Source organism: Ammospiza nelsoni, chromosome 2, assembly GCF_027579445.1.
Source record: "Ammospiza nelsoni isolate bAmmNel1 chromosome 2, bAmmNel1.pri, whole genome shotgun sequence".
Classification (NCBI taxonomy): Eukaryota; Metazoa; Chordata; class Aves; order Passeriformes; family Passerellidae; genus Ammospiza; species Ammospiza nelsoni.
In genome coordinates, this window is record NC_080634.1 from 90,560,485 (window position 1) to 90,632,573 (window position 72,089).

Genomic DNA, 72,089 nt, shown 5'->3' on the forward strand with positions numbered 1-72,089 from the left:
TTTCTTGGAATTTCCTTGAAAATAAGAATTGCAAAACTTTTAATTTTGGCTACATCAAATGAACTTTTCCAAATACCTTTTGTTACCTTCAGGTAACAAAAGAAAAATGAGCTGAAAAATGGCTTTAAAGAAAATGTTAATTTGGTGTTTGCAGCTAATCTCAATATTGATCTTTTGTATAATTTTTGGAAACATTTGAGTATAAAGAGCCTTCTAGAACTGAAAAGGAAAAAAAATATTATTTATTTAAAGGCTTTTCCCTGAGGCTTGATGCTTTATGCACTTGAATTCTGACAGTAAGGTCATCTCTTAATAAGAAACCTAAATTTATGAAGGTAAAGAAAACTTCTTGAGACACTTCCAAGAAATGCAGAAAAATTCAGATCCAATTATCTTAAAAGATGAAACAATGTCTAATGAGTACCTGTGAAAGTACGAAAAGTCATCTCTTTGTCTTACTTAAGTAAAACAATGGTAAATTATCTGATTAACTGTTACTTGGAAACATTTTCCGTGCATGCATTTTGTCAGAGGTCAGTAAGAAAGCATCCTGAAAGGTGTAAGTGGTGCAACCTTAGGTTAAACTCCTACTTCATAAGTCTGGTTATGTGGAGATATTCAGATGTTTAGTGTATGGTATGAAGAAAATGACACATTTGTGATCTAGACTTCAAGGATCTTGACTGAAATCAAAATGGTTATCATACCAAGTGAAATCACAGTCTTATTAAAAACTATGGTGAAGTTCCCCTTAGCTCTAGTGATCCCACAGTTCTCAACCACGCATTTTAATCTTGAGAACCATGGTAATGCCTGCCCCACCTCAAGTTCCTTGTTTTTCTAGTTTGGTGTTCTTATGTTGAGAATAAACACTGCAAACCACCAAGAAATGAGAACGGCAAATAGTAGGGAACGAAAAAGCATGGAAAATGATTGGAAGCAAAGGATTTGAGAGAGAGCACAGGATCCAAAATCTTTGTCAAAAAGGTTCATGAGAAAAGAATTATGAAATTTAAAAGGAGAGGTGTCACAAAAACCATAGAGAGAAGACTGAACCCTGGAAGAAGGAAAGAGGCTCTCAACAACCCTTGAAAGCAGGCAGGGATGGATGGATAGGAGGTAGCTGAGCATTCAGTTCTCGTGCTGTGTGTAGGGTGAGCATTTAAAAATTCTACCACTTTAGCAGGTAAAGCTATTAAACAATGTTAGTAAAGTTTATGTTCAACTGCTCTGAGCAGCTTTTTAACATTCACAGCGGCACATCTAAACAAATCATTGTGCTTTTAATGAAAATCACTGTGATGTCGATTTGTGCTTTGTTTCAAATGTTCTTGTTAGTTCCTCAATCAATGTACAAGGCAACGTTTTCAAGTATGTTAAAATGATGGTTACATCAGTTTACCACTGTTGTAATAATGATGGCTCTGTAATGCCTAACAAATATTTATCCATTTTATATTGGTTGTCACAGTTACATTTCTAAAAATGTTTCTAGCAATTTTATTAAGCGCCTTGTATTTATTGTATGCCATCTCCTTCAAATTTTTCCTTTAAGTCTAAACTGGGGCCCAACTATTGCTCAATTTGAACTGAGGTATGTTTTTTAAGGTTATGTGTATGTGTTGTCATTGAACAGTTTAACCTCATTTTATATCAGAATTTCACAAGAAGACGCAGCTGATTCTATAGAAATAATGAACTGCAAGCTTCACAGGACGTGTAATACAAGATTTTGACAGCAGCACAGAAGAATTCATACTGATCAACCAAATCATTAGTCCTTTCATTTTATTTGCACTGAATTGAAAGTAAGAGAGATATTTGGTATCAGGCATGAGATACTAGGAGGAAATACACATGTGGACAGCATCTTCATAAATCACAGCATCTTCATCTCCCCAAATTACTGTCGTCTTAACCCACACATTTTGTGCCTAATTTATCTGCTCTTGAAGAATATATTGGGGAAATTAGTGAGGTCTGAGGTCTAAGAGAATGATCTATTTTAAACAGAATTTATTTTTTTCCTCAATTGCTCTGTTTTGTAGCATCCTTCATTCCAATGTCTGTAGAAAATAGTCCATTAGGAAAAGAAACAAAACTGCATTTACAATGTCATCAAGTATTATATCAGTTAAGTCAACACAATTATGGTTATAACATGGTGAACTGCCAGAGAAAAGTAGTCTACTTATTTACTACTAAATTTGTTGATTCAGTGAATGCTGAAGCTGTTCATTAATTGTTCCGCATAATATTTGTTGTGTACTCTGGAATATGACTGACAGAAGGGAAAGACAGGAAAGAAATAACAAATCTGAAATAGCTGCTTCTCCAAAACATTTTAATCCTAAATAGTATTTTTCACTGGAAACCAGGTACAAGTGAAAGTTGTGTTTTTTACGTTATTTGCCTACAAAGAAATGATTTCTCATAATTTTATCTGAGGTCAGATGTTCTTCTATATATTTTATTATTCATTCTATACCTTACTTTTCAAAACCCCCATGATTCATCTATCAATAATAATTCAAAATTTCCTAACCTCTCTTCCATAATCAACTTACTTAAAAAGATCCACCAATCTTTTCCAAAGTTCTTTTTGTTCTCCAAAACAAACGGATTAAGGGTTGGATTAAAGAAAGCCTTGGGCAGTAGATGTTCTGTCCTTGACTGTGATTTCATGTGGGTTGTTCCATGACTATGACCTGTCCTGAGCTGGGTCAGCACTCCCCTGCCACATGCACTTTACCATTGTATCTCTAGATATCTCCAGGCCATTCTCCAGAGCCTCATTTCAGCCCACGAGTGATAGCAGGGCTGCAGTCCCAGGCGGGTGAGCACACTGCTGCAGTGTTTCACCAGTACCCTTGGTACTCAGAGGTGGAGTTTATCATGCTCTGTCTGAACAGAGTCACTGTTTCCAGGCAAAAGCAGCACCCTCCAGCAGAGCCTGAGCCCCCAGCAGCTTAGTCTAGGCTGATGCTCTGGCCAGGAAATCAGAGACCATGCATTCCTTTCCTAATCCTACAAGCTGGATAGTCCCCTTACGAAAGAGGTGTTTAGAACAATACTTACACACCAGGGTGATTTTGTCTGTTTTGAAACATTCATAAATTCCCTGAACTTTCTCTATTTTGTAAAATATCCCTGAGTGTAGTTTAGTGTACATTGATTTTAATAAGCATTCTCTACAGACCAATATGTATAATGTTGGAAATGGTATAATACAATTTTCCTCCACTGAAATGCTACAGAAAATTGCTCATTTTATACCGACATGTGCCACATCAATAATACAGTTTTTATATCTTATTTGTAACTATTGATCTCAACAACATAATGAAAAATTGATTGCAATGAAGTGCACTACTTCTTAAGTGTAAATTTCAATGTCAAATTATTTTTATCTATGCTTCCCAATTATAGATGAAACTTATACATTTATATATGTTTGCTTTTACAAAACTCTGGATCAGTAAATTAGATATGACAAGAATCTACTAGTTCAATAGAAACCTTGTTGCTCTCACTAAAATATGATTCCAAAATTAAATACACAAGTTCCCTTTCTTCATTATAGAAAGAATTAAAGTTTCTGTATGTGGTATCACCTTGCCTGGCAATTTAACGATTTGAAATAGGGTCCTAAATCTTAAGGGGATATGGGCACACAAAGTATTTTATTGTGTGGGAAAAAACTGAAATTCATGCTCTCACTCTGGAACCTACATGGCAAAGTAAAAAAGGAGCAGCATATTCTTTTGTTATCTCTTGAGACCTTATTATTTTTGAAGAAAATGTTTGTGTTTGGGAAAACTTTATGTTATTAGAACTGACAAAAAATGTGAATGTCTTCCATACTGGGCAGAGGGAAGGCATTGGACTCTATTTTCTGCACAATAAAGACAGTGTAACTCTATTTCTGCACCTCCTTCCTTCCCCTTTGGGAAGGTCAGACTGAGAAATTCAGACTTTTCTTCTACTGGGTCGCAAGCAGAGGTGAAAAATCCCTCCAGAGAAAAATCGCTTACTCATTCTGCTTTTTGGGGACTGGGGCACTTAGGACAAAATTACCTCTTCTTATAGGACTGCTTAGAAAAATAGCAAACCCATTGTTGAATTAATTAAAAGCACTGCATATTTCATAGTAAACCAAAGAGTTAGGTGTCCATCTAAGCCAATGTGCCTGCTTTCTTCCACTCTGTGAATAGGCTTGGTAACTCCTGAGAAAATTAAAACTCATCTCTTCCTAAGGTGATGAGATTGAATCACCTCTCAGTGTCTGTCCCTTTGCATTGATGACACAGGGAGCAGAGTGATTCCTCCAGACTATGGGGCTTCTGGGGCCTGTGGCTGGACAGGATGGATCTCAGTGTAACAGCTGTATAAACTGGCAAGTAAATGTTGGCTTGCAATGACTCCATAGCATTTTCCAAGCACTGTAACATAATTAATAAGTTCATATATCTTACTGGCATGAAGGTAGATTTTGGAAATGTTTGTAGGACTTCAGGTGCAAAAGGGAGATGAGTGGTTTTGAGCGTTTTTTGGGATATCACTAAATAGTGTCCCAGTTCTTCAGTTTCTCCATACAGAAAAAGTGCCTTCTCAAGATCGCTGTAGATGTAATGCTGAGTGGGGAATGGAGAGGGCAGATAATTTACAGCAATCTGCCTTTTTTTAGTGCTGACAATAAAAGGAACTTGACCAATACCTGGAGATCATGTCACTCATAATCTAGTTTTCAGCATCCTTTTTTATGTCCCTACAAAACAACATCCTCTGTCTTCTTCCATATCTGTTCCTCTCAGAGGTTTGCCTTCCTCAAAACAGGGTAGTTGGTTACCTTTGTTGTGGCCAGTTGCTGAAAAGGTAGGACTAAAAAGCCATTTTACATGCCACAGTACGAAGAAGACTACTTTGTACCTCTGTACCTGTGCTTTGTACCTCTCCAAACAAAATGTTTTACAGTTAGGATGCCAACAGCACTTCTATCCTATAAAGAATATTTTCATAAAGGTTGAATTCATGCTGAAGTTTGTTTTATAGTGGTAGTATTTATAAGGTCTCCTCCTGTTCAGCTACCTATGTTCATGACATTTGTTGACATTTGATCCAATCCATCTTTCAAATTTGGTTTGTATCTGTCATGGGTTCAAAATTGATTGGAAATCAAGTTGAAATTATTACTTTAACATGGTGGCTATTGTTTGCAGGAAGGGCCTGCATAAATATCTGGTCTGAGATGATGAGAGCTGTTTTCCCCCTTCACTGCACAAGGCGAATTTTGTTACAAGCTGACACTGATGAAGTGACCATGCTCTCCCATGCTAGACAGGTATTCACTTTGACCCTGTCCTCGGGCAGGCAGGCAGTTGGTCCACAACTGTAGGATGTGCTGACAAAGAAAATGTCAAGCATTATTTCAATAAAGGATGGCTTTTATTGTTTCCATGCATTTGTTTGAGAATGGAGTTTTACAACTTTGCAAACTCACTTCAAGACATACTGAAGAAAAGGTACTGAGAATTTGCATATTTCATCGCTGATTTTTAAATACAGCCCACATAAGAACTTAAAAGCTATGCACATCTTTAAAGAGAAAATGATACTCTTACCAATTAGATAATTATTGTTATTATAGTTATGGACTAGCAATCAATGAAGGCTTCAGTATCAGCTGGACTACATGAAGAATGCAGCAGCATAGCCACGTAGAAAGAGAACTTTTTCATGCTACTTAGAGTCCTGTTCTTCTTCATTTAATTCCAGGGCATGAATATTCTTTATGCACCTAAAAATCTTCCCAGGAAGTCAATCTGAGCTGTTATCACCACCTACAAACGCATCAGCCAACAAGGAAAACTCAAAATAAATCACAATAATCATATAGTGAAAGCTAAGATAATTTTCACATGACTCTTTGAAACCTAAGTGTGTCATACTGAAACCAAACTGAACAGTATTTTCATCACCCTAATTAACTTACTGATGTTTCAAAGCAAAGGGCATGTCAACACAGCTGTACAAGGGATGAGCACGCATGAGTAGTTGAAAGAACTATAAATATTAAAACTGAATAAACTGAGGTGGAAACTGGAAAGCTCCAGAAAGAGTCCAAGGAAAACACTAGACTTAACTGGGAAGGTGCCTTTTGCTCTATTGACAGAGGCAGGCCTAGAAATTATTTAAAGCAAAATAAAAGCAAACCATCAAATAGTGAAATAACTGTTGAGATAACAGATTTGATAAAATCATGTTTATAAGAAGGTAGTTATTTAAATGGATGTTCCTCAATACAGGAAGTCTAAAAACAGATGTAGTTTATTATTTATTATTTATTACTTAATGCAATTTACTCTCAAACTGAATCTTTCAAGAGAGCTATCATTGTTGTCCTGAATTGCTTGACCAATTAAGATCAACCGAAGCCCAGCCACAAGGCCAGCAGATGAAGCATTCAGGTCCTCTGAGAAGACTCTTGCCCATGTGAGAGAAAAAGAAATAAGGAAAAATATCCAAACTCTGTTAAATTAATGGTAAACACTGTCAAAGAGAAAACATCAGCTAATTTATGATTCGGAGATAGGGTCTCATTTTAACTTCCTTAGTCTTTTTCTAAGATAATAAGAATGGTAGTATGTTACATTTCTCCTCAAACTTTCTATTGTAGCCAGAGGCTAGTGACATAAAGTGACCTGCCAGAAGGAGTGCAGAAGGTGCTGCCTTACACATCATCAGATTATTTAGAGTTTGGGTTCAGTTCTCAATTAACACAGAAAAAATATGCAGATAATTACTCTGACTATTTCATCCACAGAAAAATATATTTGGTATACCCTATCAAACACCAAAGAATTCAACTCCCTTTTCTCAGATCCTTCCTTAATGGAAAAAAAAAAAAAAAGTAACCTAATTCCTACTAGACAAAAAAAAATGTTTTGGTGCTTTTATTCAATGGATAACTGGGAGTAGTAGTGAGAAGTCTAAAGACATTGTTTTAGCCTTTAAGAAAGAACTGGGACAAGTTCACCAGAGAGGTTTTGGAGTCTCCTTCCCTAGAGATATTCAAAAGTTGTCTGGACACGAGCTTATGCAACATACTCTAGGGCATCCTGCTTGAGCAGAAAGGTTGGATGAGATGATCTCCAGTGGTCCCTTCCTAACTTAGCGCTCTGTGATTCTGTGTGATTCTGTGTAATCAGAGTACTCTCAGTGTCCGATGGAGCAGGAAGGAGAAGGAATAACTGTATTGTTAACTGTGATTTGATTCCAACTTCTGAGCTGGACATTTACATTAGTTGCTTTTTCATTCTTTCCATTAATATTTTTCAGTCTCTAAGGTGCATATTTACAACAATAAATTAAAAAATCAGTCAGAAGGAGTGTACCAGCCAGCAGTGATGAGTGACGACTAGACCAGCATTTTGCACAATTAGGCAGACTGTACATTGCTAATAGAGTGGTTTATTGCAACATTTTAAACAGATAACCACAGGACCTGGCTGAAATGTTCTGAATGTAGCCATGTTTCCTTCTGCTTTTGTAATAGAAGCAGTTAATCCATCCGTGAACTGATACAGCTCAAGCCAAGGCAGTGGCATAGGAAGACTGAGAAAATTATGTTGTACTCAGTGAAGAGTCTGAATGATTCTTTACCCAATTGAGATAACCAGTAGTTACAGCAGAGTTGGCCTACACCAAATTTTAGCAACCTGTATAGCCAAGGGATGGAAAGTTTTAAAAATTATCCTATTGGTCACAAAGAGTTCTTGATAGATATTTGAGACTAGACACCTCATGATACCTATGCTTTTAGAAGCTGCATGCAAGCTTTAAATAAAGGGTGTTAATAGCCTTGATTTGAGATATGCATGACATTTCTAGGTTGCAAAATAGAAGTAAAATGTTATTTTTCACTGGCCTTGCCTTAGACATTCACTGATGTGATCTATACACCATGAATAGAGCTCTGCTATGTTCTCCGCTGTTTTGACGGTACCAAGGAAACACTTTGGCATCACTGATTCCCACTGACTTGGTAAGTCATTCTGCAACTCTTTTGCTGCTTGTCTTTCCACATCAACCTAAGTAGCAGGATAAGAGAAATGTAGCAAGTTTCCAGTTTTAGGTTTTACATATGGGACTTGTTGAAAATTATTTCTGTTCTCTCTTGCTCCAAACATTCTTTAGAAGAGGGTTGACTGTGTTGCTTTGTAGGACAGTGTGTAGCTGTAGAAGGAAGCATTCAATGATTTTATAGTTGCATATCTGACCAAGGATATCTTATCCTTAATCTGTCAAACAGGACTAAAATGTCTTCTTGCTTCACAGCATGCTACAAACACTAATCCATATTTTACAGAACTTTTAGCTGAACTTCCTACTTTTACTTCTAGAATTTCAGATCTCTCTTCACTTGTCCATTAACTGTCTTGGTGTCATATATTTTGATGAGCAAATGCCATGCAGGGAAAAGAAAATGGATATTTTATTAAGGTAGCCAAGAATTGTGACCTAGTATGCATTGGGACAACACCTGGGAGTCTCTGAGTCCTCTTGCAACTCAAAAGAACTTTTTCCTCCCCTTGGAAAATCTCTTTAGCACCATTTTGTTTAGTCCATAGAAGTTCAAGTTTCATCAAAGTAGTATTTATTTGTATAAAACTGCATACCAGATGTTTGTGACCACAAAGCCTATAAAGTATTTTGTTGCCAATGTGACCCTGATGGTTTCAACAATTATAAACTGAAGCAGGTCTGTTTACACAAGGCTTTAGTGTTAAACTATATGCAAACATAACTATGTGGACTCAGTCCCTAAGACAGACACATCCAGTTTCACAAATATTCCAGCAAATGAAATCTTGGAACTTGTAATCTACTAAGTATAGCACAAAGAACATGAAAATCACGATGCAGTAGTACTTAGCACTTATATATAGCACTTTACATCTTCAAAGTACTGTGCTAACAATATCTAATTAATCCTCCTCAACTAATTAATCCTTTCCAGATCAGGAAGCTGAGACACATTAATTACAATTATTATTTATGTACTTATATAGCACCATAGGTGTGCATGCCACTGTGCAGACTTATAGACCAGTCCCTCACTATTATAAGCAACTAAAATTTTTCTTTAATACTAGTAGGAGAAACTTTGTGGCATGAAATATTTGGAGGCAAGACTTTCCCTGGAAAAATTTACTGCTGTGCACCAGATTAGGCCATCAGATATTTTTATAAGAAAAAGTGGTAAAAACAGGTGGATATAAGCAGCTATGTTGCCATTTTGCTTTTTTGTCCTTTTAAAAGTTGTTTTTTACAAAAAAAACCCCTGTCATGTATGAATTTGTTTTCAAGGAGTTCACAACACATCCAAGCCTCTCAACTCATGAATTATCAACAGCATCAACTACTACCAGTTGTATGTATGATGTTAGATTCTTATGTTGTGTGTCTTATCCATTCTGAAGGATGGAGAAGATCCTAAAATGATGAATGTCTCCATTTTGTGGACAAAATATCTAAATGCTTATATTTGCAATTCCTTTTTAAAAGATAGTCTCAATTGTCTCAGATTTTGGGTTATTAGAATAAAGGCCTAGTTTTATTCATAGTGGATAATTTCCCAGTGCAATATAAAACAGAGTTTATAAAAGAGATTATTAATCATTATGTTAAAAATTACTTAATCTCTAGCACTAGTTCTTTAGTAGGAGTAAGTCTAAAATTAATGATACCCTAGTTCGTAGCCCTTAGAAGAAAGAATATTATGAGGAAAATAGAGAATACTTTAATAATGATCAGAGTGTGACCTATATCCCAATTCAGCTTTTATCATATCCAGACAGTCCTTGTTAATAGCAGGACACTATGCCAAGAAATTCAAGGCCTTTATCAGGAATAAGCTCCAGTAGCCAAAACTTTTTCAGGAACAATAATTGTTAGCAACCTGCAAGCTAGTTCAAATCTGAGCAGATTGCTTCTTATAGAGCAATAGGTTGCTCCATTAAACGTAGACACACGTAGGAAACTCTCCCTTCAATGTATTATGGATAGTCTAGAAATATCTTCAGAAACAGACAGAAAAATGCATGTAATGGAAAGTATTTTTCAGTCTGAATATGTGTGCTTTTATCATATCCTATGATACTTGCTGCATTTTAATCTCAGACTTCAAGTCTGTATTTGATGTTGTTCTATGAAATTCTTCATATCAAGTGGATGGAATAAATCTTCTCTTTAAGAATTTTCTAGACTGAGGGCCTTAGAAAGTATAGGGCTCAGTCCTCAGAGAATAAGTTGTAGCAAAAAAATAATTTGGATTCTTATGTTTGTGTACTGTATATTCACAATTCAAAAATATTCACAGCAGTTCGTCTTCTGAAAAAACATTCAGAAACCACATATTTTGAATATAGAGAAATGGGATCCAACTTCTGAGCCAGTTTGCTTAGCTGTGACAAGATATAGCGCTTCTATGTTATATATCTTGACCAAAAGTGAAGAACATATTTTGTCTGTTTTTCTTCCTCACAGATGAAACTGTAAGAGTTTTTTAGGTAAGAAGAATGTAATTTCCTGAATTGGCATTTGTCCAATACATATGGATTGACCTCCCTCTAATGAAGGTTTGTTTATTTAAAGTAGCAGGCCACAATCAAAGACCGAGTGTATTTTCAGAGAAGGAGGTGAGGAAGTAAAAACAGGGAGCAACAGTAAAGAATTCTAATCAGGAATAAAACACCTAAAAGTGTATTGAAACAGTGTTCTGCAGTGCTTCAATTAAGCCCAGGCTGTTTTACCTCATGCAACTGGTACTTACAAGATAAATAATATGAGCTGACGCCAACCAGTCCCATGTTTTCATTAGGATAAGCCATTATTATAGAGTGCTTCACTTGTATTGAGTGACAGTGAACTTTCTACTCTCAGGGCATAGTGGTGCAGAGCTCAGTCTTTCCATAGGCTCGGGCACCCAGGCTTAAGCTTTGCTCTAGGTTTGTGCAGAATGTCCACCAGTCCAGTGGGGTAGAAATGAGTAGCAGTTTACTGAGGCTGGGATTAAGTGTTGCTACTTCTTTTCTATGTATGTCACTGTCTAAAATTGGAATGCCTTAAGTATTGGAAGTGCAATTGGCAACTTAGAAATGGACTGAAGTTGACCTCTTCTAAAGCACCCAATCTGGGAGAAAAAACCTCAATGCCTGTGTTTTTGCAACCACTGCTTTAAATCCCAATGTTTCAACAGCCTCAGGTGAACCCTAACTTCCTCTGGCTTTTCATGGACCTAATTCAAAGCTCAGGGATGCTTTTACTTTCATGAACTTTCTGAAAGACTGAAAAAGCCAATGCCAAGGAATGCACAAATACTCCATCCCCACTCTGCTCCCAGGAGCTCAACATACAAATAAGTTTCTTCATCATCTGAAATGAAAGTCCTTATTATTTCCTTGAGTAAACAGTGTATTCCCACTATTGCGTGCACTATTAGATGTATTATACCACTATTGCAAACCATTACTGATAATATTTCAGTGTAAGAATTCTCACTATTCCTCATCATTGATCAGATTAATCTAGCTGTGAAGTAATTATTGCTATGTTATTAAAATCTTCTGTAAGCAACCACCTACAGCAGGATGAATTTCTCTGCAAAAATCTGAATAAACTGAAGCAGACAGAAGGAAATGTTGGATATGGATCAGTGCAGGAACTGAGAGACAGCTTTACCATAGTCACTGACTATAGCCAGTTATCTATCATGAATTTGGGGCAGTGTATCTAATGAAATGTGGAACTGGAAGATATGTATGGAGCATGACAGGAATTTGTAGGGGTCTAGGGGCCAAAGGAATGTGCAAAATCAGATATTGCACTGATTAAGGTGGCTGGCTGGTGGATGGATGCAGAAGACTGGGAGATGGGAAGAACATGTGACCAATTTAGAATTGTAAGGAAGAGGAAAGCCACTACCAATATGTAAAATTAAAGGGGACATGGGGAACCTTCAGAGAAGGAAGAAGTCCCTAGCCATATGTTTAGGGTTATGTAAGATGGATGGAATGAAAAGAAAAGGGCAAAAAGACAGATCAGCTATAGCTTGTTTTTTTAGACCAGCACAGTGTTATGTTTCAAGAGAAAATACCTAAAAGTGGACCTCTCTTGCCTCAAGTCAAATGTCTGAATGAAGGCAATGCATTCATTTCAGAGAAGGATTTTATATCAATGAAAAAGGAGAAATTATGAAAGAAAAGGAATTTCTGAGGATTGGATCAATTTTCTGAGAATCTGCTTCTTTTTTCAGCTGTCAGTCATGAGCTATATATGAGAATTTTAAGAATATAAGGGCAAGATGACCCTCTGAAGATGTCAAGTGGAAGCTGGGGTTTAAGTGGTTGCTTTCTGCTTCCTTTCCTCCCCTCTCTCTTCATCTCCATTCTTCATTTTCTCCCCCTTCCTACCTCTTCTCTTCTTGTCTTCCTTGCTTCCTTTCTCTTCCTTTCACTGTAGGTTCACACCATGGAGTTTTTGAACAGCATGGCAACATATCATCAAAAGCAGCAAGCTCAGAGACAGTGCTCAGGTCATTCTCCCAACCTGCACCATGAAACCAGCTAGTTCCTGTGCACTGCTTGCTGACAGTAGCTGATTCTTTGTTGATAAAGAAGGGTCAACATATATAATCAGATTTGTGCTATTCCTTCCCATGATCAAAAGGAGGAGGTTCCGTCTTCCCTCATTTGAAATCTTTGCTGAAGTACACAGTCAGCAAACCTCCCTACTAAGTGCCTCAACAATTATTATAGGTTTGCAGATTTTTTCTTTCCTCACTCACCTCTGGCACCCTTGATAAAAACAGAAACTGTGGGTTTCTATCAAAGCCTATGAGGGAATGAAGCTAAAAGGAAGAATCTTTCTCTGCATAATTCCAATATTGATGAATTAAGGCCTAAAGTGCCTTTTTGTATTTCAAAAAACACTCAGAGTCTATGCTTAAAATTGAGATTAGCTCCGTCAAGAAGCAGTAAATTCAGCAATAAGATTTAATCTCTGTGACACTCAAAAGACAAGATTCAATTATATTCTGTGATCTTAATTGAATTACAAAACCCCCCTAAAAATAATGACATTATTTTATATTTTCCCCAAGCCCGGTTTACTTGGATTGAAAAGAATTAAATAAGCCATGGTTTGAGAAAAATATGTTTGTTTTTACTGCCTAATAATTCACAGCTTTGAGGAGAAGCTAATATCCCTTAAGTAAAAGACTAATGTCTATCTCTGGAAGTGCTTTTTTTGACCCATCTGGTTTGTCAGAAAAGTCTCCTACCTCTGATATTTATACAATATCATGCAAATGTCAAAATCTGAATGTCATCTTCAAAGACCCTTTTATGTCAGGCAACCCCTTTATAGGGAAAAAATAAACAATTTTATGTATGCATGCTTGATGCCAGTCCAATTAATAAAAGCCTTTTTTGCTATGCTTGGCTACAAGCAAGTTTCTCTTTTGAAAATGAACAGAGGGAGAATGAGATAAAAGGTCTGTATTGTTTCCTTGCAAATTTTACAGTTTCATTTTTAATTTGTGTTTGGATGTGAGGATCTTGGTGCAGATGGTGTGATAGTCCACAGTATGTTCTGAGAACCTGAAATGATAACAAAGATATGCAAATTGAGAGGGTGCTTTGGATGAAAGCCAGGATATCCAATTTCACAATAGCTGAAAACAAATTGATGTGCCCAGCAAACTACACAGAGTACCACTAGGAAATGTAACAGTGCCAAAACAAATTATATTAATGACCTGAGCAGTTTGTTGAACTCTATTGGCTAGCTTAATGTTGGTTACATTTGTCTGCGTTGGCACTTCATTTACTGCACAAAACAACTTTTGTAAATGAAAAAATAAAAAAAAACCTAACAACAAAAAAGCACTTAATGAAAAATCAATCTTGGTAATTGCAAAATAAAGTTATAGAGGAATTATTTTTGCATCTGAGAAATGTCCACCATATTTCATATGAAACAAATTTAAAAACTAGACACTCTTGAATATCAGAAATAAGATTTAAAATTATTTCTATGAGGCAACACAAATCTCATCCTATTTAATTTTTCAATCTAGATTAACATTACATTTAATATTAACAAAACAAATTATAGCATTTGTATTATTTGATAGAGGAACATAAAGGAATTGCTTTTAAAGAAAATATATCAGTGTAAAGACACTGTCTGAAGTAATTCTGAAACAAACATTATTCACATTTTTGCCAATGTTAAAATGAGAACCTGAGCCCTTGGCTGTCATTTCTGTCTTCCCCTCCTCCTTTCTTTAAATGAAAGATTCCTGTTTCCAAGTGAATCACATTAAACAGACTTTAAAAAATTGTTCTTCCTCTAAACTATGCTTAAATAGATGAGAAAAAAATTCTGCCATGAATATTTGTAGATTGACTATCCCTTAACAGTTCATATATTTTTACATGAATATCTTTCTTCCATTTCGAATAGAAAGTCAAAGACACTTTCAGCTTTCATAAAATCATACATTCACAGTGCAGTGAATTGAATGCAGTTTTTATATATTTCAGTACTCCATATTGAATAACATATTTGAACTACCCAGTTCCATAATCTGAATCTTTTTAAAAGTGAATTTCAAATTTAAGTCTAAAGAGAAGGAAAATTTTTATTTACAAATACTAGAACAAAGTTGGGCCTGGTAGTGGATAAAATAAACTCAGTTTTGATGAGCTGCTCCTGCAGTCAATAGGCTGACTCCCCAGCTGGCATAAGAATACTAGAGTTTCAATAGAGAGACCCCAGCCTAAGACACTCAGACAGCAGTGAACTGCATATTTTGTTTTAATTTCCAGAAACACCAATAAGCCTTTCTCCATCTAAAAAAAACTAAGGACATTTTATAACATATTAAATTAAAAAAAAAAAAAAAAAAAAAAAAAACAAAAAAAACCCAAAACCAAACAGTGGTAAATGCACATCACATTTCCTCTACTTTGTGTATAACTGTAATTTAGAGATTTTATAAATTGGGGTCACATATTAAAATGAGAAACTGTTACTTATTGCTTGTAACTTTCTTTTAAGCTATTACAAGAATGAAAACAAATACTGGCAGGGAAATCATTGAACATTCAGTATGAAGAAAATATGCCTCAAGCCTTAAATGTCACCTATTGTAGCTATGCTTAAATTTGTCCTGCTGCCACAGAAGCATTATTGTGGAAAACACTTGCAGTTATATTTTGCACTTTTGTTGACTTTAGCCTGCCCTGTAACAAAAAAGTAGGTAGTTCAAGATAATGCCAATACCCTAATTTCAGCTATTGCAATTTCATAGATAAACACAAAACAGACCTGCAATAAAACAAACCCATAAGCAAACAAAACCCCACAATCTTCCACCCCTCAAAAAAAAAAAAAAAGTCCCAACATCCCAAACCCCTTTGCTACAAGTGTTTTCGTCTCGTACTTTGTTTCTTCTTGAAAGAGCTTGAAGTTGAATCCAGAAGGATCCTTCTCCACAAATGAATTTATTTGCCCTGGCTATCAGAGAGCAATGTTTCACTAAGTCCTGCAGCACCACTCCTGCTCTGGTCCTGAGCCTAGAGGTGTTTCCCAGGAGCAATTTGTCATGGGAGAAAATTGATGCAGAGTTATAGCAATTTGGAGGGAACTGAGGTGGACTGGGTAAAGAGAACAAAGAAAAAGGGAGAAGGACAAGTAATATTCTCCTTGGTCCTGAGGGACTTCGAAAACATAGCCCACATGTACAGCTTCTAGATTGACCCTTTGGGGAGTCTGTGGTTGAAGCTGATAGTCACATGTTGGATGCCACTATTTACACAAATAAACAACATGTTTAAAAGGCTTCATGACCTCCCCCTCAGAAAACAAACCCCATGCCTGTGACAGGGTAGCAATCACATAAGATCTTCAAAAAAATGTGTGGGAAAGACCCAAACCGTTCCTTAAGCCTTCTCCTCTGCTTGTGATAACAGGAGGAGGTGATCTGGCTCTGTGGTTTTTACCTCATCCAGCATTCAGAATGATTCATTGAGTGAACACGGAAGATTTTAAAGGTAGGATAAAGGTTTCTTCACTTGGTGCTATTCACTACATGAATGTAGAAGTTTACTCAGCTGTTTGGATTGAGGGAGATAACACAGGTCAGCCTGGAAAGTACCTACAGGCTCACATGACTGTACTGGAGGGATGGAAGATAAATTAGGGGTTTGGGTTTTTTTGGAAACTACCTCAAGAAAAATGTCCATATGCTATCTAGAATTTTTTTTGTTTGTTTGTTTTTTAAGGCCCATGTCTCCATTTATTTTGCTTTTATCACATCAAGAGCCTGGGTTCTTATGAGTATATATGTGCAAAGGAAAAAGTGGAATAAAGGGAATAGAGAGGTAGAGACTTGTGGACTAAGCTTTAATATTGTTCACCAATTTTTTAAAAACTTGTGGGTTTTACTCAAGAAACTTCCAAAACACAAATTTACTCCTTGCTTACAAAGGTGCTGGGGTTACCTGGCAGTGGCACCATTGCAGAGAGTTCCACGTGCTGCTCCAGGACTGGCTTGGAGAAGCACGGCTGCCCTCGAGGTGCAGGCACTGCCTGGAGGGCAGCTCTGCAAGACCTCCCCGTGCAGCAGGTTACATCCAAGTGCTACTGGGACCTGCCCCAGTTGCAGAAGGTGCACATCAAAGGGCAGGTCCCACCTCAGCTAGTGCAAAAATGTCTACTCCCCACCACAGGCATGAAATTAGGTCAGAGAGTGACAGCCCCAGCTGAGACAGTCCTTGCTCTGCTACAGCAGGTTGCAAAACCAAGAGTTTCAGTCTTCAGTGGAATACTGGGAGCAGCTCCTTCTTGCATGAAATGTGTAATGTCTCTTTTTAGCCGTGTGCTCTCAAGCTTGAGGTGCTTGTTCCAAACACTCTCATCTCCCACTGACTTCATTCCTCTGCGTTACTCCCACACTCCCCTCAGTAGGTGTGCAGTGCTGTGCCATTTATATGTCGCACACAATGTGTCTGAGAGAAGTTTAGCTTTTCTAATTAGGCACGGTGCTATTTTAAAAACCTTTTTTTAATAGCAAGCTGAAGGTGTAAGTGCAAATTTGACACACATTTGTCAAAGGAAATAATAATAATAACAATAATAAAATCCTCACAAAGAAATTAATAGTTCTTATTAACTGATGTATCTATGTAACAGCAAAGTATAGGTTTTAGATGAGCCTGAAAAATGACCCTTGGTAAAGAGCTTGCTAAAAGGAATACCTTAGAGCTGTCCATCAGTTGCACAGACGCACACAAATCCTGAGCAGCGAGGCAATGTACTCTCTGTCTTCATGCATAATACATACAAAATAGGTGAAGTGGTATGTAAAGTGAATTTTAATTGGTTATAATTGTCATTTCATTTAGTAAAGTATTGTCTGGAGACCAGGATATCAATTAGCACTCTATGGACTCTGTTACTTATGAAAATATGCATATATAGACATGATGTGCTCTAGCAGCAGATATACTTTAATTAAGAAAGTGGTACAGTAAATTAAAGACCTTTAAAGTATTAATTAATTGGTGTATAGATCAGTTCCGAGTTTCAACTTGGTAAAGTAAGATCACGGTATGTGATTTAAATGAGATAGGAAATAAATGTGCATTCTCTGTTGTTACTAGCTTTCTAAAGGTGTTCATTGCCACAACCATGTTAGCTTACAGGTGAAATAAATATACTGCTTCCTGATACAGCACTTAAGTTTGTATCATAAACTGGAGCTGCTTAAAGTTATCATTTTTTCATACTAAAATATCAACCAGAATTGTTTTGTCAGGAGTCTTTATCCTGCTCTTTGTGTCTATGTCCTTCATATCCCTTGGCATTAATAAACATCCCCAGCATTAATAAGCTAAAGAGAAGTGACTGATGTATTCTACACTATTATTAAATTGTTGGTAACCAAGGCAGGTATGTTGGCTAGGTTTTTTTACCACCTTCTTCTTCTTTTCCATGGGGGATGAAGAGGGACCTGTCCCTTTTTAACCACTTGCTCTGAATGACTTTTATACCCAATATAAGTGAGAAAAGAGGATGAATGTCACCTCTCTTCTCTTTCTCCTCCTGTCGATGCATACTCCTTCTTTTGATTGACAGCTACTAATAACCTTCCTGCCCTAAGTGCCATGGAGACACTTTATTAGGACAAACAGCCAAGGAAATCTAGGAATGAAGCCAAGCCTGCAGTGAGTTATTATCGGGCTTGTATTTATCTCAGCTTTGTAATTTTTTTCAGTGATATGCAAATCCTGAAATAGATCTTCTTCTGTTGAAGGACAGGTCCCTCTGTTAATTGATCCACTGAGATTCAGCCTAACCTCTTTTAGCTATCAGCCAGGGAAACAGGCTACATAAAAGAGTCTCAGTGCTGTATACAGTTCACATAAATTCACTGTGCATTCTACAAGGAAAATTTCTGCACAGAAAATGCATTTTTAGTTCCTGAACATATTTTACATATCAGTGTTATCTGCATAACAGATCAAACTGATTTGTTTATTTGTTTATTAGATATGTATGAGGATACACTCTTATAATCAAATGCGATTTTAGATGGAGCTTGCTTTCTTTCTGGAATGATACACCACAAACATGTATTGTAAAAACACATTAAATGAAATTCAGACATAATGAAAATGCATTTGTTCAAAATCACCATTAAAAAAAAAGCTACATTACAGAAACACTTTATTACTGAGCAATTTGACTGTTTGGGAATTAGAAACACAGGTGCATCTCCCACATGCCTTAAGATTCTGCTAACATTTTTTGTTTCTGTGTAGAGATTTGCAGCAAACAGGTAACACTGATTCAAATAGGTTTTTAATAGCATATTAATAGCAGTAGGATGGATTTACTTCTGTTTTGCCTTTTCTCAGAGATAGGTCCACTTAGTAACCAATCTGTTTGACAGAGAATAGAACTGGTAACAAAGGGAAATTTTCATGGAAACACCAATAATAGCAATAACCATTAATATCATAATAACATCAAAGAGTCCAGAATGAAAAGGGTTCAACACCAAAAGTGGCATTATTTTTAGATTTAAATAGCATCTCTCATGGGTAAGGGTCCTGAAGATCCTCATCAACCACTAAGGTAGTGGCATCAGTGCAAGTATGGCCATTGCTGAGACAGGGAAGACAGCCGAACGAGGGGTAAATTTGGAGCTGAGTTCAAACCCTGCTGAAGAGTGAACAGGCATCAATAATGCTCACCCAGCGTGGACCAGCTTTCATTCTGACACCTCATCTAAACACACCAACATGAAGTACATGGGAAATCTATTACCAAAACCTTCCTGGTTTCACAACATGAGAGACAGAAGGATGTGCAGTAATGAGGTGTGAGGCATGAAAGCCTGCGCTCTAATCCCAGTCCTGCCCGCCAAATTATGTCATGGCCTTGAGCAAGTCATTTCACCTCTACTGCTTTAAAATGAGGATGATAAGCCTTACAAGGCTCAGTCTATGATTCTAACTCAGTACGTGTTTGTAAAATGATTTAAATATTTGAAATACTTATGCAGGTATGAATAATTTTTGTGAGTACAACAATAGTACCTGGAGTGAGGAGCTCCTGAAGAGGCAGCATTATTAGTGTTGGCAAGGATGCAGGAGAATCTAAACTTCTACTTATATTAGAACACAGACATCTCCTTACACTGAACATTATAATTTCCATAGAAAAATTTCATGCCTTGTTCCTATGTTCTCAGTAAGGTAATGGCAGAACCAATACAGAAATACTTTTACATGTTTGAGAGCTGAGATCTAGAATTAATGTGAAACCACTTCACTTTTGGACATGTTTGATTCCTACTAATTTTAGTCACATTATGACCCATGCTTATAGCTGATGTATTTAGGGCTGACAGTGGTGGAGAACACCAAAATCAAAATTTAACTTCTAAATAACTGGGCTGTTTTGTGGGTTTCAGATGTGATGTACCTTTGAACTTTAATGTGTGGTTGAACAGCTAGTTTTTCTGAATGAGGTGATTTATAGACAGATTTTACAAGCTGAACTAACTTGTGCTCAAGTTCTGTATTCGTTCTATCTGTCCTCAAAGATTTTCACATCAGTTATTGTGTAGAAGTAAATTCACCAGGCAAACCTTTTGCTTGTAAAGCTCAGTTGCACGTAGCTCATGCATCTGGTGGTGCCTCAGCAGTTCTACATAAAATATCTGTGCTACATTAAACAAAGCACTACAGCTTGAGAAATGTTAAATAATAATGAATCCTGCAGATGACTACCAAACTGACATTGCAGGAGTTTACTCCTTTGTACTTTTTTGACTGAGGTCATTCGTGAGTAATGAAGATGTGAAATAAAATTATTGCTCAGCCCTCTTCAGATTTCTTCATCTTTTTCTGGTCTGCAATTTTATCCTTCCTTTTCCTCTCTGGTCATTTGCACACTGGTGTGTTAATGGTTTGAAGGAAACATCCAGCAAATGACATCACTTCAGGGGCTGCTGCTCTGCAGAGGAGCAAATGCATCAACAGGAGATTTCACAAGATTTAAAAGAAAGGGTAGAGGGGGGTTATTTCAGTAAAAATGTTCTTGTGGCATTAATCACCACGGCTAAGGATTTAAGAGAGTTTCTCTTCAAGAAAAAAACAGGAGTCTTGAAAGTAGATTTTCAATCTACTGGTTTTGACAGAAAAATTAACTCTAGAGAAGAAAGAGCACAGCATTTCTGTGAAGAAGTGTGTTTTGAAAACAAACTTTTCTTTCTGTGATTTCTGTTGTGTTTGAGTGAAATTTATCCAGCTGAAATTAGCTATGTTTTTGTGCCTAAACCCAGAAATTTCACAGAATTTTTTGGAAGCAATTCTTTCTCAAGCATGAGATGACAGTAAAAGGCAAGCATCTCACATTCCAAAGAATTTATAATTTAACTGGAGGTTTTTGTACAGATACATGAGGACAAGCGAATAAGATTTCAACTAAAAAAGGGTATGCAAGTAGAAAGTCAGCAGCTTAGTATACAGAAACATTATAGTGCATGTACTACAGCAGCCCTAAAAGGGTTATGTAGGAATGTATACTTTGTTACCTTAGATGCTATAAAAACATGCAAATAATTAGTAGAGTTTACTTACCTGCTTCTCTGGGAAAGGTGATTTTTGTACAGAATCCTTGAGAGAGAGAGTAGGGCTTATTGGTCTATTTCTGTTTTTAGTATTTGATTTGTTGTAAACTAACTCAGATAATCTGTGATAGTTTTAAAAGACATACAGTAATTTTCTCCCTCCCTCTCTGTTCTATATATAAAATGACCTTCTCTATATATACATATACACTTATACATGCATTTATTTGTATATAAACAGACATATTTGTGCAGACTATATTTACTAGCTTATTGCCAATATAAAATGGGAAACATATTCAGTCTTTAATAATACAGTGGGGTTTTCTTGAAAACAATTGGCAAGGTTCTCTTACTTCTCTGCGATCACAATTAAGCCAGTGATAAGTGTTTTGGGAACAGCTTCTTAAAAGTGAATAAATGAAAGAATATTATGACAAAACTGTGCTGTCTTTAGAAACCTACTAATAAATAAGACATGATAATTTTGATTAATTGGGTCAGTTAGAAGCTATAAGTATAACAATTTTTAGGAGAGATTAAAATCTGAAAAATCTTTTTTCCTGGAAATGATAAGCCTCACTAATTTTACATTTATTTTAGTTGACACATAGAGAGCTGGGCAGGGATGAATCATAACACCATCTGAACAGGCCTGTGAGGGTAGTTTTATTGGTCTTGATTTCAAACCCAAGGCAGTGCTAAAAGGTAGCACAATTTAATCCAACCAAAGCAAAACATAGAGGGCTTTTTTTTTCATTGTTTCTTTGATACTGCCTTTTATTCCTTATCTACCTACAATAATCTGAGAACAAAGAAACTGACCAAAAAAAAAAAAAAAAGGGCTCTTTTAAAACCCAGGGCATCAAAATAAGGCTAGTCAGCTTTCCTTAGTGGACAAAGTGAAAGAGAAATGTTCTATTCCTTAAAGTGTAAGGAAGTAAAGGTTTCTCAAAGTCAGGGTAATACAGCAGGTGACAGAGAGCACATAGCCTACAGGCACGTCTACAGGCCATTCACGTTTCCCTTACACAGGCTGTTAAAAGGATGTTTTATCCTGAGGCAAAGTTACACTGAAAGAGTTAAAAACCACTTTAGAACATCATGTGCCATGTCACAGCACTTCAGAAAAACTGCTGAAGTGTTGCAATGCATATAATGGTTTTTCTTCATTTCACTTATTTTACCTAAGAAATTGTGCTTAAGCATGATCCAAAGCTTGATCAATTCTCAACACTTTGCCTTGTTGTATTTATTTTTTTAGTATTATTTTCTTTTAGCACTTATATCAACAAACTGCAGACTAAACCAATAAAATTTAGTATCCCAAACTGAAAAACTGAAAATATTAAAATTGCCTCCCAGATCAAGAATAACTTTAGCCAGTTATCTAATAGCTGAAGATTGGCTTAGGTCCATGAAACCAATAGTACTACACTGATTTACTTCATTAGAGATGCTGTCAAAAGATATTTGGGATCCCCCAAGAAAGAAAAACTAAAGAAAGAAAAAACTAAACCCAAAAAATAAGCATATAAGGCAAAGCTGAAATGGCCAGTACTTTCACAAAATTTAGAATTTATAAAGACAGATTCTCTTCATTTGAATCAGCAGGGAAATTATAAACATTAACGTTCCAGCTGCTATATCTGGTGACAGTACTAAAAAAAGAATGTGAACAAAAAGTATTGTTTATATCAGGATAGTATGACTCAAGACCTTTCTCTGGCCTTTGAAAGCATCTTTGTATGAGCAGCTAGTCAGGAGTCTAACTGAAAGGCCTGAGGAAACAGGCTGCCGTTACAAACCATCTCTCACAAATAGGCAGGAACAAGTTTTGGATCTAAAATACAATAGAATCTGTCAGAGGGGAAACTAAAAAAAAACATTTATTCTCTGTTTGCACTTACATTTTACAATCTCATGCAAGATGGCAAAGAAAAAAGTAGTGTTCTAACTGTCTGAGGCTGGAAGGAGGCTAAGGGGGAGTTGCTTTTGCAAGGAAAAGGCAGCACTGAGTGTTGTCACCATCCACCATCCGAGAACAGAGGAAATCAGGTTGCTAGTCCAAGATGATAGGCTGTGTAGGAAAGGCAACTTGAAGTAACTGCTGTTGTTTAGACTTGACCCCTGAACAAATTACAACTATTTCCGGGCTGACTGACTGATTCCTGACCCTAAAGATTTTTACTGATGTACTCCAGGACTTGTAGATATGTATAGAACGCACTGTCACACACACTTAGCAAATCACAGTGGTCAAGCCAAGCCCTCTTGAGCAAAGAGCCTCTCTGATTGGTACCTCATGGCTTTTGCCACACAGCTTCCAGCCTGGAGAGGAGAAAGGAGGGACAGCCAGCCAGCTGCGTGGCCTTTGGAGTCATGGAATCACTCAGGGTAGAAAAGGCCTATAGGAGCATTGAACTGAACTCTAAACCTATCAATGTATGGGCATTCACCAAAGGTTAGCTAATATTTCCACTTTAGACCTTGCGGACAGGTCCTCTAGCTGTCTATATACGGACGGAAAATGAGCATAAAGGTCTTTGAAAATATTTGAAGGCAGTCTAACTTAGATAAATATTGGTATCTTTGCTGACACCACCAACACAGTTAATGTCAGCTCTAAAAGCCCTATTTAATGTGAACATCTGGCCCATTATGCAGACGTTAACTGGAGTGAAACCATCATGCATGTTCTGTATAAACAGCCTACCATGTCACCTAGTAACAGCATTTGACTCTTAACAGTGTGCTTTCAAGCTGACCCTTATCTCAGAACTTTTTCCCAGATATTAACAATCCCTTTGGCTTCTAGAGTTCCCAAGAGTATCTCTTTTGTATGGTATATAGCTTGTTTAGTTTAAGTTGTTTCACTCTACACAGCAATCTTAAATTTCTTTCTCCTCTGCCGCTAGACCCATCTTGTTCATCTCAGTAGCCAGAAACAACATAAACTGAAATAAAAGTGTGTTTCTATAGAAAAGTAAGAATCCCTCTGGCTAATCTGACATGTTTCATGTTGGATCATCCTAGCTTCATATACTGAAATTGTCAGAAATTACAGTTACAGCTCAAATGTATACAACTTCTCCTATGCTGGACCCCCTATCAAACCATGATTACTGTCATGACTTGGATGAGTAATAGAAAAGAGGAAGGGTTGTTGGGTTTTGTTACAAATAACATACCTGTCAGTGAAGTGAAAGGCATGCCACATCCAAAAATGCAGTGTATAACATGCTTTTCACTTCACCAAGAGGGATAGAGGAACAAATAAACTACATGTTTCAAATGTGTCATCTTCCACTCACAATTTGTCTAAGCAATTTCCTTGTTATTGTTTTCCACTAGGTGCTCCAATCAACAAAGAAATAGTATTTTAGTCTATTTACAAAATGCAATGTTTTGTATGATGTGCAGTTCTCACCTTTGAAAAATACAAGTGAGTAAAAGCTGATATAAACAAATGCAAACTCTTGTCAATGGAGTCTACAATGAAGTCCAACCCTAAAGCTCAGCACTGCAAATCTGCATGAGGAACCTGGAATTTTTGGAAGATTGAAGCATGGTTGGACATTACAAACACTGCAGGCAACAGAAAAACATCTCTGAGTTCTCTGGTAAGAAATCTGTGTTGTCTCAAGGGCTGCTACATGTATGGAGAGTTTCATCACAACTAACCATGTCCCCTTATTTTTCACCTCAATTTTTATCCACATATTCCTTAACACAGTTTAGATTGTTTTCTTTTAACTGCTGCTATAATTCTATGAAAAGCAATTTGATCATCTTCAGTGCCTTAGGTGTGTTACTAACTTCTGGAAAATATTCTGTACAATTATGTTCATAATTAAATCATCTAGGTTTCACTTGAGGTGACCAGAAACAGGTGGTTTGATTTTAAATCTCCCTCCCCAAAATACAAAAGCTGCTGTGGAAAGAAAGCCATGATTCAGAAGCTGCAGAAGCCCAGCTCTTATCCCTGGTTTGTGTGCTCTCTTGGGTAACTGTCTTGCTGTTTGCTGCAGCATATTATTTCTGAAAGTGATAAAGTGCTTTCAAGTCAAAGGAAGTTAGAAAATGATCCGGAAATGTAGCAGCTCAATAACGCCTCCATACTAAATGTTTCACACTGGATTCCATTATAAGTGTCATATCCAGTCTTATGGCTTTGCACAGGAACAAATTTCATGATTACTGCCAGGGTATGAGGAAAAAAATTTCTGGCAAATATGCAGGCCATTTATCACAGCATAGTCAAAGAATGGAAGACTAAAAAATTATGTCACAACACTGGACTGCTAATTATGAGAAAAGGTTTAAAAGCAAACAATGAAAAAAAATGAATAAAAAAAAATTTAGAAGTATTATCCTTATAGGTAGCTTTTCCTAGATGATTACTTTTATCATCCATCAACCCTGACATGCCTTTTTTAATGGGGGAATTTATTTAATGGAGCACTATAGAAGTTCAACATAGGCTCTCTTTAGGCACATCACAAAGAACAAGGAATCCAAGATATGCAATTCATCTAGTCCCAAGGCAGACATCTATAACAGGTCAGAGGACTCAACACACCCATCTGTAGTCTGGGTAGCCAGATCAATCCAACAGGGATTTCTGCCCCAGTTGATTAACAGGTGAGCACATTTGGTGTGCATAGCCATGGAGAACTGCCATGTCCATGGGGGCTTTCCTCACCACTGTGCAAATCAGCCTACAATACAGATAATAACCTCAACATTTTTCTCCCTTCATCACTGTACAGTTTCTATGTACCTGCACTTCAAACGTCTAATCATCATTTATGGTCAAACATCCTCAGTGCAACAGGTACCAGGAGAACCTTGTACATGAAGTTTCCAACAGACAGCTAAAAGGGGAAGGACCTTATATGAGGTATAAGGAATCTGCTACCTTGGGAGCAATCATTACTAGAAAGTTTGAAGTTACCAGATCTGTGTCTTTTATTTCCTTTCTTACACCCACAGGCTAGGAAATAACTAGTAATGTTGGCAACACTCCTGAAAACTGCTGGCTGACCAGTGCTTTCAGTGTCTTAAGCATCAGTTTCTGCTTCATGAGTGCCCAGTTACTTTAGTCACATCTGGTAACTATGTGACAATGTATTCAACCAGAGTGGATTAAATCACCTGCTTTAGATAAATGCATCCTAAGAGTTTCAGGTAGGATTCATATGCCCATCTGTAGCCATCTAGAGTGTACACAGACTGAATGTGTACACTCCTCCTCCATCTATAAAGAGACTTTTAGTACTTGATTTGTTGTCCTAGAAAACCACCTTGATATGGGATAAATTGCCTTCATGTCATTGACAGTAAAAGGGGCTTGGATAGTCACTTCAGCTGGTGCCTGCAGCTGGCCACAAATCAGAGGCCCAAGTCAGAGAGGATGAATTCCACTGCAGGAATGCTGATGACCTCTCAAAAATCTTAGGAAGACAAAGGATTCCCATAGAAAATGATACTGCCCCTTGGAGCTATTTTCTCATTTAAAATGAAGCACCATGTGCTGAAAAAAGTTTTTTTTTTTACCCTAATGTGTACAAACCTGGTCATTTTCATTAAAATAACCTGATCAAGGTTATTATTAACCTGTGTAACACATGTAAGTAGTGGCCACAGAAGTTAGCTTAACCTAATGATCTCAAGAAGGATCTAGTGGCCATTGCATTTCTTCATAATTCTCAGTTTTTATGCTTTTCTCATTTGTAGTATTTTTACATTTTATTTTGTCATTGTCTCTCTTGCATTTTCTCTCTTCCATGCAAAAGAGAAGTGCCTCATTTACAAGCTGGCATCTGTGGGTTTGAATAGCACCTCTTAACATAGGTTATATGAATAAGATGTGCTGCATGATTTTTCAGTGTACCTCACTCAATAATTGGCCTCACATAGATTATCAGTTATTAATGGCCCCTTGCCTTATAAAAGGTCCTAAACAGACAGTCACAATCTCAAAGCGTATTATTCTGCCCTAAACACATCTATTCAGTACTTTTCACAAGTTATTGGCCATTTTCTTTCTCAGAATTAAGTATTATAGAAGCCTGTGCAATGAGAACTTTGTTCATAACTCAACTTCTTACTTGCCTATGCAATGAAGGATTATAATGAGCAGACAGTTGCTTCAAAGGACTTATGACTTCACTACCTGTACAAAGGGGAGGACAAAGACAAGTCAAGAGGAAGGAAAACATTTAAAACACAATGAGAAGGTAAATCAACTCACATTTTCTGCAAATAGGTTGATGGAAAATACCACTAATGTTCCCTTCTAGCTGTGAAGATGAAGTGCTTTTATTGGTCCTTTTTAAAGTATAATACAGAACTTTATGTGGTGTTTTTGATTAGGTTGATGAGCCCAGACTTTGCATACCTCTATCTCTGGGCAAATGTTAGAAATTGGAAAATAAAAATAGCATAGGGAATGAACCTCACGTGAATTTCTCCTAGAGCTGCAGGAGTCTCCACCACTAGAAACTTAGTTTGGAGCTTGAAAAACTGTGCAGACCATCTGCTAATGTACTTGGAGTTATGCACACCACAGTTTTGTATCCTAATTCCTTAATGGGAGAGAGGAAACAATACCAACTTTCTATGGGCATATCCAGGGTGGCAAATGAGGTGTGAAGCAATAGCCTACATTCTGGAATCATCCCTGTCTGGTCAAAAATCATGTTGGTGTTGCCGTCAGAACATTTCTGAGATCTCCCAGCTGAAAAAAGGATGAGAAATTGTAGTGTATATTGATATGTTCTGGAGCTAACACTCAGTGTGCTTACTAATTTCATTCCACTTACTCCCTTGTGTTTGTGGGCTTTTTCATCCTGGGCTTCAGTAGAGTTCTTTGAGATCTGCAAAAGGAGCAAGAACTGCTAATTATTATTGTTACTGATGGAAGATTGCAAATAAGCTTTAGCAGTTTTTGGATCAAGGCTTGAATTACTGAGCATACTTTAAAGTTTTTTTCTCACTCTGTCTCCGTTTAGAAGTATATGCATGCATGCATAAACAACTCCACAAAGGTATGAACTGAAGCCTGAGCAAAACTAGCAACTTCTGTTGTGTGTGTCTCATATCCTTGGCTTTTTTTTTTGTTTAAATGACCCTTGTGTGGTAGGATAAGAAAGAATAATATATGATTAATTTCTATTCTGAAGCCTTGTTTGAAAGGTGCTTTATTTGCATTAGCATTCATAATTACTTAATGACAAATCAGATATGGTTCATTGCTAGTAAGTGTAGAAACATGTTGTCTGAAGGATGTAGTTTAATTAGTATACTCCTAAAAACATGTCCCTCATGACCATTGGATGTAATCATTATTTTATGTATTTAACTGTGAAATTTATGTTTACTCAGCAGGCTAGAACCCATCCTTTTATTTTTTTCCCCTCCAAGCTATTTAATGCAATACATTTAGACTCTGAGGAAACCCACAAAATTTCCCCAACAGCAGGTACCAAATAACAAAAAAAAAAAAAATTAAAACAACTATTATTGCAATGAAGCTGATATATTATTTTTTTTTAAATATAACCCACATAATATTGCATCCATAAAACATAACAGGAGGAGTAAATATGCAGGGAAGCTCATTTTAATTCCTCAGTTAATAACTTAGATGGAGGAGATGCAGACTCCACTAGATCAATGAGACAATTTGGGCATTCTTTTGTTGTTGATTAGTGAATGTGAAAATGACCTCATTTCAAGGGCATCAAGTGATTTCTTTTTCTCTGCACTGGTATAACACAAGTGAATACTGTAAACTTTTTCTACCCGGGCTGCTGTAAATGCACTTTTTCTCTGTGACACACAGTGACATCAATCAAAAATCATCAGGGTGTGAAGAGGGCTCTAAAAGTTACATAGACTCTTTAACAATAATCTCATTTTTCCTTAAGACTCGCCCTGGAAATGGGAGACCTTGTTCATTGAATCTTTCCAGTGGGCTGCAGGAAAGCCCTCAGGGAGTCAGATGTTACTCAAGCCAGAATCAGTCTTGTTTTCACCTGCAAAGAGACTACAGTTAAAAGACAGAATAATTTTCCTCCACTCCCATACAATGAGTATTTCTAGAATATTCATATTACTATAATTTAAGGATTGTAGCATACAACTCTTCATATTTTAAAATACTTATTGCCTAATACACTTTCTACTTTATTATTTCTGCTCCTGATTATTCATTGACTTGAGGCTAGGACTGGTGACTTTGAGATAGAGGCCTTTTGCCCCTATAAGTACCAAAGCAGTAGGTTCTAAAGTCCTTTACATTTATTAGGGTTTGCCTGTAAGACTAGGCACAGACTGTAACAGGGCTAAGGGTGTCTCTGTGCTTCTGCTTCCCAACTGCAGCATTCACAGCTTCTGGCAGTGATTGCATTGCCTGCAGTAACCTTCACATTGTTATTTTCACTTGCCCAGGGAGAGCATGTGGGCTAGGCAGGGGCGAGAGGCAAGTGCTTTCTGCCTGAACATCCCCACAGCTGGAATAACTGTGTGCCCCTTGAGAAGTCACGGGATATGAAAAGAGGAGAAACATGGCTCCTCTTGCAGATTGTCACTGGGTCAGGGCTGCACTTGGAATTAGCAAGAGCAGCTCATGGCATTGCATTAAGAAGCAAGTAATAAATGGGCCCATTAAGCTTGGGTGGTAATGAAGAAAACAGGAAGCTTTTGAAGCAATAATGCTGTAAACTCAACGGGATGTTTCAGTACTTCCTTGGTCCATGTTGACTTGCTTCTCTAGGGTTTGTTGGGGGAAGATGAATGCTCTCCCCTGTTCTCCATGCAGGCCCTGCACCCATCTGTGTTCTCCCAGAGGATATAGATGTTCTCCCAGAGGATATAGATGTTCTTCCAGACTACATCAGTAATTTAGACCAAAGCAGTAGTGCACGTGTGTTCTAATGCCAGCAAACAACAAATATGATAAATGAAACAGAAATGAAAACTAATGTAAGGATTCCTTCAAAATCTCTCCAACTGAAAAATGTAAAGCACAGTCATAATCCAAAATGAAAGGTGGCCTGTTTTTTTTTCTTTTCCTTTGTAATGCTCAGGAAATGTGTCCTTTTGCTTTGCTTTTTACAATATGTACCTGAAGTACTCTGTAGCAAAGTAGGGAATCTTAAACAAAATCTCCACAAAGAAAATTCTGTTGGGAATGACACCGGGGCATTTTCTGAGGGACATTTCTTTTTCTGATGAAAACAGAATTTAAAATGCAAGAAAGAGCATTTCCCTTACTGAAAAACAGATTGAATAGCTGAAGCAGGGGGGTGTGGATGAAGACTGTAGCTAGGAATGTACAGAGAGCCTGTTGAAGGGGTGGAGGGCAGGTGGTACAGATTGGCAAGACTGTTGGATGTGGGCTGGTAGAAATGTGTATTGGGAGTAGTCATGAGGGAGACAAGAAGTGTTGCTCACACCAGAAAAAACTTTTTGAGGTACAGGATGAATATCATGAAGATTCAGAGAAATATTTTGCCATAAAACTTTGCGCTTTCATCTCAGTACTTAGGACATTTTCATATTCATTCATTCCTTTTTTTCTTTTCACTTACTAAAATAAAACCAAAAAAGTAAACTTTAACAAGTCCTCTTTTTTCTTAGGAGAAAAATTAGAAAAAATAGAAGTGTGCTGAAAGGCACCTAACCTTGAGACTTCCTTTTGTTGCTACATGCTTTTTCTTTTTTGTTTTTTTTTTTAGCTCTGAAATACAGAAGCAGGGATCATCCCACACAACAGGAAATGTACATAGAAACTTAAATGAGTCTGTATGTCATATGAGTTCAACAAGTCCAAATCCTTAATGACAAAGCATCAGCTGCCTTGCCATGGAAAATTGCCTGTTGTTGGAACTGCAGGTTGCTTTTTGTTATTTAAAGAAAAACATTTTGTTTTCGAACTTCTCATATGTCACTAACAATAAGGGAAATATTTTAAAGACAACAACCAAAACCAAATTAACACAATAACACAGCTTTATGCCACTCATGCATTCACAGCAGAGTGAAAAACATATTTCAAACAAATAAAAATTCAGAACTCAGTATTAATACTGCATTATCTGTTCAGAATAATGTGATTGTATTGAAGAGAATAAACTAGTTTAGATCAAGAACTGTATTTAATATTATATTGAATATGAAATGGAAAATTTCTGAGACAAATTACTGGACAATGAAGGCATTACATAAATTGCAAAGTTTTTATCAATATTGATGAACACTAAACACCCTGTCAAATTAACCCAAAGCCGTCGTATGACTGAAAACATTTGCAAAAGAAACTAAGGTAATTATAGTCAGTCCATCTTTTATTGAATGAAAACCTCAAATCCTCCATAATCTATCAATAGGATATTCTGTTTAGCTTCATCTGAGGTGCCTGTTCTAAAGATGATATCCCTGAAACTGAAAATCATGCACAAACTTCACAGATTTATCCTCTGTCAACAGTCAAAGATAGCAAGGCCGTCTATGCACAAAGCAAATGTGGCTCTTGGTTGCCAGCAATGGTCCTGATGCTGGCATGTAATGACACGGACCTCAGGGACATAAAGGAATTGTATTTTTTCTACTCCTGCTGAAGACAATCAGCATACACTGATGCAAAAACCACACAAAAGAAGAGATTCAGGGTTGCTGATTACATGAAAATTCTGTGTTGTCTAGCCTTGGCTGGTGGCCAATAGCAGATCCAACAGGAAAATTCAGCAAATGATACTTCTGCTCCTAAATCTTCACACATACAGCAGCTTGTGTTATGGGCATCTCCTGTCTGAGAGATTACATTTGCAACCTGTGTTTAATGGCTCCACACAGACTTTTCCACCATTAAATCAAATTCTATTTGTATCCCTTTGATGCTATTACCTGTAACAAAAACAGCATTACACACTATGTGCTCTTGGTTGTGGCCACCTCAGGCAACCTGTCCACCCATTCTTGTTGCCTCCTGTCCATCAGTAAAGCCAACCAGGTAATTATCTACAGAATGTTGTGGGACCCAGATGGGATCCAGTGCCTTCTAGGATTGTTTTTCTTTCAAATCAGGGATTTAGGTGGAAAACATGAAGGGAAGGCCTTTTATAGTTGAACAGTTCCCAGTAAAATGATAGCAAGTACCATAAACAGCTTCTGGCCCTGATTACATTCTCCCCTGGTTTGCAAAAGCTCGTATCCCTTACCAGCTTGTTCTACCTAGTTCCACTGCAGATGCTATTTTTATTAACATAATTGCTTTATCTTTCCTGAAACTTTCCAAGCAGCCCTCAATTATTATTCAATAATAACATACAGTGGTCGGTTCAACAGGCTAATTATAAGAAGCAATGCCATAAAAAGTATTTCATTTTATCACTTCTACATTTGTTGCCTTTTCCTTTCACTTAATGCCCTCTGTGTCTTACTGTAGAAGAGAGTAGTGAGGACTACTCACTGCTTTTCTCTGTACCATTCATTATTATATATGTCATCTCCTATTCTTTTTGCTTCACACTAAATAATCTTTTCAATTTCTTTTCATATGAATACTCCCTATCCAACTAATATGTATTTTCTGCCCTTTTTCAGACCTTTCTTCTTCTACTGTATCATTCTGAAATGTGACTGAAACGCAGTAGAGTATTCAACATGAGTATGAAACCTCCATTTATAGAATGACATTATAATAATTCCTGTATTAGTCTCCATCCCCTTTTAATATAGTCTAACATCTGAGAACCTTATCAAAAAGTGAAATGTGAAGCAATTAAATCTACAATATGTAAATCTGAACCTGACAGGCCTATAAGAAAGATATCTTTTATGTATAAAAAATAAAACTCACTCTGAATTAAGGGAACAAACAAAAGATGATGCATGGCGAGTGTTAAAGAGGATTAATAACAAGAAATGGCTGCAAGACCTTCATCACAAAATCCATGAGCTAAATTCTGCTCCCCATTACAACCTCAATGGATACTATGAACATTAGTAACCTGCAATTATGTTGTATAAAGGCTGCTGAGTCGCATTGTAATTAACATCCTTTAGGGTGACCACAGTAATTTTAAATGTTATCGTTGAATATACAAATGAAAGTGGAAGGTGTTGAATATTCTATAGCAAAGTTGAAGTGGATGTCAGTTTTATATATATTTCTTTTTCATATCATATTGTGATGAGCAGGCACCCACAGAAGAATCTCTCCCTCGCAGAAGTGCACTGAACCACAACTTGAAAATTGTCCAAATTTTTTTCAGTCTTGTCCAGATTTATTAAATAACACCAGCTATAGATTTTGAAATTAAGATGGCAGTGATAAAAAGTGTTATAATTACCCCTGGTTACACTATTGAAGTGGGACACATCTTCCCTAAGGAAAGCCTCCAGGCTGATGTTAAACTACATCTTCTAGTGCTGTCTGCTGGCAGGGGTTACCAGAAGAGTTGCTGGAGTGGATTTAGAGAAGAGAGATTGTAGTTGACCTGTACTACCTTTCCTCTCTGCAGGGATTCATGATTCTGGACAAAATTCCTGCTGATCATTTGGAGGCAACAGTTTCCCTTTGTGGTCATCCAATATTTAAAGCAAAACCTATAAAAGCACATTGTGAGAGTAAGAAGTGCATCACTGGTGAGTTACATGGTTGCAGTTCCAAGCTTTGACTAACGGTTTCAGTGGCTGAAATAAGAAAAGCAACTAAAAATTGCAGTAAATGAGGAAGTTTAATATAGGTATGAGGTTTAGCTAATTCTTTGTACTTCATCCAGTAACATTTATAGTCCCAGATGTCCATGAATATTTGACTTTTGGTGCTGGCATTGAATGTTTAGAGAGCCAGAGAAGATTGTTTGAACTTATGTAAGGCTTTTCCAGTCATGTGAGTGCTGTAGTTTTCTTACAAGGACACCAGCAATATAAAAAAAAAAATCTCATTAAAAACTCAATATATATGTCTAGTAGACTAATGCTGCCTAAAACACAAAAAAAACCTTCACAGTTTTCCCTACAGTAATCTGAGAAGCTGCAGATAAATTTTCACTTTTTAAAAAAATTTATTTAATTTTTTTTTTTAACATTGTTGGTCTTTTTATTTCCCTTCTGCTTATCTGTACTTTTCTTGTTTCTCTCATGAGAACTTTGGAATTGGTACTGTCTAAAGTTTCCAAACTTGTGAGAAGTTCCATAGGACTTATAAACTCTTCAGGCCATCAAAATGGTCTCTTCCCTACAATTTTTCCAAACATGAAAGCTCCTTTGGCAGACTAAAGATTTCCCAGATGGAGATGAAATAAACCTTTTATCTGAAAAAAGTCCTTAAACATGTGCTCAGCTTAAGTATGTTAGCAGGTTATTTAAAGCAGGATGTTTCATAGGGAACTGTGGTGAACGACTGGAGTTCTAGACTATAGGTAACTCTGCTTCTGCCTTTTTCAGGTAATAGAAAAAAATCTAATACATCCAGTATCATTTGATATCATAAAAAAAAAAAATAGGACAAAATTCCAAAGTAAAAATAAAGGAAAGTGCCTTACATGCAGCCCTTGAGTAAAACTGCTGACGTTTTGGATTGATAACTTTTTAAATTAATGATACATTTAAATAAATACTTAAATTGCAATGGAATTTCATGTTATATCTACATTAATAATACAAAATGAATTAGTCATGATTAATGTTATAAAAAATATCAAATGAATTAATAATGATATGCCCCTTATTGCAAAATGGGCAACACTTTATAGTAAGTGGCAAATCATTCTTACTTCCTTTGGTATTTCTTGCAATAATTTTAATCATGATGAATTCTTTTGGTATTCAGGCATATATAATGCAAGATTCTATAGGAAGAACATTGTAATTTAGCATAGTTTTAATAAAAGCATTAATTTTTAAGTCTACCACTATATTTCGGGCCAGATCCAGGCTGAATTTAGGCACTTAGAGGTTTTTCCATCTGGCACAATGTATCTGTCATGGGATGTCTCTCAGAATTGTGGATACTGGTGAAGAAGTGGGTAGATGAATAAGTCTTGCGAGTGACTGAGCCAACCTGTTTATGATAATTAAGCTTCTGATTAAAAATCACCTTGTTATGAAGGTATTAGCTTTAAAATTATATTTATAAATTAATAATACTAAAAATTTATTTCAGTCTTAAGGTCATATCTAATATATGTTTAGAGTTTTGTAATGTCAATTCTCATGTTGGGGAGCTCTGTTTCCTGGGATTCCTTGATCTTCCGATAGAAAACCTCACTGCTATGAGTTGATTTTTTGGTCTGTGGTCTTGATCCTGTGGTGGGTAGGCACATCACAAGGCCAGCAAAACAATGCTTGAGTGGACTTAAAGGAGATGAAGACTTGGTAAACTTAAAGAATGTTTTATTTTTGGCAACAGACCGGAAAAGAAGAAAGTGTGAGCAAAACTAGAGGTGACTGTATGCTAGACATGCCCTAAGTCTGCATGTACGCACAAACGTGTCCACCAACATCATACTCCAGGGAAATTTTTCTACTAGAGGTGTTTGTGGTGCTTTTAAAAAATACAAATAAAGCAACTAAGCTATCAGATCCACATGTACATATAGCTGTCATGTAGGAAAAGTCAAGAATGTCTCCTTGGTGGATAGTTTGGTTTGTTTTGAGGCTGTGGGCACCCAACATGGGCAATGCCTAGAGCTGGGAGCCTTTCTCTGATCTACAAACAGGTGGTAAAAGGTTCCAGCAGAGCATGGATTTCCCTTCATATGCCATGCAAACTATCAATTGTTTCAAGCATTTGGTGTTTTATTTGTTTGTTTGCTTGAGTTGCACTTCTTTTATTATTTTATTTGTTAAAAATATCATTTCAGTACTTTCAAATGCACATTCTTTCTGAGTTTATAAGAAAAAGGGTTGCTGTCAGTCACCCTCTGAGTACAGCTGAACATTGTCTCTATGGTAATACCTCCCAAATGGTATATCATAGAAAATACCTCTTCTGTCATGGGAAATGTTTTCTTTATTTCTATATTTCCTGAGTTTGGACGTATCTGGTTAATTAACCCTGTTCCCATCTGTGATGGGTTAACCTTGGCTGGATGCCAGGTGCCCACCATCCACCAAGTGCCACCAAGCCACTCCATCACTTCCCTGCCCAGCTGAACAGGGAAGGGAAAATAAGATGAGAAGGACTCATAGGTTGAGATAAGCCAGTTTACTAAAGGAAACATGAACACTTGCATGTGCACAAGCAAAGAAAAAAAAAGGTTTATTGTATACTTCCCATTGGCAAGCAATGGCAGCCACTTCCTGGGAAGAAGAGTTTTGGCAGGCATAGCAGCTGCTCTGGAAAGCAAACATTGGCAATAAAAATGCCCCCCTCTTCCTTCTCCTTCACTTAGCTTTTATATCTGAGCTGACATCATTTAGTATGGAATATCCCTTTGGTTAATTTGGGGCTGAAGTCCGAGTTGTGTATCCCGTATCTTGTCCTCTCCCAGTCCCTTGATGGGGAGGATATTAGAGACACAATGCTGATCCTGTGACAGTTCTGCTCAGAAGAAGCCAAAACACTGATGTGCTTCCAACACCCTTCCAGCTACCAGGGCACAGCACAGCACTGTGAGGGCTGCTGTGGTGAAAACGAACTCCAGCTCACTCCTATACACCTTTACAGTTTCCATCTTTCTCAAATGCATCTTAAAATTAATATCTTGAGCAGCTCTACAACTTCTTGCTACTGGGCTGCTTTTCTTCCATTTTGGCTTTGCATAGACTGAAAATTGCATTAAGATCAGCATTCTTAGTGGACAGATTTTAAATGTCCTGTATGTCTCAGAAAGCTGTATTGCTGGCTTTGGTTTCCTTCCATTTACTTTGGTCAGTTGGATGAAACCACAAATAACTTCAATCCTTATTTGGCCACTCAAGAGCCCCATCCGAACATGTGGGGTTCTTTTCTGGATGAAGGAATGGAGTGCATTGGAGACAAAAGCTGAACCGAAAGTGAATCCCTCAAATTTAACAGCGGATGAGATGAAGCCTTTTGAGATTTTCTTAACCAGTAAACCTATAATTTCCTTAGAGGAATTTTGATCTCTGCTTTTCCCAAGGGATAAATTGCCTCCAAACTCTGTCATAACATATTTGAGTTGAAGGCTTAATGGGTTTTGCAGGTAAGTCAATAGTTTGTTCTTAAAATTCCTTAGAAGCAAAAGGAAGGGGAGGGGAGGAAAAGGGAATGAAGTGGATGTGAGACAAGGCAAGGGAAATAAAGACAAGGGACCACCAATGAAAACCATCCTTTTTTCTCTCTTTATTTTTGACACTGATACTGTAATCAGGTTTGCATTTATTGTGGGAATTTTTATTATTGGGATTCAAGAAGTGACCCTATAGAAAATTCTGTTTTCCTTACCAAAATTTTATGTTAAACTATAAAAGATATGCATGACATCATGATACTAGTAAATTCAGTCATTATATATAGATTTCTTAGAGAGTATATAAAAAATAGGTATAAATGCTCCCAAATTTTGTGTTACATATATGAAAGTAAAAAAATCCAAATATTCCTATATTGTTTAAGCTCTTGTATTTTCATCCACAAGGCAAAAATCAGAGGTAAGTACAGATCAGCAGCCAGGTGTATGACTGTTTATCCACATTTTATGCATACAATAGTAATCACTCAACATGAATAAAAATCACATTAATTCTTATACAAATGACATTTCCTAAAGACAGACTATTTTTAAACAGATACCTAAATAAAAATGTGTGCACCTGCAAGCTTAAAAGGCCACTGGAACCTATCAGCATGGAAAGCATCAACTACAAACAGACTGTTTAAAACAAGGACTGCATTTAACATCTGTAACATATTTAATTTTGCATTTTTGTTGTTTCACTTTTTTTCTAGCAGTTGCATGTAGCTTTTTTCTTTAAATGACTATTTCCATATTATATATGGAAATATTTGTATGCATTTACTTAGGTTGATCTAGTCCAGCAGAAAAAGTCAATCAAAGCAATTATTTGATATCTGAAATAAACAATTTCTGCTAAAAGAAATCTCGAAGATGATGAGATACAGACAAACATACAAGTTTGGCTGGCATTTTTAAATCAGGTTAAACTCTTTCATTCTTATAACCAAGGTATTTCTGCCTTTCCCTGGCACTGATGAAGTTTAACCATGTGCCAAAATGGTATCTGCTTGTCCGGTTCATACTGCATTGAGAGAGAGATATTTGCATAAAATGCATTTAACCCATTTCACATTTTTACTTTCAGATTAAAGAAATTAATCAGGCTACTACATAATCATTTTAAGGAACATTAATTTGTTTTTTTAGTCAAAACACAATAGCAAGATAAAGCATAAACCCCACTAATGGTATGATCAAGTTCTGCCTTAACAGATATCATGGCTCTTTTTAAGAATTTTGTATGTTTAATTTTTTAAATAGATTAGAAATCAATATTTCTCAGACCAAGAGGACTAGTTACTTGATAGTATTTAAATTAGGATTGCACCTGTTTCTTTAAAATATAGGCCAAGAATTTTTAAACTCTCTTCAATTCACCACAATATTCCAAGAAGTTTTAAAATACAGATGCTTTGCCTGCAGTCGTGTAGTACTTATTTTGATATATTTTTTCTGCCTAGATTGTTTCATTTATTATGAAAAGGGTTTTGTTTGATTTTATTTTTTTTACACTGAACATTACAGAAAATTTCTTTTTTCCACCCTAACTTTTTAGAGTCCAGCTGAAGGCTAAAAACTGGGGATTTGTTCCTCTGCATAACTTAAGCAAAAATGTGTCCTGCTTCAATGGAACATAGATGATCTGACAGGGCTGCAGAATAATTTAGCATGCAGATTTTAGAAAGTAAATTCTGAAAGGGAATATACCCAGAAACTCTGAAAATGTTAATAAAACGTTCTTCACTCTAAACCACTGGTGACATTTGAGGGCAAAACCTTTTGCATTTTGATCTGCCAAGGTCAGGAAATACAGACACACTTCCATATATTTCTCCCATATCTGGAAGGAGAGTCTAAGAAATTAAAGTGCTCTTGTAGATATATCCTTTTCTATTCAATATTATTGCAATTCTTATGACAAAAAGAATCTTTACTAATAATTAACTTTGTCTGGACCTGTGAAACCAACTTGTAATATCCTGCTATTATTCTGTAGCCTGAAAAACCTTTTCATCTGTATGCTTTTATATTTATTGTCCAATGGTGATTGGGGTCATTCATTAGGAGAAGTATCTCTATTACTTTGACAAAAAAGGTGATAACCTTGCCTCATTCTGGCCCAGGTATTTATTAATAACTCCCGGATACCATTTTCCAGTACTATGCACAGCAGTATTTTAATATGATGGTACAAATTGGATAATACAAATGTTCTCATTCCGTTCTTACAACTCCCAGTGATGGTGATGACAATGCCCACAATGATCTGTTAGATTGTTTTTGATGACTGCTCCAGCCAGCATGCTTCATCTGGAGCCACATTTGCAGGTGTTTCACGGTCTCTGGACTCCTTCAGTCAAGCTGTGTTTCTTCCTGAGGGGATGCATTGTCACACAGCCCCCTAAAGCTTTCCAATACCTGTCCTGCACAGGATTTATATGCAGGAGATTCATTCCTGACTTCATAGATCTTTATCTGAGTGACCCAGGTTGGCTCAGCCAGGTGGCATCCCAGAATATCTGTTCCAAACATAGGCAATATCATCTGCGGCAGCCCAGGTTCAAGAAAGGTTAGATGAGAAATTAGGAGCTTCAGATGCTTCAGTTAAAGGCCTAAAATGTTGTCACCAGGTGGGCAGCGGTCCTTTGCACAGTGTTGGTTATCTAGCTTGCCTAAATGACTGTGAATGGTCCCCATCTCCATTGGTGCCAGCTCCAGCTGTGTTTTTCCCATTGCCTTATGCATAAAAAGCAAGGCCCTGTTATTCTGTCCTTTGTTCAAATTTTTGAAGATCTCTTGTCAACTACCATTAGCTCCTAGAAGCTTCACGTCACTCCTCAGGTCACTTCATAGCTTGTGTGAACAGTTCACTCGAGTAAAGTACCAGGAAATTCTACATTTCCAGTATAAGATTCTTTTGGATCATTAATGAAGAGCAACTGAACTAGTAAAAAAGTGATAGGAAAATGATATGAGAAAAGGTGCAAGACCTGGGGAGGCTGGGAAGCCTGGGTTCAGAGGTAGTAAGTGTAGCTGCTAAAACATTACATACATTCTTCCAAAGATGCCATTCAATCACAGAACTTAAGATGGGAATTCATGCATATCTTCCCTAGTTATGTGTTAAAATCATGCTTTGCTGCACTCTTCTCCAATCTGAAATAACAAATTTCCTGAATGCTTGTTTCGATGGGAATCTTGAATCTGTTAAAAATGTTGATGCTGCTTTACTCCCTGAGATTTTTTCCTTTAAAATATTTGGTGCTAGCTTAAGAATACAGTTGTGAGGAGTTAGCTTTCCCTAGATGGCAGGAAGCTGTATCTGCACTTAGCTAGTACTTTCTTTTCAATTACACTATATATACATTTTTTTCAAGACAGACTGGGGCTTTGGTGATAGATCTCTGTCACTGAAATCAGCCTTTTTGCCTTAGAAAGCACCATCATTATATAAAAACTTGACCATAATGGGTATAAATATTAAAAGCAAAAAGCTAAATGAAAGAAAAATGAAGAGTTAGATCTGAACATGCAAACTGTACCAATGCTGTTTCTTTCTCTTTTTCTGTGTCATGGTTTCTTGGGGTAGGAATCACTTGCACATGCTACTGACATATCCTTACTGATATTGTATGAAATTAATGAGGTATTTTTGAAAATTAAAAAAAAAAAGTTATTTCTTCAATAAGATTGTATTTTTCAATTCTTTTTTTGTTGTGGTAGTATCAGAGAAAAAACCCACATTATATTCTTTGTTTTCAAAATCAGCCAATCCTGTTTTTCTTTTTTTTTTCCCCAATTGAATCAAAGGAAGATTTAAATATACTGGAGAATATGTTGATGAGAATCTTACTGCCCACAATGCATTAAGAAGTTAATGGTTTCTTACAAATAAAGGATCCTAATAGGCCAATTAGTCTTGATAATAAAGACTGAAATCTTTTGTAAAGCTTCCTTATACACTTTACCTATACCCCTGTTCAAGATGTTCAGATTCAGATTCACATAAAGATGTTTAATCTAGAAGGCTTGTAAAAAGTTTGAAATTTCTTGCTTCTCATAGCACTTATTAAAAATTAAAGAAGGGAATTTATGTCCTGTGGGGTGATATCAATCTATAGGATCTAGTTCTCAGAATTCATCATTACAGAATGTACTACAATAGTACAAGATAAAACACAATGAAATAACTGTTATTTTATTGATACATAATCTAAAGATTTTTATAGCGAGTTTTCACTCCAGTTTCAGACACCAAAACATATTCTCTAAATGTATTTTTCACATTGGTCCTAGATGTCTAAGCTACAATTACAGTCACTGGAAATATATAGTTTGACTTAGCTATCCAATTATAAACATCCAGTAGCATCATGTTTTCCTCACCCAGCCTGTCTGTGAGTAGAAATAGAAATTTGACAAATAGTTCTAAAATTATGTTTAACTGCATCTCTTTGATGTCAGGTCAATTTTAAGAATATGTGTTGTTTTTCGTTTGGATATTTTAAAAATTTGTTTCTATATTAACAGAAAAGCCTCAGTATTTAGAAAATATGGTTTTTTGCTGCATATTTTGTCTACCTTAAGGTAAATGCAAAATTTGAAACTATATTTTTTATTCATCTGATATGCTCAGAGTGCAGAAGGAAAAAGAGCACATGTATAAGCACAAATAGTTTTTTATTGAAAGAGATAGTCACTGAATCCCTCTTGGCAGAATTTTGAGAGTTAAAATATTTAGATAATTTTAAGCACCTGTGAAGTAAACAGAAGCAATGATGTCACATCTCTCCCCGCTCTATGACAAAAATAGTCTTTTGACAGCCCTTTGGCATCAACAGAGATGATCAGAATCACATGAGCTCCAGTGCAAAAAACAACCTCAAGACATTTATTTTCTGTCCCAATGGTATACTTTCATATGAACTCTGTCTCCCTTATATTTATTCATCTCTTTGGGCCACTGAAATTGAATATTGAATACCCAAGTCATGTCTCTTTGTGCACCAGGAAGGTCAGACAACTTGATTACACCAGCTATAATCAAAGAGTATTCATTTTTTTCATGTCTGCTCACCATTTCTGCAAGAACAGAACTTTGCCAGAAATAGCAGGATGGATGAACAAATCTTTGGAAAAGAGTAGTTCAGCACTGGGTATATGCAGCATTTAAAAAAAAAATTCTCTACTACTTAAAAAAACAACAACTCAAAAAAATGAAGCAAAAAAACCCCAAAAAGATTAAAGTGTGTGTGGATATGTTTATTAACTATAAAATAAATGAATTTTTACCCTGTGCAGAAACAAAGTGAGAAAGCTAGTGCAGAGGCAGGTCATCATGTGTGAAAAAAAGTTAAAGCTCATACCAAGCAAAGCTGAGCTTTCTTGTCGGTTTTCATTCAGCTGCACTCATCTATAAAAGAGCTATTAAAAACATCCATTAGCTGTTAATTTAGAATACTTCAGACAGTGATCCCTAAACCTTCATTGATATCTTTCCAACAACCTCCTAATCTCTGAAAATTGTTGGCAAGAGCTTCACTGAATCAGCCAATCATCAATCCTGGCTTTCATTATTTGAGTTAACACAGATGCACGACCTGCAAACACTTAGAAGAAATACAGATCTTCCTTTTGCTTGAAAGGCATGCTTACAAGCAGAATTTGATTTCATGAATGGAATTGCTTCTCTTATCTACTTCATCTCAAATTAATGTCAGAAAAGCAGCACATAATGGCAGTAAAGCCAAAAACCATCCATGTTCAGTTTACAAAAATAAAGACAGGAACTATTGTTAAAACACTGCTAAAATCTATGATTTGCCTTCTGTGATTTTGCTACTCACAAAAGCAAGCAAAAAAAAAAAAAAAAAAAAAAAAAACAACAAAAAAACCCCAAAAAATAAAAGCAAAGCAAAAAACTCTCTGATGAATTTAGTAAAATTTCGATGTATTGTGATTTTTTTCATTGTCATATCCTGGACAGACAAACATCTTTCCATGGATTCAAATGGGAATACAGACAATGGATTTAAAATGTGTTATCTATTGACAGTGGAATAACGTTTCAAATATTTTTGGAGGTCTACTTAAATTAGGCACAAACCCTGCCTTTGCTTAATCTGGGCCTTATCTTTCATGTTAATATCTGGTAATACATGGGCATTGCAATTTATGCATCAATCTGAGTATTTATTAGTTTAATATGTTTCCTTAGACCCTAACAGCTATTTCTTATTTAAAAGGACATGTTTTTCTTCATCAATTCTAGCTACCTGCTAGGATAATTTGCTAGTTGTCTCAAGAGCCTAGCTTCCCTCATATGAGATTATTTTTTTTGGATGCAATTTTTCTATGGGTATTTCAGGTACTAACGTGGTAGTCTTTGTGACCAGTGCTGCTGCCTTTTGCTTCAGCAAGCAGCCCCCAATACACTGTCAATTTGGTTTGCTTGGAAGGACCTTAGAACTTCTGAATACAGAAAAGTGTAGAAAAAGTAGAAAAAGTAGACTTATCTTGCTAATTCAAAATATTAATCTTGAAAGAAAGAAAAATATTTAGAACCGCATTTAAAAAGATGCGGAAATCTATGAATGCAGAGGCAGAATTCTAATGAACAGATGAGGAATTTTTCTAAGAGATTCAACCATGACTTAGATTTTAAGATGAAAGTTCAAAGAGGCTTTTTTGCTTTGAAAAAATTACGTACATACATGTGGAAGTTCATCTTTCCCATTATAATGTAGGAACCTCGTATCTTGAAGCTGAGAGGCTTTTTTGAAAAAAAAACAAAAAACCTTGGAATGTTTTTTTTTAAGTTCAGCCACTTTGGAAAGACAGAAACATAAATACACATTTATATTTGGAATTAATTTTAGGCTTCAATCAGCATAGACTTTTTCATTGCATTACAAACTAAGCACAGTTGTTGGTGTCCTCCAAGCTAAATTTACAGAGCCAAGTATGAGAAATTCATGCAGAGCTATAAATATTAATCTGAATTACACACCAAGGATGTCCACTAACACAGATTCAACAAACTAATGTGAAGTTATTTCATGTTTTTGTAGTCAACTGTACTAATGTAATTACTTATGTTCTAAGCAAGGAGATACGCAATAACTTTAAATAATCCTTATATTATCTCCCTACTATTCACTATGACATGGGCATTAAAAAATGTTACATCTTGGGTAAGATAAAATGGAATTTTTTTGGTCTTTCAAAATTTACCTTTTTTTTTTTTCTTTTAAAATAGTGGTTTCCAACATAAAGAACAGACACACACCACTGAGGTTCAAACACACATTAATATGTTGGAGCTGTGTTCAGGGCATTCTTTTTATGGTATTCATATGGTATTCATAAAAATATTCCCCAGCCTTAAAATTAAAATATGTCTCAGAGATAGCTGGAGATTAATTTACTAAGCAGCCATGAAAGTACAACACAATTCCCTGTTTCTATTTACAAATACTCTTACTCTGGCTAGGTAGAGGATGTTATTTTTCTTAAATCCTATGGATATAAGGTACCAAGTTATTTGATCTTCCCTAGAAATGTGCCTATGGAAGATGTTGCAAACAAGCTGATTCTCAGACGCAGGTCTAGAGGAGAAGCCATAGCAGGAGCAGCTGAGGTCACTTGGTCCCTTCAGCCTGGAGGAGACTTCATGGCAGTCCACGTGTTCCTCGTGAGGGTCAGCGCAGGGGCAGGCACTGAGCTCTTCTCTCTGGTGGCCAGCGACAGCACCCAAGGGAACACCATGAAACTGTGTCGGGGAGACTTAGGATAAGCATTAGGAAAAGTTCTCCACCCAGAGGATGTTCGGGCACTGGAACAGGCTCACCAGGGTCACAGCACCGAGCCTGACAGAGCTCAAGAAGCATTTGGACAGTGCTCTCAGGCACAGGGTGTGACCCTCAGGATTGCCCTGTGCAGGGACAGGAATAAAACTCAGTGCTCACCGTGGGTCCCTTCCATCTCAGGATATTCCATGGTTCTCTGATTCTCATTAAATGCTTTTAAGATGAATAGCAAGCTTTAAATTCATGAAGTCAAATAAAAAAGAAAGTAGTAATAGTTCAATGAAACAAAAACCTCACCACTTAACATTGGAATGATACTGAATAGTGGCTATTAGGCAGCACCTGAATATTGTCTCAGATGAAAGAAGGAATTAAAAAAAAAAAAAAGAAAGAAAGAAAAAGTCTTTGGAATACAACTGGTGCAATCTAAGAAAATTTGGTATTTTTTGTATGCCCATAATTACTTTGTATGTCCATAATTTTTTCTTACTCTTTCTTCATAACCTATCTTGCATTTCATATATCCAAACGTGGGTGCATTAGGAAAAAAAATGCACTGGACATCTTCAAAACATCATGAAATCTATGGCCTTTATTATCAAATAAAAATAATATGAAAATTACAAGATAGCTAGGTGCAAGACATAATTGTTTGAAATCCAAATTTATTACTAACACATATTTTATGCTCAGTTGTGTGCCTGATTTTTGGGTGCAGTTAAAGTGACACTGGTGATAACACCTTGTTCATGAAATCATATTTTGTTTCTATTACTTAGTAAGATTTGGAAACAGCTCATGATCTCCCATGAGATATGAAATCATGGCAAATTTATATAAATTTGAAAGTGTCACACTTATTTTTTGTTACATTCTAATGTGTTTCTAATTGAAAAATCAAATTCCATATGCATTTTTTATATTTCATATGTATGAAAATGCAATAATACATCTATGTGCATTAATCAAGACTTTTATTTAAAGCTGACTCAATAATAGAGAAATGCAATAATAGATAATGTCTTATTATTTACTTCCTTAGCTGGAATGGAGAAAGTTCTAACTTAGGAAGGCAGACAGTTTGCTTAATTGTCTCTCATTTTTCCTTCACAGCATGTTATGCTAGGTGAAAACCATTTTCTACATAAATCAGTTTTCTCCAGGATATATGGTACTCAGAGGATATAAAATCTCTTGGATCTCAGCTTCAGATGGCACAATCCTGGTGAAATCAAAAGAACCATAGCAAATTACGTCTGTAAAGGATCTGGCTCAATTGTACCTGAAGATAAAAACATAGAAGTGTTTTAAAACATTACATAGCAATTCATAGGTATATACAGGAATTGCAAAACAGTTGCTCCAGGTCTTATTAAAATGGCATTAAACACTTAATGCTGCAGACATCCTTCTGACAGATCACCTCTCCAGGCCTTGACAGCTCCCACGTGCCCAGTGAAACTCCTTGATAAAATAGAGGCTACAGAGACTCCGTCGTTCACGTGCTGCAGTTATCAGTGTGACATAACAGCATGGACTGACAGATGCTATGGAATTTAACTTCTAGTGAGTCCTTTATCAGTGTCAGTATTTACTGAACTTTTATATTTGGTTTCTAAGCCATGCAATATTATCTCCTTCTACCTTTTTCTGCTTCTTCGTTTCTTTCATTTTCTCATCCAAATTGCCAGTTACTCCATAACTGACACAACCTATTAATTGACATTAACCTCAGGTGATCCCTGATGTTTGTCATGCTAAAAATGTTCAGATCATAATTGCCCTAAGTTTAATAAGGGATGCCAAGGTGGATAGGGGCAAGTAGAGGCTACATTAATTTTCTTGGCATGATCGAGGTAAAAAACACTTTATCTTCAACTGAAGACATGTCCTGAATCTCTATATTTTATGACCTACTCTTAAAGCCAATACCAGGTTAGTTCAGCATCCACTCATCTACCCCTCTAACATGTGATAAAGTGATAGAAATATTAATAATAAAGACCAGTGTGAACAGTACTTGAGATAAACACAAACAATAAAGAAGATAAAATAGAGAGACAGACAGATGAACAGTAGAAATAAACATATTTATTAGAGGAAAATAAAGGAGAATTATGCTCTTTGGCTCAGCTGAGGGAAGCACTTAAGCACACACAAAAATTCATCTATATTAACAGGCAAGTTGAACTTGTGACTTCAATGGAGCCTCAGCTTGGGTTTCACTCCATCACCATCCTGAACAGAAAGAAGCATTACATTGTCAGCTTCTTCACAAAGCACAGCTGTTCATAAGCCAAATGCTGTCTGGGCTGACCTCTGCCTCTAGAACAAAGTTGCTCTTGTCTCTACATAGGTGTGTTTCACTGCAGCAGGCTGCGAGTGAGACCTGGGGCGTGCTTCAGTACTGGAGTCAAGAGGTCTCGGATGATGAAGGAAGGACTAAAGCATCTGTATTACCAGAGTTTATGTGAAACCAGAGAGAGAGAATATCTTTACATTAGGAACCTGCTGACAACATGAAGGGCACTGTTGTGTCCTTTTACACAGCAGTATAGGGCTCTAAATTGCTAAAGGTGATCACTATTGAAAGTGAAACACTGTTCAGAAAAGAATATATGCCTATCTTAAAAAAGGCAAGGTTCAGCCAGTGTGGTTAAAATAACAAAAAAAAACAGCAAAAAAAAACAGAGGCAGAAAGGATGGCAGTATTCAGTTCAAATGAGTTATTTTTGACAAAAAGGAGAGACCAGCAATCAGAAGTAATCATCAACATTATCCCATTGATTGTTTACAAGGTTGAACTCGCAAAGAAGGCTTGGATCTCCACACTTGAAAAGATGCTAGGAGCTGGTTTGCATTGCCAAGGAGCTCAGCCTGCATTGTGTTAGGTTGTGGAAGAAGTGGGTGCTGTTCTTATGCTTCAGAGCTGGAAGAGAACCTGGTGGGAAGAAAGGGACAGCGAAGAAAAATAACACTTAGGAAATTCACAGTGTAAAATCAGCTGGGATTCTCTCTTCCTGATGCATATCATAAAGGAAACCAGCAGTTTTCTCCAAAGATGCTGTATGTCCAGAATTACATGGTTTCATTTTCCCAAAGTGGAACTCTTGAGGGACACCCCCACCACTGGCAGTGGCCATGGCTGGTAATCAGAGAGCTTTGGACTACCCAAGTGTGCAGGTGCTGAGGGTCAGGGAGTCAGTGTTCTCAGGCAAAAAGGACACCCAGGAAAATACTGAAGCACCCAACTTAATACTTGTGGTAATGACTGGGCAGCAAAAGGGGCTAATCCCTGCAAGCAACTGAAACGTTGAGGGGAAAAGATATCAGCAAGAGATGAAAATAGCTTGCAGGGATCAATGGACCCCAAACCCTGCAACTGCAAAGAAATAAGGCTTACATGATAAAGTGGAATTGCAAATGTATTACATTGTACAATTTATTTGTTAGTAAATGGGAACTGGAAAGAGAAACCCAGTTCAACTCAGTTCACAAGAATTTTTCCTCTGAATCTCTGACATAGTAAAAGCTATGGTTTTGTTAGGAGTCTAAAGCTCCTAGAAAGCTTTTATTATCACCAGTATACTAAGCTTTAAGTGCCTCTAAAAATGTTGAAAGAAGAGAACAAATTGAAGACTAAAATTGGGTTTTCATTTTGCTTGTTCTGCATCAGCTTTTAATTTATGATTGGACTATAAAAGATATGTAGTTTTGCAAACTTCTAGTCTTAAGCTTATTTAATATAAGAATTTAAGTGAGTAGATGTCTTCCATCCTCCTGTTGTTCCTCCAAGGACCATCACTTCATTTCATGGAAAGAAGTTGCACAGATTGCCTTCCAGATTGTTAAAGCAGGAATTTTGGTCTCTAATAGTTACATGATTTCTCTTATATTCTTCACAATAAAGAGAAATATTATTTTAAAAATACCTATTGCGACTTTCAGAACTATTTTCAGGAGCTCTGTGAAAGTACTGAAGTTAATTTAATCACTCAGTTTCCATTTATTAATCAGCTCTGAAAAAACAGTGTTGTCACATACCAGACAGCAGCAGATAACTATCCTAGCAGTTTCTGCTGTCTGTTGTTGCATAGAATGAAAATGCAATTAATAATGAGCCTGACTCCAGGAGAATAGATATTTACTTAAGCTGGGAGGATAGAATCACACCTTCAGTGATTTAAATATATGCACTGTAATGTCATAAGGACACTTGAGTAGGAAGACTGCTTCTGTTGGGATCACAGATGTTTTTCTTGAAATAGCATTTTTAAATTGTGACCCAGCAGAAGAGACATCCTACAGACATTCCCAGTCTCTGCCCCAAGCCACACAAGAAAAGGACATGTAGGATGGATTATCTGTTGGTACCTGAGGAATTCTGAAAGAAAACTTCTTTGCTGACATATGGGAAGGATTGTCCCTCATCCCCCTTGTTTATCCACAGGCTCTTCCTCTAGCCTCTGGCTGTTTTTTTCCAAGATTTCTATCCTGAGTACCTCCTCCTTTGAAATTTGGAGCTGCGATTCTGAAACTTGCAAGGTGGACCTTGAAGGGGAGTAGCTTACTTTACTCCCTCCACAGGTGGGTGGTCACTTGGCTGAGAACATTTTATTCAGTTAAAAGTTCATTAAAAGTGAAAGATTACCTGCTAAAACTTCATTTCCTCATGTAGCAGAATATGGCTTTACAACAATTTTAGAGCATTTGAAAAAACCTTCATTTAGGACTTGCACTAGAAATAGTCACAGACCTGGAAAAGGGTAAGGGAATGGATGTGCAAAGAGGCAAAAAGCAGCTGCACAGATTGCTTCTGCAGCACTTGTTCTGTCAGAATGCCTTCTTGGGGCAATGGGGCACTGGGAGGGATGGAGCCTCTGTTTTGGTACTGGGGCGTGCAAGGACTGCACACAAGTGATGTGGCAGCCCAGCAATGTGACACACACCCAGGGCTGGTCACTTAGAGGCTGGATGATGTAATGTACAATACTCTTTTTGAGTAGCTCAAGCAGATATATGGGTTTTTTCTGATGTATTTTTGTCCACCACAGCTACCAAACACTTATAAAACTTTGACCCTGTACAATACTACATTTGACTCTAAATCACAAAGGCAGACCCAAAACTAGTTCTTTTACATGCTGGCAAATGAGCAAAATATAGAGTAAATTGCAACAACAGGAAGTACGGATATTTTTGTATCATTCTGGAACAATCCATTGACAAATATAAAGGGAGACATATATGGCTCTTGTAACCATGTGTTAATGATGAAATACAACATCAAGAATTTTAATTTTACTGAAATTACAGTTGTCACAATAATTGCATTAGTTAATTTAAAATTCTTCATTGGAGAATGGCCCAGGCTATATCTCTGTTGCTCAAAATGTTTTATTGTGTAATCACTGCGCTTTTTTGATGAGCAATTTCTTTAATGTTATGCTATATATATGTATGGCAAAACTGTGAGTGATCTTTGTTTTTATACAGTACTGTGTTTTGCATATAAAATACATTATGCATATTCTCTCTCCCTGTCTCCAACTCCTACCTTCAGAAAGCAGAGAATGGAGATCCAGTGTTCCCTACTGTCTGCGATTATATTTTGGTTTGCTCAAGCCTTCGAACTTTTTTGTTTCCCAAACCATCCACCTGCAAAATTACTGTAACAATCTCAACTATGCAGCTACTTCAGATTCCTGGACTGAGGACTGACACAGAGCATTAGGTACAACAACCCCCACCTCCTCCCTTTGCTTCTGCTCTTTTCCTCTGTTACACTGGCAGCTTGGAGAATAAGCAGGAATTATTTCTTGCAGGGGAATAATCTGTCCTGGGCTGCTTAAATTAACTTTATGCAGAAAATGGCCATGCTACATCACAGCCAGGCCCATAATGTCTTGACAGAAAAGGATGATAAGTAGTCCCTTTTCTCTGATGGCATCTTTGCCTTTCTCTGGATGCTGATCTGCTGTGTCTGCCTGCCTGCTTTATTCACACAGTGAATGGTACATTCACTTTCCTTGAGCTTCCTCAGAAAATACACTGATTTTTTTCAAAATACACAATTTATTCATTTGTGCATCCAAAGATCTGGAAGATGTTGGCAATGGTTTTGCATTCCAGTAATCTTAAGGATAGTGAAAACAGATCAGCAGAGGTAGTGGCTAATCAGGTAATATGGTTTTGCTGTTCCTCTGTAGAGGAGCAGATCTGCAATTGGCTTGCTCGATACCAGAAGTCATTTGAGGATGGGGACAGGGAACTGACATAGCATGGTTCAGAAGAAAATCCTTGGTTTAGAATATCTTTTCTGGTGCAGTTTCTTCATCTGATTAACACAGCAGAGAATTGGTACTCTGTTTGGCTGTTTGTTGCAGAACAGGTGAAGCAGAGAAAATAACCTACAATGGGTGGTGTAGAGAATGACAGAGAGACAGATACAGACAAAAAGAAGGATGAAGTCCTGTCTGGGAAATCACACATAACCTGAAATTATGTGTTAAGTAGTGAACCTGATGGTGTTGTGATGCAAACTGTGATGCCGTGCGGATATGCACTGACTTACATCCTCTGAAGATTTAATCCCCAGACTATCAAACTGTTCACGCTGGAATGCCAGTATTAAACTAACCTTGGAGAGCTACAAAACATGCATTAACAAAACAGCCCACAGAAACCTGGAAGGCACAGCAGTACAGCAATTCTCAGCAGCTCACTATGATGTACGCAGGCTGAGCGTGATGGAAGCAGTTAATTGATAAATAAAGCTACTAAATATTGTCTGTGCATTTAGACAGTGCATTGAATGGTTTCTCATTGTGCAGGGGAAATAGGTACACTTCCAACCACCCTGATTCACCCTTGGACATTTCATGACTATGTCTTATCGCTCAGTTGAGCATAAATTCATAGATTTTATGGTTAAGGGAGCTTGAGATGGGCTCCTATATTTTCAGCACTTAGTTCTGCCACTTCTTATTGGACCATCTGCTGTCACCTTAAAGAGACAAGTGTATATTATCAAGGTAAACATACAAATCATTCCAGCATTTGATATTAAAAAAAAAAAAGAGAAACCTTTAAAAGTATTGATCCAAATGTGTCAATAATGTCACAGAGATAAATCCTTAAAAAAGAAAATAACATAAATATTTTCTGTGCAAATTGAAACAGGATGTTTTCACCACACCATAAAAATGTTTCCTGTTTACAGAGCTTTACAATTTATTTATTTCAATGAAAATGCAAGATTCATTCTAGTTCCAGTAGGATAATTTTAAAATAAAGGAAAAGAGAGAAAAGGAAAAAAATTATCATGATTACTTTAGAACTGAATATTATCTAACACTATCATTGAAAGTCAATCTTTCAGGGGCTGAGTGCATCTGAAAACGGATGAACACACTGTAACATTCATCTATGTGTACAAAAAATAGATTTATATACACAAATATGTGTGCACACTTGTAGGCAGGCTTAATACATGCCATAGTTTCAAATTCAAGAAAGAGAGATGCACATGAAACTCAGTTTTAGGGGAAGGATCATTGGACTTTGAAGCAAAACTAAATCTTATCACAGTTTATGTACATATCACTATATAAGACTCTGATAATATTATGAAACAATGATTATTGTCTGTAAGACTTATGGCATGAGTAAATCTGCTGACCACTCCCTTCTGTAGTTTCCAGCATTAGCACCTTGATCTTTTACACACACACACACACACACACACGCATATATATGCACAAACATACATGTTTATCTGCAATCGTTGTGGTGTTGGATTTTTTTTCTCCCTTAGGAAAATAGACTAAACTGAAAAATGGATATATTGAGTCTGCTTCTTTCACAGATTCCCATTTTAATGGGCACCTAATATATGTGATAGGCAGATGACGGAAGTGGGGAAAAATAATCGTAAATAATAAAAATATAAAAAATAAAGGTAAATTAAATGTTAAAAAGTGTATATTTGTACAGTGCATGCTGTACTTTAGCAAATGTATTTGAAATTAATTCCCTTTTATTGCCTAGATCAATACCATTGTGATCAGTACTGATTAAAATGGAAACACTTATAAATAAAGTACACCAAATTTTCTCAAATTAACTTCCCCACCTCCTAAACATTTAAAAAAATAATCCACAAAAGATTTTGAGCATCTTGTTTCTTTTGAGGCAGTGTAATCATACATATTTTTATTCATATCTGATACTACAAAAGCTACAGAAAGGTTCTATTGTTAGTATGTACCATATTATTGGTATTAACACACTCTAAATATGTGGAAATCTCATTCCAGCGGGGTTTTCTGTTTAATTTGTTCCCCTGTGATAATTACAGTTTTTGTCTGAGATGAGAGTCTTTTTTGTTAAGCTCCAGTGCTTCTGTGCAGTCCAACTGTTATGCTGAGAAGTAAATGAAAAAGCCTGTGCTCAAAAGCAATGGAAATAGGCCTCAGTATATTCATTTTCAGGTCTCAGCTCTGTGCAGAACAAAAACACACCGTGTGATTTTGAAATATGATGTCCTATGGACGTGTCAGAAATTATGGGAATTTTCCATTGAAATACAGGAGTCCCTCCAAAGAGTTCATTTTATTTTATTAGTTTATTTGGCTCCCTTATTTTTTATTTGTATTAGGAACAGTTGAAGCAACAAATAGATATGTATGTACATACACATGCATGCACACTTTGGTATAGTTATATATAAGAATGCATGTAAATATGTATGTATTGCTCTTCACTCTAGTTTCATTTTACCAAGGTAACTTGAAGTAGAGTGGTAGGTTTTAAGATTACCAACACTTACCAGTAATCAGTGAGCTGGTTTCCTCAAGTATGATCCATTTCAGTGAGTGAAAAAATTGGTGCAGAGCAACATTGTCATTTAGATGGCATCTGTCATCTCATTCTGTTTCTAACACATAAACCAACATCAGATACACAAAAGTTACACTCTTCCCATTTATTTTTTTCATACAGGTACATGGATAACAACAGACACGAAGAGTGATAAAATGGAGAAATAGCCTTACTGGCCATGCAAATGACAGGAAGCTAGGAAGAAAGAACCACAGCACACAGCTAGAAAGGCTGAGAATTCAAAATGACCTTGACAGATTTGCAAAATGGTCTGGAAAAAAATACAGGGAGGGAGTATGAAATTCATGAAGGACAAGTGCAAGGCACTACTTAAAAGATAAATGTTCAATAAATAGGGGATAGAGTATAGCTGACGGACAGAATTTTTTCTTAGAAACCAGTAGCTATATGGGTTATCCCTACTGCAGGCTTGATGTGCTACAAGCATCAAATTTCTGAAGGGAAAAAAAATATTCTGAGATGCAAATGCAAGAGAAAAATATACATAATATTTAAAACAAAATAATTCTTTCTGTTTGTTTTGTGTTGTGAAGGCATTAGTAAAAGTATCTGAATATCATGCTTCAGAACTGACATGTCTCCTTTTGACAAGAATTATCAGAAGTCTATGAACCTTCAAAAAGACTGGATGCATTTAGTTCCTGTAAAGATGATAAATAGGGGAGTTATGATATGTTTTTCTGAGAAGAACGGAAAAGCCTGATACTCATATTCCTGCTCAACTTGAAGGTCTGGATGCAAAATTCAACAAGAAGGGTTTTTCTTAGAGATCAGAATTTTTTATAGGCAAGCTGTTTTGGTTCATGGAGAGAGAGGTTGGTGGATATAGGGACTCATGGAAGGACAAGGTTAACAAGGAACACATTTACATAGAACAGTCTGCTCCAATGTCTTATTTCACTGCAGTTACTTCAAATGTCCACAACATGTCATTCACCTTATTCCTTTTTTAAAAAGCAAGGGGGTTTCCATTCTCTTTCCCATGATCATGATTCTATCTTGCTCTCTTGATTTTCTTCTTTGTACAGTTATTTGCCTCAAACACATAAATTTCTGTGTCTCTTCAGTCACAGTGCATCTCTTTCCCTTCTCTCTTGGCTGATTTCTGTCTTCTCTTCCTTTAGCTTTCTCCTTTCTTGTCCGGTCCTGTTTTTCAAGAGGGAGGAAAATCCTGAAGCTGGAGAGTCCCAGAGGCAGCTATTTCTCTTCTGGGACTTTAGAGATAGAGTGCAAGGGGTCAGACCTGCTGTGTTTTCCCAGTTCTTGGGCTGCAAGGTGGGCAAAGTAGAAGCAGCCACAGAGCAGAAGGATCTGCTGTTAAGGGAAACTCAAAGAGGAGCTCATCAAGCCCCAGCTGTTGCTGTGGACAGACTCTTTCTACTCTAGCATGGGGGTGACAGTTTGGATTATTACTGGGGAACCTAGACTATGCTTATTTTCTCTCCTGCCAGATCTCATCCCCTTTACTACCTCAGGGCAAAGAACTTGATTTCAACCTTTAGCCTCTGAGCAGTACTGCAAAGGAACAATATTTGCCTTTTAAGGCATTTTTGGAGAAAACCTTTTGTTTTTGAAGGGGTAGAGGGAGAATATTTTTCTTCTCCTCTTTAGTTTATCAATTCTTCCAAGTCTTGGCTTAGTGTAAAGTGTGATTCTGCACAGCTCCTGTGATGGTCTCTTCCTCTGGGACAAAGCACAGGTCCTGCTGATCAGACTACAGGAAAGCCCTATCTTAGCATAGCTGTTTCTTCTTTTCCTGTTTCATAGCTGATATTGGTTGTACAGTAGTTTATGCACAAACTCACAGATATCACAAGCATGCTCACTCATCACACATCTGTTGGGGCAGGTCCTTGACTCCTAGCAGCATTTCCTCTTCAAGCATACGGGATTGGATATTCTAGCCCTTTCTCTGATGTCTCCACTGAGACTCTGTGAAAATGCCCTGACTGCACTGCTACTCCCCTGCCCCTCCTCACAAGGGCTTTCACTTGCCAGCTGGTGCCAGGAGCTGCTTTGACTGGTCCTGAAAGATTGCTCCTCTCTGGGTATGTGTTAACAGCACAGTGCTCTCCTCACCACAGCGTGTCACCTCCGCACAGTCACTTGGAGGTTGCAAGCTGGGAATCCTGAAACCAAGAAAAACAAAGACAACACATGTATGCAGTCTCTGGGCTGTTCATAATAGGTGTGATATGGTGGCCACTCACCAGTTAGCAAGGAGCATTCAGGGGGTAAAGCTGCCCAACAACAGCGGAGGTTCTGTAGGTCCCTTAGTAGCTGCTGTAGAAAATGTCATCTCCTTTGTGGGAGCTCCCCTCTCTGTGTTTGCACTGCCACACTGGTGCCAGGACCTTAGTCCCAAAAAGCTGCCAAAGAAACTGGCAAAACGTTTCGCACTGCTGGCCCTGTCCTCGGGCCTGTGCTGTGGGAGCCCTGCAGGGTGGCAGCGCTGGCCCCTCAGACCTGCCAGCTGCCAGCCAACAGGCAAACAAACAGAAATCCCAAAGAAAACAACAGCAATTGAACCAGCCCACACTGATAAAAGATTCCTGAAGGGTTTTAGGAAATGTATTTGTCATTCAAAAAAAGAAAGAAAAAAACACAGACAGCAACCAAAACTAGGCCTATCAGACTCACCACATCACAGCACCATCTCATTTTAAACAGAGATGTGGTTACCTCGGTTATGTAGTGGAAACCTTTGTGAAAACCAAATAAACAAACAACACACACACTCCACTAATGCAGGAGCTGCTCTCAGACTGCATATTGGCTCTGAGCCACATCTCCCGCAGTAAGGGGAGTGTGGAAATGCACAGCCTTGGCAGCAGCTTCCAGTGCCTCAGGCTCTCACAGTTTATTTTATTTATTTATAGGATTTTCTATGGCACTCGTCACCCTCATATCTAAGCATCTTAGAGGTATTAGTAGACTTACCCTCTCAACCCCTCTTTGAGATACAAAATTATTATCTCCATTTTACAGATACAGAACTAATAGGTCACTAACTTGCTCAGTTTCAGAAGGAGACTCTGGCAGAATTAGAGACTGGACAAGCCCCTGAGTTCCATTCCTGAACTTTAACCACAGAAATTTCCCTCCAGGGTTATTAATAAGGCTGATGAAATACAGAAAGCTGAACATCATCATGGATATGTTGACTCCTGATTTTTTTTATTTTTCTACAGTGTTGGGTCTAGCAACTGTTCAGTACATAGAAAAAAAGGTAAAGTTCTATTTACATTTTTCATCTCTGAGGTCTAAGTAGGGATATCAATACAGCACACCTTTTTCATTAGTGTTTATAATAAGAGCAACTGATATACTTTAGACTTCCATGTAACCAAAGTCTAACACATTTTTGGCATGACACTAATCCTAAATAAGTTGCTCTATGTTTATTTTCCTTTTTTTGCTTCTGTTTGTAGCTAATTTTTTTAATTTAAGGACAATCTGGTGCTTCTCTAAAGATTCTTTTTTCATTCCATTTTTTCATCAACTCCTCCCAGTTGATAACTTCAAGAATTAAACTGCCTGTTGTGCAGCTATTCTGGTGTTCAAACTGGCCTCTGCTATAAAGAGTTGTGCCTCTTGCTCTCCATCACTGTGAGGAAAAGCAGCAGATACTTCGTTGTGTCAAGAAACCAGGAGGATCCCATGTCACTGCAAATGAACCATGAATTTCCAGGGTTCAAAGGACAACGAGAAAGACAGGATGAGTCATGTGACTTTTGTGTTGCACCCTGATAAATGGCAGGTCAAGGAGGGTTGTGTTTAATAGTATATTCCTCAATGAAATGTCACTTTTTCCTCAACGTGTCCTCTGTGTGAGCTAATTAAAATCATGTTTTACTGCAATGTCAGCACATGAAGTTGCTGACTTTCTTGTTGTCTTCTACATAGTACAAAATGAATGTTGTCATTTGATAAATTCAGGATCTTAAAGGTTCTGTCTGATGGGGTCTAATGTATGCTGCTCTATATATGTTTAATGCTTTCAAACTGCCTCTCTTCCTTTGTTCAAATCACAGCATTCATGACCTGTACATAATGTTGTCTCCTGCCATCCTTAAGCCTCAACCTCTTCAAAACTACAGAATTTTTAAAATCTCTCAAGCAAATATTGGCATTTCTTCCCTTTCAGACTGTTTTAAATTAGTTTAGAAGCAATGTGTCCAAAAGCCACACTCATATGAAGCCAATGAGAATTGGCTGTACAGGTGTGATTTTCTTACAGGTTACTTTTATACTGATATCAGGGTGTTCATTTGGAAATAAATTCTACCACCTTGCACCACACCTATAATAAGCAGTAGTTAAAGAGTATGGCTATAGAAAGCATGGGATTAATTTCTCTAACCAATAGCAACTGCAGAATTGGCACCAGGATTCTTCTTTGGAAGAACCTCTTGGAAACTGGCATTTATGGTGCATCTCAGTAACAGGAACATGAATGAGAAAAACAAACAACCTACTACTGCATTAAGTTTTGCTTTTACTATTTATATCCTTTTTATCCTGTAAAATTTCTTTAACAAAAAAATAAAGTCAGTATCTCTGCATGTTTTACGGTAAATGACAAAGAGCAAAGTTTCCAGCTTTGGCCTGATGCTATATCACTTTGTGCTGGAATCCACACAGATCTTGTAAATTAGCATGGGACTGAGTCAGTTCTTCAGTGAGTATTGTCCTCATATTAATCTGTTGATAGGTGCTACAGCACGAGTGGTGGCAATTCAAGCCATTGTTCAGTCCAGGGTGTACCTTCACCCTCTTTCCCTCCCCCATCTTCATCCAGTTTGCTGCCCTAGTGCTGAGAGCCCATGCAATGCTGACTTCTGGCTGAGATACAAAACACAGATCTCAAAAAAATTCTCTCACCTCCTAAAGACCTTATCTGAAGCCCATTAAAGCTGATGAGAGCCTTCCCATTGACTTCAGAAGGCCTCAGATCCAGTCCCCCAGGGAAAAGATGTTAACACTCTTGCATCCTTAAACCAGCCAGGAGAACTTCTTGAAATCAATATCTCCCTATCAATATTGGTACCTAAAACCCCTAAAACACAACAAAAACACTTCTTGTGAGTCCTGCCAGATGCAGGGGAAAAAAATAGAAAACAAGCCCTTGGGAGAGAACATTGCCTAAAATAAGCAGCTGAGTCTGAGCAGTGACCACAACAGCGACAAAACTATATCCTAACCTTCCCGTGTTTGTACTCACTCAGCTTTGCTTTACTGTACTCCCGGCTCCACATTGAATGCACTAAATGACTCACATTACACACACTGCAACAAAGGCAGTTATACCCCAATCTTCATTAAGGTCTTAATGCAGCAAGGTACTTAAGCACATGCCTAACTTTAAGTACAAGGGAAGTCTAATTAACTTCAATGGGACTGCTTGCTTGCTTTAAGCCAGGCATGTGCTTAAGTACCTTGCTAAAACTGAGACAGAGACTCCAGGTGCTACCATTTATACAAGTGTCATTAAACACAGAGTCAGAGTACTTAGACACACAAACTTCCTAACCCCTAAAACCACATCATCAAATTATAGCTCTTACTAGAAAACAGCAAAGGTGAGCATGTTGATGAAGCATCACATACATCAATATACACATATAAGCATTAAAGTGATCAAAAATACAATATCCCATGCACATTTTCAGCATTCCACCTGTGGTTTGTATGTGCGTACCTGTCCTTGCAGATTTCAGGTTTCAATAGCCAGGGACTGAAGGCCTCTGAAAGGCCAGTGAAAAAGACCCTGATCTGAAAATAATACCATCGGTGACTTAGAATTGAAAGAATTGAAACTGAAAATGGTTAGCATCTCAGGGGCAAAACAAAAACTGTTTAGGTTCCTTAACAGTCCTTTTTGTACTTTCAAGCATTTATGTTATTTTTTAGTCAATCCCAATTTCTTGTATTTTTAGTGCCCATCAGATAGAAGTGTCATCAGATAGAAGTTAAGCCACTCGCTGTGTGACTGCAGGCAAGTTGCTTGACCTTCTTTTTAGTCCTCTTATCTGACTTTATAATCCAGCACAAATGGGAGCTCACTAAAATCTAGAAGCTGTGTGTCTGCTGAGCAGAATAAGTTGTCTAGTCTACTGGTTAGTTCATCAATAAGGTCAGAAAAAAAATTTACTGGGAAAGGACAGGCTCTCTCAGGCCAGGCAGGTTTTAGTTCTGCCTATTCTCCATGACATTTTTTGAGCTGTGTTTCTTCATTAGCAGTTGGACTCCAATAGCTTTAAGATATTTTCAAACCTAAATGAGTCTATAATTTGTTAATTCTGTATTTAAGAGTTGCAGGAGAAAGCCATGAACCACATATTTGGAGCTGCGTAAAGGTTCCTACTTACAAATCTAGGATCTCAAAAAGTTAGATCTCATTTCCCCATTCTCAGTGCAGCTTGCAGCTTGACTAAGGGACTGGCATCCTTTCCCTGTGAGTATGTGGCTAAGAACCCAAAACTATGCACAGACTGTGGATTATTCTTGGATAACTCTGTTTGGTAAATACAATTGTTAAATAAAGTTTCCCTCATGCTCAGGACAATATGGAGTGACTGCCTCAGACTAACATGAAGGATTTAACCCACAAGGAATAGTGTACCTGAAGGAGAGCAGGGAAATTCGGTCTTTAGGATGAGGGGAGAAAGATAACAGACCAAGCTAATTGGTATGACTTTCATTTTATATGTGACAGTTAAATACTATGGTGATGAGCATAGAACTGTTTATTTCTCCTTTCAATTGATTATCTGATTATTTTTCTGAGGTCAGTAGCAAGTGTCTCTGACCTCACTGTTTGCTGAAGCAACTGTATTGTCACCAGCACTGGAGTGGAACATTGCTAACTGAATGGGTTAAGAATTGTGCTCATAAAAATGCTGAAATGCATTCAGTCTTTGGTAACCAAGACCATTACTGTATAAAAGGAGATACTGAAAAGAGCATTACACTGGACAATTGCTTCAAATAATTATTTGTTAAACATCATTTTACCCACCTGTTATTCTACCTACAGCTCAGTGCTGAGCTGTTGGATGCTCTAAAAATCATCAAACACTTGAAATTAAGATTTATTTGAGGAAAAAATGACATGGAAAGCATTTCTAGAGGGTTTTTCACAGTGAAGAAAGCTATGTGTTTACAGAGTTACACAATTTCTCAAACAGTAGTTGAGTATTCTTTGAAAACTGTTAAAAAAGAAGAGGAGAAAAACCTGCTGTCTTAGTTCTTTTCAAACAAAAATGTGCTTTGCTTGATTTTATAAGCAACATGCTGTTCTGTTGTCAGCCTTTCTGCATCTGTTATATCATGGGTCTTGACAACATCATAGGCCAATGTCCCTTGTGATTGAAGTAAAGTATTAAATTTTAGTATCCAGAACAAGGTGATATTTCAAAGGCCAGACTGTTATTGAGCTTGCAGGTGATAAGTCTCAAATTCTGAAATTCTGCATTTTATAGAGAAGCACAACTGCTGACTTCAAAAATAAGTTTATAAGAAATTGCCAAGCACAAATGAACAAAGTTCCCAGTGCTCTGGACCTGATTAGAGCCAGAGGGTTCCAGGGCAGAGTGCAAATTACTTTTCTTGGGCTTCTCTGTGGCTTCTTCACTTTACAGAATAAAAAACACCTGCTGGTAGTAGTGTTACAGAAGATTACACTAAAATCAGGCCTCAGCCTTACTTGAGAGTGACAGAAGAAAATTCTTGTAACTGAACTCTATTTTACACAAGTAATAAAGTTGCAGCAGCACCATTGAAATAATTGTATAATGCCATTGTAATACAGGGTAGAGAAATAATATGAGATACTCCACATGGAGTCCATCTCTGGGGCACATAAGAACATCCAGCTCTGGGGCACTCAACATAAGAAGCAGGTGCTGGAGCGAGACCAAACAAAGGCCATTAAGACGATCAGAGGGCTGGAGAACTTCTCCTATTCAGCCTGGAAAAGAGCAGACTTCAGGGAGAGCTTACAGCACATTCCAGTATCCAAAGGGGACTAGAAGTGACATGGGGAGGTGCTTTTTGAAGGTCACATAGTGATAGGACAAAAAGTAATAGCTGTAAACTAAAAGAGAGCAGGTTTAGGCAAAAGGAAGAAATTCTTTACTGTGCAGGGGTTGAGGCACTGGCACAGGGTGCCCAGGGACAGTGTGTGCCCCATCCCTGGCAGTGCTCAAGGCCAGGTTGGATGGAGCTCTGAGCAACCTGGTCTAGCAGAAGGTGTCCCTGCCCATGGCAAAGGGTTGGAACTAGGCAATCTTTAAGGTTTCTTCCAATCCAAACCATTGTATGAATCTGTGATTCTATGAAGTTTGATGATTTGCTGAAGAATATTCTGCTTGAGTAGTAGATCACAAAATCACATAAGTGCAAGCACCTCTTGGTGTCATTAGTACAGAATTGTCCAGTTTTCAGGTTGTAAACAGTGAATGAAAAACACATTAACCTTGGGGATCATCAGGTTACAGATGTTGATCTTTCCTACAGGGAATCACCAGACTAAGAAGTGTCATACCCATTCCCTTGGAATGGATATAGGTTCCGTCTGAATGGTGAAGTCTGCATTTTTTTCTCCAAAATATGGAGAAATATGGCTAGTGCTTTCAGGAGAAATAATGTGAATTGGAAAAGGTAGATATGAAAGATAGGTCTTTGGGTAAACAGCCAACACAAAACACTGTGGTGCTTACTTCAGCTGTGAAATAAACCAAAATCCTCCATTCTACAACAAGGATTTATTAGAAGTAAGGACCATCTAAACTAAGCTTTCACACTTGATCCCCACAAAGGGTAACAAAGCCCTTGATTGACATCAGAGTAAAACCACAGGTAAATACCATTTCCTTTCCTAAGCAACATTCCTGATACGGAGTCATTCTGTTCTATGTCACCCACTATCAGAAGAACTGCAATTGCCTTCTCATGAACCATTTAAATAATTCCATCTTTCATCCAACAGTTCCCACAAAAAATTCTGCTTCTGTAATGATGGATGCTGTAATGCTATAACAGACAAGAGAACATGGAAAGACAAAAACAATTTGACACTGAAAATTAGGGAGGTAAATAATTTAACAATGAATTTCTGCAGAACTGAGCTGAAGTCAGAAAAACATAGAGTAAAGCCAACCTTTTTGTCTGCTCCTACTACAACTAGTGAAACATTAACTGTAATACATATCCATTGGTGATCATATTTCATTTGATAATCCATTAGGGCCTCACATAGTTCTCTGCTTTTTCATATAAAACATAATACTTTAGGGGGAGGGAAGCTGGCAGACAGAGGCGGAAGAGGATTTGTACTCACACTGTGTGCTGGCACAATAATGTTCTTCCTGCTGAACTAATGGCTCTTCATAGGGTTTAGGTCAAAGAGTTTAATGGAGCTTAGCTCTGGATGTCTCAGTAACTTCTTAGATTCTAAAACTAAACTACTTTAGTATTAAAATACAAATGATGATGGTCCTAATAAGAAGACACATTCCCAAGCAGACTTGAGAGTGAAATATATGACAAGAATGTTAAAACAGATGATATCTTTCTTTCAAATAACGCTGAAAAAGATGTCTGTTCCTAACCACAAATTCACTATTTTCTGCAGTTCTTCAAGGCAAAGGAGAAGAAGAGGATGTTTGCACTGAGAGTGCTTGCTGCATTTTGTTTAACTGCATTTTGTTTAACCTCTGAGATTTAAATACAAATATATTTTTAAAAAATACTGAGCTCTCATATCTGCATATATTTTACTTTTTTGGTTATGTGGCAACATGTGGAGAGAATGCAAAGATCCCCTCATCACATTATATTCCAAGATGCAGTGTAAAATACCTTACTTCTATGTCAGTCACAAATGTCCCTTTGAAAAGAGACAGAGATCTTGATTAAAGTTTTGGTTTTTTCAGACTTTCCACTGTTACATTTCTCTACCTCTCTAAAGGTTTCTTCTCATAGCATAGAACTGACATTACAGACCATCCATTACTACTTGACCATCCAGATTTCTTTAATAACATGAATCTTCTTCTGGCTGATTTTACTGTACACTGGAGTCTCCTTATATATATCCTACAATTGCACTTGAATCCACCAACAATTCCCTATTAAAGATATCTTGTTGTTTCCAAAAAGAAATATCCTGCAATTTATTTCAATAGAAAGATAAATTCTTTTTCATCTCAAATTAGGAAGAAACAAAGAAAACTTGTAATTTTCTTTCACAAAATTGGTTTTGGTGTTTGTTTCTTTAATTTTTTTTTATCCTTGGTTGGCAATTTCTGTCCTGACAGATCTGTGTAGTTTCCTTGGTCAATAGATAGAAAAATAGATTTGAAGAATAAGGAGAACAGCTGCTCTAACTTCAGAGAAGAAAAGTAAGTCAGTAACATACCTTACCTGTCATATGCTGGAAGTTTCTGTTTTACCGTTTGTGCAGGAATAAAAATGCAAAAAATCTAAAAAATCTGAAAGCAAATATTTAATTCAAGAAGGTCAAGGTATCCTTACATCATGCTGCTATGGATACCTCTATTGTCCTACACAGACTGCTAGATAAAACTGAAACAGAACAGAATAAAACAAAGTCCAAAGCCATAAATATTGTTTCAGATGTGGGTCACAGCAGTCTAATATTGTACCTGGCACACTTTGAGGTCTTTCAAAACAATAGAATCTTCAAGGAGAGAGAGAGAGGTTTCTTTTTACTCTAGAGATTTTTCTCTAAAAGATTTTCCATGTTTTCTTTACAAGTATATACTCAGCTTCAGGGGTGTCTTGTGCCCGCTCTCATGCACAGTCACCTAAAAGCCTGCCAGCCCTTTTGTTTCTCTTGAAAGCCCTCTAGGAGCATCAGGGGGACCTGGAGATTGTAACATCTCTGTAAACTGCTGTGGGTAGAGAAAGAGCCTGATTCCCTTCTTCTTCACAGGGCTGTAAGCTGGGAATGTTGTCTTTCAGCTGCATCTTGAATGAAACTGCCTCATCAGCCTCATAAATGCAAGGAGAGAATTGGGTACAAAAGGATAAACAGAAGGAGACAGAGGAGGGAGGAAGGGGAAGCCCATCCTTCCATCTTCTGCCTTAACTCCTTTCTGCAGCTAGGAACAGCTGATGCAGAATCTGCATTTTCTAAAAGGGAATTACTCTCCAAATTGGATCTCAGGGTTCATTTAGTATATGTAAAACTGAGAGTGAAGTTTATGCTTGTAACCTTTGGAGTAAAAAAAAAAAATCTCTCTCTTTGAAGATGCTATTGTTTTGAAAGACCTCAAAGTATGCTAGGTACATTACAGGTATATTATACTGCTGTGACTCACATCTAAAGCAATATTTATGGCTTTGGCCCTTGTTTTACTTTGTTTTGTTTTAGTTTTATCTACCAGTTTGTGTAGGACACAAGAGGTCTCTATAGCAGCAGGATGTAAGGATACCTTGATCTTCTCAAATTAAATATTTGCTTTCAGGCTTCACTGTCAGCTGTCCATTATTGGGGGGAATCTGAAGCCCAAGTTTTTGTGTGTTGAGAAAGCCGAATAATATTAGTTACAAAATACAGGTAGGTTCTATTCCTCCTCTAATATTTTGGTTGTAAGTCACTGACAATTCTGTTCACATAGCTCAATTAATAGAAGCATTTCTATAAAAATACTTAAATTTGCCAAATTTTGCCTTAATTTTGGCTCTGTGTTTGTTGGAGGCTTTTTTAATTCCTAGGGAAAAAAAAAACCCAAAACATTAAGAGAGGCAAAAATCTCAGCTATACAGAATTTTGTGTTGAGGCATCAGGATTGAGATTTCTTAAGAAATCAACATTTTGTTGTACTGGAAATTAAAGTAGCTCTTTCAAACAGGTGATAAAAGTATCTATCTCTGTGGTTATCAGCTTGTTCATGTGCATACTTACTTCTTACAATGCACTAAATCTCTATGGCCTCACAAAAACAGCAAGAATGTTGCACTTTATTTATATTTTTAGAAGATATTTGAAGATTGATTTTGTGTGTGTGTATGTTTGTGCACATATGTGTGTCTGTGTCAAATCAAATCCAGAATACAAATGCAGCACTGAGTTTTCCTTTCCTGAAAGCAAGAAAGAAATAAAGAAGAAAACAGTAACTAATACACAAAAGGGACAAAAATAACAGGGAGCAAGAATAACAAAGAAAAGAAAAAACTATTTAGAGATTGGATGCTGGGAGAAAGCACTGAGCTATGTATAATACCTCCAAAATACACAAGAAAAGATCAAGAACGTCCAGGCTGCAGAAATTCATTAAAAAGTAAAAGAATAAATTTAATTTATCCCATTAAACAAATGGAAAAAAATCCAATGGCAGACCTAATACAGATGTTTTGCAATATAGTGGGAAAATGAAGACATTTTCAAGCAGCAAGGCTTGCAAGTCATCGTCTTGAAATGCTTAGATCAGGTGGCACTCTCTGTTAGAAAAGTAAGCTCTGTAATGATATTGATTGCTTCCAAGGCCATATTAGAGATGAAGACAAGTCCCAGGAGAGAGGTTGTTGTCACCTTGACCTTGGGTCAGAGCTGGACCACCGACCCCTGACACCCAGGACTTCTGCACTGCATCGTGATATCTTTCATGCCTACAGACAAAGTCAGCAGGGGACATGTGTCGATGTGGCCCTTGGCAAATCAGAATTGACTGGCCTGTGGGAAGCTGGAGAGCAGCGGGAAATGTGGGTTAAAGTATGTCAATAATGTTTCACAAGAACAATTTCTCCCAAGAATTGTAGCTGTTGGAATGTTTTGACATTTATTCGGTAGAGAAATGTAGCATGTTTTGTGAAGCACTTCAAGAGAGCTGCTGCTAACTGCTGCGGTGTATTGATCTTCCTGTTAAATTGCATGGGCACACTTGGGAGATCATTGAGATTCAGGCAACAGGACAGAAAGGATCGGCTGCACCCGATGGTCACTAATGGTAATTGGTTTCGATCCTTGCACTTGAAGAAGCCGTGATTTACTTGGTTCACAGATGAATTGTAGACACTAAATATTTTGAAAAGAAAATATACTGTGATTTCTTTTTCTCATGTCATTTACAAATTATTGCCTCCACTTCGAATGTTTCATATAAAGTATATAAGGCTCAATATAAGAACATGCTAAGCAAAATTTCAAGGAATTCCCTCTTACCTTTAAAGCTCATATTGGTGCAAAGCAAATGAAGTTTCTGATCCTGATATAAATGAGATAATTAAATAATTATAAAAAAATTTAGCACGACCTTAAAAATCCATCAACACTCTTAAGCCTTCCTATAATCACAATAAATCATTTTTACACTACACACATTCTTCTCTCTACCCCATTTGGTGATGTATCATCACAGTCTTAACACAATGAATGTTAAAAAGAAGAGTATTGAAGGCAACTACAAAAGTAGAACAATGTAGGCAGGTACGGCTAGCAATGTAATATTGAAGTAAATTATACTGGAATGAAGAATCTGATATGAAAATTGGATACTAATGTTAATATCAGAGTAAATTATTGCTACGATACAGGAGCTGATATAAAAATTGGAGTATACTTCCAAAAATGAATAAGATGATAATGCTGCCAAAATTCATGCCACACATGATTTTCAAAGCAGATTTTAAAGGGCTTCTGTAGCTTTCTGCTTTTTACAAGATACTTTGCTAAGTATATGTACATAATTACATGAAAGCAAAAATATTCAGTAATGACGGCTGCTTTAATACAAAGAAATTCATATATACTATGATTCTGGGAAGGAACCAGTTCTGTAATTCTTTTAATCTGTTTCAAGTACACGTGTCCTTTATGGTACATACTACATTCCTACGGGTTTTTAAAGGACAAAAGGATTTTCAGTTTTTGTTCTGTGTTTTTTTTTCCCTTCAATGGAGAGGTCAGCAGTTTCTCCAAAGAGCTGAGTTTCATGCATAAACTTGCATAAAATATCCATAAAATCTATATAGCACTTTGCCAAATAGAAAATAGCACAATATAAAGTAACAACATATATTGTTTCTTTGTTAACTAAGATCAAAATTATGCCTATCTGGAGTCTTTTGGTTAAAATGACTGTAAATAGATTGCAAATTCAATTACAGCCAAATCATGCATCATAGAATTTATATTATCCAGAATTAAAATAGATAAAATATAGAAAAATGAATGTCTGGATGCTACTGAAAGTTCAGTACAACAGCAATATGGCATTTTCAATTGCTGCATAAGTCTCAAATTTCTGAAATATTTACAAACCTTAGATAATGACAACCTCAGGAGAAAATCAAGAAAACAGACGGTATACAGGAGATAGCCTGAGGCAACCAGTGATGAGGTCAGATCTATACAGTATGTGTGCTTTACATGAAAAACGCTCTACTAAAATGTCTTTGCGTACTGCGTAGAGCTTTGGGATGTAGCAGGTATTCACTAGGGGAAGGTAAGGATTATTTACTAGGATCAGTAACATGGAATTCAATATTAAAACCGACAAAGGTTATCATCTATTACACATTAAATTCACCACAGTTGTTTGACAACTCTCATAGCAACAGATTCCACCCTTAACAATTCAAAGGAATCTTTCAGATTAAAGTTCATGTGATCACTTTAAAGAACTATTCATTGTTAATCAAGCAATATTGCTTCAGGCATCGTGTTTGTCTTTCACTTCAGGCTATTTGGTTGATTGCAGAAAATGCTGAATTTTTCTGTGTGTGTGTGCAGAGCTTTGTGTCTGCTAGGTGGAAGTGACAGGTGAGGCAGAGGGGAGGGGGGATACGAGAACTGATTGAACAGACTGCAAAAGCGGTAAATAAAGTCCCAGTGGCTGAGTGTTTTGGTGGGCAGGACGAGAAGTGTATTCTGCCTTAATAATTGTACAATTTAATTTGGTAGGACATTAACCAGTGATGGTATCTTTAAAATATAAAATATCCATTTAAAACACCCAATTTTATATACACATTCATATATGTTTCTAACATTGCCCAGATTATCTTGATCATGCAATACTGTACACATTTTCTAGACAGAGCTGTTACCCACAGAAAGGTACTTCTCAGAGGGATTAAGAAAATTCAACCCCAACATTCAATGGCATATAAACCCTCTTTTTTTCTCCCCATTTGGGTATGTCTTACTCTTGATTTAACTATACTCCAAAGGTTTAACAGATGCAATGTCCACAACAATAACGTTGTAGGGAGGAAAGACTAAAGATGCTGGGACTGTTACCTGCTCAGACACTGCTGGTGAAGACCTTAGAATGCTTACTCCAGTGACCTAACATCTGCAGCAGTGTTCAGCATCCTTAAAATATTTGTCCTTTTGAGGAAAGTGGTCATTCTGCAATGCTGCCCTAACATCTAACCAGGTGCTGAGTCCAAGCTCAAATGAGAGACTGCTTGCTTTCAGTTGTCACTACAAGTGCCAGAATGGCTCCTCTGTTGATGTCCATGAAGAGCCCTGCTTGCAGGTCACAGCACAACCCTTAAATAGGAGTGAAAGATTAATGAATCATAGTGCAGGCTTGTAAACGCTGGAAGTGGATATCCCATCAAGATCTCTTCAAGAAACAAGGTGGAAACCACACAGGAGTGTCTGAAGAACTTTGTATTTCTTGATTTAAGGAATCCTGCATTCAAAACCCCTCTTTAACGATAATACTTTTTTCATTAGAAAATGTCAATTTGTTTGAAATTAAGCTGTGTTTTGCAAAAAAAGTGGTTTGGAATAACTTTCTGATTCAAAAATCTTATAGACAAAGATTTTTAAGTGGTCAAATATCCTAATTTGACATTTTTAATAAAAATTTACAAATTTGGCTCCTGTTCAAAATAGTCCTCCATTATGTGCTGAATAAGAATTGTTTATAAAGAACTAAACCCTAAAATAATGCTTTAAAATTACTGGAATTATACACGATATTTTACCTAACTACATTTTTTCCTGCAGTCCATCAGTTTGCATAAATTCCTTAATCCTGAGAGAAACCAGACATTGGAAATTTGTATTTTTTGGGTAATATCTGTTCTACTCAGCTATCCATACCATGATATTTTCCAGTAGAAAAGATTTCATTAGGAAAGCCCTACTATTTTATACTTTGGAAGGTTACTCATAAAATCAACTTTTTCTTCTGTCCCTTTCAACATTTTTAGGTAGTTTCTCAGATCTGAGAATGCATGATCTTATTTCAGAATTAAGACCAACATCAAAAATGAACACGAAACAAAACTTTTCAAATTTTTGCACTCTGCTTAGTGTGCAAAACATGTATGTCTCATAAGCCTCCAGAGTCTTTACTTCTAGTCAAAGATATCCCTACAGTGAGAATTCTTAAAGTACAAGAAAATTGAATAATAACAATTCATTGTTACTAAAGCATAATGATGTGCACTTATTTTACTCTTTCTTCCTTTAGACCAGACAAAGTAAATAAGGAAGCTGCTGACCTTGCCCTACAGAAGTGCTTTCTAATTGTCAAAATCATTTTAGAAGAATTAAGGTTATTATTTTTTTTCTTTTTTAAAAAGATGGTGTTTTATTTTAATGATGCTTTGAAATTCCTTTTTAGCCAAAAAGAAATCCTGTTAACTGTGGAAGAAAATTCAAATCCTGATGATAATATCCTTGACAAGTCTGTGCTTCTCTGGAGTAAATGAGATTTTACTGTGTTTTCTTTCATTTTCTCTTTTCATATTTCAGAAGAATGAAAAATAGTTTCTAATGAATCACTGATCCTCCTCTTTTATTCCTTGTTATATTATTACCCTTACTAAGAAACATTCCCAAAAATATATATCTTCTTTTTCATATCTTCATAAGAAAGAAAAAAGAATTTTACAAAGATTTCTATGGTCATCTTTTCAGTCTGAATTACTGCCTCTTTTCACAATATGCAGATTAATTCATGACATTTGGATTTTATACTTTAAGCTCCTTTAAAGTGCACATATTTATTTCATACGTGTGCATGTGCTCTAGCACTAACTATATCTAAAATAAGTAAATACACATCAGTAAAGCTAAAAGTAGAAAGATGCTTTATATCAAAGTGCTCAGCATGGAGTGCCAACAGTGCAGTAAATATTACAGAAGGATAGCAACAAAGGAGACACTCATGGCTCTAGTTAACAAAAACATGCAGCTGTACACGTGCAAGTGTGTAAGGCAAATATCATAAATACCTTTCACGTTCTTTTGGGAAATGCTGGTCATTTAACAGCCTCAACTGGGCACAACGCTCACACCCTCAGGAGCCCCAAGTGAAAGCTTGCAAATAAGGGAGCAGTATTCAGTCTGCTAGAGGAGTGAGGCTTTTCTGGTCAATGTTTTTTTGATTTAGCTGAAGAAAATGTTGCCAGTCAAGTAATGAGATGTATCTTAATTAGAGATCTCAGAATCACAAACTGAGGCTGCTTAAAGCTTGGAGGAACAAAAATAAAGACAGAGCTGGTAACTGTATGTGCAAGGAATTTCTACATTTGTAATTTTTTTCTTTCACGAGAGTGCAGAGGAAGTCTCAGTGAGAGTTCCTTAGAAAAACCACCCTTACAGGTTGTGTCTTCATGGATAATTTGTCTATAATACTACAGAAGGGAAGGAGTTATGAAACAAATAAGGGTAAGAAGGATCTTTTAATACTTCCAACCTACCTGCAAGCACTGGGAATATTCACTGTGGATAAGATACTGTAGTTTTACAGGCTATGGTGAAGGATGTGTTCTCTTGTGACCATTGTCAGGCTTATGATAACATCAAAGACACCACTCTCATCATGTTGTCACACAGAGTTCCTAAAGATGTGCATTACAACATCTAAAGGAGTGTGCAGGGTGTGCGAGCTCCTGGTCATTCTCTATCAGAGAGAGACACCCTGAGTACAGGATGCAGTATATTGCATCCTG